The 60,948-nt window shown below is 40.0% G+C and overlaps 5 protein-coding genes across 5 annotated transcripts; 2 read left to right on the forward strand and 3 right to left on the reverse strand.

Moving 5' to 3' along the window:
- Positions 1 to 7,787: 7,787 nt before the first annotated feature.
- Positions 7,788 to 8,726, forward strand: LOC123602515 (olfactory receptor 51I2-like). The gene has a single exon (XM_045486998.1). It carries the CDS (start codon positions 7,788 to 7,790, stop codon positions 8,724 to 8,726), a length of 939 nt encoding a protein of 312 aa, XP_045342954.1.
- An 8,977-nt stretch (positions 8,727 to 17,703) lies between these two features.
- LOC123602516 (olfactory receptor 51I2-like) lies at positions 17,704 to 18,648 on the reverse strand. The gene has a single exon (XM_045486999.1). It carries the CDS (start codon positions 18,646 to 18,648, stop codon positions 17,704 to 17,706), a length of 945 nt encoding a protein of 314 aa, XP_045342955.1.
- A 13,777-nt stretch (positions 18,649 to 32,425) lies between these two features.
- On the reverse strand, positions 32,426 to 33,370 carry LOC123602517 (olfactory receptor 51I2-like). Its single transcript, XM_045487000.1, has one exon. The coding sequence runs from the start codon at positions 33,368 to 33,370 to the stop codon at positions 32,426 to 32,428; it is 945 nt and encodes a 314-aa protein (XP_045342956.1).
- Positions 33,371 to 42,511: 9,141 nt separating this feature from the next.
- LOC123602518 (olfactory receptor 51I2-like) lies at positions 42,512 to 43,461 on the reverse strand. Its single transcript, XM_045487001.1, is given in 2 exon segments — positions 42,512 to 43,240; positions 43,243 to 43,461. Coding segments are annotated over 2 exon segments (948 nt in total).
- A 12,338-nt stretch (positions 43,462 to 55,799) lies between these two features.
- Positions 55,800 to 56,768, forward strand: LOC123602519 (olfactory receptor 52D1-like). The gene has a single exon (XM_045487002.1). The coding sequence runs from the start codon at positions 55,812 to 55,814 to the stop codon at positions 56,766 to 56,768; it is 957 nt and encodes a 318-aa protein (XP_045342958.1). The 5' UTR covers positions 55,800 to 55,811.
- Positions 56,769 to 60,948: the final 4,180 nt, after the last annotated feature.

Here is a 60,948-nt window from a genome sequence, read left to right on the forward strand (position 1 = left end):
CCCAGCAGGAGCCAAATGCATTCTTGTGAGAGAATTTCAGCCTGACCACTCAATCAGGCAACTCCTAGATCCCTGGAGCTTAATGAATATGACAGAGTTCATTTTTTTTTTTTGAATATAGCTAACACACAATATTACATTGGCTTCAGGTGTACGACATAGGGATTCAACAAGTCTATATGTTCTGCTATGCTCACCACAAGTAGAGCTCCCATATTTCACCATACAATGCTATTACAACATAATTGACTATATTCCCTATGCTGTGCCTTTTATTTGCATGACATACATAAGTGGAAACCTGTATCTCTCACTCCCTTTCACCTATTTGTGGCTTTCCTTTAGTGCCTCACCTCTGGCAACTTTCAGATTTTTCTCTGTGTTTATGGGTCTGTTTCTGCTCTTGTTTCTTTTTTTTCATTGCACATATAAGGATCATATGGGATTTGTCTTTCTCTGCCTGATTTATTTCACTTAGCATAATACCCTTTGAGTCCATCCATGTTGTTGCAAATGGCAAGGTCTCCTTTTTTTTTTTTTTTTTTTTGTGGCTGAGTAACATTCCATTGTATGTGTATACCACATCTTCTTCAACCATTCGATTATAATGGATATTTGGATTGCTTCCATATCTTGGCTGTTGAAAATACCGCTGCAATAAACATATGGTTGCATATATCTTTAAGAATTAGTGTTTTCAGGTTTTCTGGGGTGGGTAAATACTCAGTAGTGGGATTACAGGATCATATGGGATTTCTATTTTAAATATTGGAGGAATCTTCATGCTGTTTTCCACAGTGGCTGTACCAATATGCTTTCCCACACACAGTGCACAAAGGTTCCTTTTTCTCCAAGTCCTTTCAACACTTGCTATTTCTTTACTATGTAGTTCCAGCCACTCTGACTGGTGGGAGGTGATACCTCCTTGTGCTTTTTATTTGCATTTACCACGTGATGAGTGATATTGAGCATCTTTTGATGTGTCTGAAAGCTTTAATCAAGTCTAGGCACAGCCTATACACATAACAATGGTGTTTGATGAATTCACTTATTCATTCACTTTTATTCAACAGATATTATTAGGCCTCCAGGATATATTAGGGGTAGGTGAGGGAAGCCAGACCTCTTCCATCTTCACAGTTCCCAAAGTGGGTTTTGTGACCATAGCCTTAGGAAATCGTGAATATATCCCTGATTGACAATACCAGCAACTTTCCAGGTAAAATAAAGGAGGAAGTATTGGGGAAGAATTGACTGAGGCCAAAATTATGTTCAAATTCATTGGGTGACATTTTCTTTTTTTTTTTAATTTTTTTTCAACGTTTATTTATTTTTGGGACAGAGAGAGACAGAGCATGAACCGGGGAGGGGCAGAGAGAGAGGGAGACACAGAATCAGAAACAGGCTCCAGGCTCCGAGCCATGAGCCCAGAGCCTGATGCGGGGCTCGAACTCACGGACCGCGAGATGGTGACCTGGCTGAAGTCGGACGCTTAACCGACTGCGCCACCCAGGCGCCCCCATTGGGTGACATTTTCTAAATAGCATGTAATATTCTGAAAATGGCTGCTTGTACTGCTCATATTATTTCTCATCTCATAAAATATTTGTCAACTTGTAAGTTTTAAAGAAACTTTGAAAATCAGTGGATGGCAATATATGTCAATGATATGGTCATAGCTTATAGGTGATAACTGCCATTTTACAGAAACATCTCTACCTATGTCATGAATAGAGTTGCTCGATGGGCACACGCCAACCCAAAAGCAGCTGCCAATTTCCTATATCACACAGAGCCGTGCCAGACTCTGTAAGACATGGTTTCTGTGATTATGAAGTTGACAATAATGTTACTCAATTCATTCATTCTAAAGGACAACCAAGACCCAGACTCTGGGCTATGTACTGGGGATAAAGCAATGAATATGACTGGTAGTCCAATTATATTTAATGTTGTAAACATTTCAGCAGTATCTGATAAACTCTCTAATGAAGAAATGAAAAGAACCTAGGGTTCTAATGAAAAAGGTCAATATATTAGGGAAAGAATCACAGAGCAGCTAAAGCTTATAAGGAATCTTGGAGCTGTGGGATTCAGCAGGAAGGGTTTAGGTGATAGAATTCCATGCAGAGGAAATGATGTGAACACAATGAGGAAGCACAAAGCATGAAAGAGAGTAGTTAGTGATTCAGAATCTGCAACAGCTGTAGTAAGACGTCTTTTTCAAGAATGTCATAAGTCTAGGATTAGGCAGAGAAGGTGGGAAAGAGGAACAACTAGGCATTGGCCACACTCAGCTGCAATCCTTGTGGAGGGAGGGTTGTGATAAAGAAAATAGGCATCTGCCATATTGTACAAATACAGCTCAGAAAATAGCCCTTTGAGGAAAGAAACTCCAATCTGCCAGGAGTTTGAGATTGTACACTTACATGGAGCAGAAATTTAAAATGAATTCTCCATATCTCAAAATGGCTAATACATGAGCACAGTGGGTTCTATATCCTAAATGAAAGCTCATGGGGAAATTTTGAATTAATTATCAGGGAACCAGTTAGCCACATTTCAAACTCCTTCTCAGAATTCAGTGGTTCTCCACTGGGGTAATTTATTCCCCCAGTAATTTATTACACTGAGGTAATTTATTACCTCAGTGTGAGGTATCATACCCTCAGGGGTGAAGCAGCTGCTGTGTGAAGATCAGGGATGCCACTAAATATCCCACAATGCCGAGGACATCACACTGAAACAAACGGTCATCCGGCTCAAGATGGTAATATGGGTGAGATGAAAAATCCTGCCCTAATTAAAGTGCTAAAAAACAGTTGTGAATTAGAGGATTTGAATAATGACTGTTGAAGAGATCTGGTGGAAATTAATGAGTCTTCAGCCCCACACCACACCCAAGGGAAAGGGATAGGGAAGTACATCCCATTTTAACTTGGGTCAATACAGAGATACCTCAAGGATTCTACTCAGGAGACATATGTTCCCGCAAAAGTTGGAGAAAGAAAAACATGGCCGACTGGTTCCTGACTCATGCCCCTACATCTACTCTTTTACATCCTTACAGTTTGCTTGACAGACGAATGATGTTCTGAGGAGACTATTTGTTGCAGTCGCGGCAGTTTGACCATTTCTGGGATGAGCTGTGTGCTAGAGAGCTGTCAGGACGTTGCCTTAGCTCCAGTCCACCAGAGCATAGGACTCTACAGGGGTGATGAGTATTTGGAGGAAGACACAAGCAGTCATACAGAGTAAAGAGTCATTAATTTAAACCAACTGAAGAAGAAGTAAACTATGGAAAGAGGTTCCACGATAATCTATGAAACACAATGAAAGGGTCAGGTCTAAACATTTCACACACCTACTAAACATGACAGCAGCTAAATGAAACACGCATGAATAATGAACCATCCACTTTCCCTTCTCTCTCCTTTCAGAAGAACAAGTCAAAAGCCATGGTCAGGGAGTGAGGGATGGGAGAAGGGAAATGGGGTGACTCCGAACCCTGGAAAGTTCGACTATTATGTGAGCCTGGCATTGTCAATACACACAGGGCTCCCAGAGGCTGTTTTATCATCTGCAGGGGACCAGAAATCTTAGGAAACTCAGTTTTCATGCAGGGTGGAGGAAAGAACTAGCCTGATTCAATGCAACTAAAGGGGTCTGAGAAGCAAAATTGGTTATATTCTGCTCATACATTATTTGTTGGGCTTGGTCAACATTACAAAATCCTGGGATCCCTTAGAAGACAATGAACTCCTCTCTAACACACCTGCCCATCCTTCACAGACAGTGTCTTGCCCTGGGTAGAGAATTGGACTGGCTGAATAATTGCTGAGTTCTTTTTCAGATACAGGAGCCCATGCTTTATTCTCACTGGTCTTTAAGGCTCTCCAGAGACTAAATTCTTTCCGATGCATGTTCAGACACAAGGCCAGCCTCACTTGCTCTCTCCAGAGGCTTAGAATTAGATAAAAAAGAGCAGGCATGAATTCACTCTAGCAGATACAGAGGAGTGTGTGTGTTGTTCCCCTGGTGACGTTCCTCTGTTTGGCTTCTGGTGAGTTCTGCAACCCAGTAGTGGGCAGCTAGCTGACTCTTCTGAGGTTTCTTCTAAGAAAGGGTGAAACTGGGTAAGGGGTGGGGAGATAAAGAAGAATAGAGTGCAGGAAGCTACCAGAAGGGAGCTTTTTATTAGAGTGAGCAGAGCAGGGGTCCCTGGGTGGCTCAGTCAGTTAAGTGCCTGACTCCAGCTCAAGTCATGATCTCACGGTTTGCGAGTTCAAGCCCCAAATCGGGCTCTGCACTGACAGCTCAGAGCCTGGGGCCTCATTCGGATTCTGTCTCCCTGTCTCTCTGCCCCCACTTGTGCTCTCTCACTCTCTCTCTCTCTCTCTCTCTCAGGAATAAATAATAAACATTAAAAAAAAACTTAGAGTGAGCAGATCAGATGCAAAGTCCCTGGACTTGGGGTTCCTGTTCCGGCTTTGCCACTAACTTGTTAACCCTGGGTCATGCACTGTTTCTCCAGAGAGCTCACGTTGCAGATTCAGTGAACTTGGGATCCATGTTCCTATGATTCATTAACATTTTAGCAGTTCAGGGTGGAGAATAGGATCAGGGCACAGGCAAATTTCAGAAATCCAGGAAGCAAGGTGATCACAAATTACAACACGGATCAAACCCACTGCTGAGCGTGCAGATGTTCAACGTTTGTACTTGTCATATGAATTCTGAGACAAAGTCTGTAAAAGTCACCTGGGAGATTAAAAGTGTAGACAAATCAGCTAGTTCTAAATTTTACAGAGGTTTGGCACAGCCAAGCATGTCTAATCTTTTTCTATTCCTGACCCTGATTCCAAATGCTGGTCATCAGCAGAGCCTCTCTGTTCACCCCAACTCCTTCTCAGCCTGTCTTTGCCTTCTTGAAGCTCTGTAGCAAACCTTCACAGGCATTCTCTCTTTGACTAGAAAGTAAAAAGTAAAAGGACTTAAGAGCCATAAAAGAAAATATGTGGGAAAACAGTGATAAAGGGGAGGAGATTCGATCTAAACAGAGAACTTGAGCTTCTCAAGCCCACACGGCCAGGACAAGCCCCATCCAGGGGAAATGCCAGGGCTCCTCACCCCCTCCAGGGCCTGTTCCCCTAAACCACCCTGATCCCTCTGTGGCTTTAGAGAAAGGAAAATTCAGAGCCAGAACAAGGGAACTGGAGTCCTGCATTGGAGACAAGAACTTCTGCGTGTTGTTGGCCACGTGAATCTGCCTTAGCCTTCCTCTTTGTTCGATAGTGTCTTTGAAATCTCCATGCAGAAATGTGTGCTCTGTTTTCCTTCTCAGCATCTTCTCCAACACCTCAATGGGTCTCAAAGACTGAACTAGACATTAGAGAGTCTTACAGTTCTTTACTCAGATGAGGCATTGTCATCTGCTTCCATGCTCTAAGAGGCAGGCTCACTTGGGGGAGCCTCCACCTCTGTCATAGATTCACTGGTGACATAGATGTAAGTTCCTGGCAGGGTATCTGGCACGTAATGTGCTCAGCAAGGATTGGTTTTCTCTCACTGATTTCTTTTTCCCATTCATCCAGACCCCCCAACAAGGTGAGTCACTCCTGGGAATGATAAAGGATGTGCTCTTGGGGCTGTCCGGCAGCCTTTTTCCCACAAATGCTACAACTCAGATCCCTACACGCACGATGGCTTTTGCCCTGTCCTGCACAGAATCCTGCTCACTAAAGTCTGTTTTCTTCCTTTTCTTCTCCCTTCTCTTTCTGTTCCTTTCACCTTTGCTCACTTCTCTTCTGTTTTTTTTTTTTTTTTCCTTCCATGAGTTTTTATGAAGAATGATAATTGCAGTCAGGTGGGGGAAAATAGAGATGAATGGGGTTGTTCAGTCCTGGATCCCAAGCATCACATGTCTGGAGAGAGGCAGGTATGCACAGACTGATTCTAGGACCAGAAGGGATGTAATCAGTAACACAGAGAATGGCCGCATACTTCCTGGGAACCATAAGACGATCCAAATTATAAATTTTCCCATAAACTCTGTAATGTTCCCCTCGTAATAATGCTGAATTAAGCGTCATCCAAGAATTTCTATGGCCTTTGTATACCTGGGTCTCCCGGGTCCTTTTTCTTCCATCCTGATCAGCAAGGATTCTGAGATTATGCTGTGACCATGTTTTGTTAGGTTTGAGAGAGGAAGGGGAAACAAAATATCTATGGATTCTTCTCCTATATGAGGGTGCCTTGGCCTGATACTGTTTTGCCAGATGAAAAGTCTTCCAGCCCTCTCTGTCTTCATCCATCATGAGGGGCTGGAGGTGAAAGAATTCCCAGAACATCAGAATGCTGGAGATTACAAAATGTAATCACCCTCACAGAGAAATGGCGGTGGGTTAGCCTCTGGGATTGGAGTCAGGAACACATGTCATGGTAGAATAGCTGAGTAATAGAGTACATGAGGGTGTGTCTATGTTGTGAGGGGTTAATAATGTGGGCACAGGAGTCTACACACATGTAAGTGACATGCTGTTGAGGGTCGAACTCTGCATGTACATTGTGTGTTGTGTGCATACAAAATCTGCATATACGTCAGTGTGGACTGAGTGTATGAGCACCACAGGGCAAATGCATGTTCAAGAGTGTGAATGTTAAGAATAAGAGTAGAGTATATCTGTGCAATAAAAGTAAGTGTGTGCGGGGCTCCTGGGTGGCTCAGTCAGTTAAGTCTGACTTCGGCTCAGGTCATGATCTCCTGGTTCATGAGTTCAAGTCCCGCGTTGGCCTCTGTGCTGACTCCTTCAGATTCTGTGTCTCCCTCTCTCTCTCTCTTCCCACCCCCAGATCGTGTGCTCGCTCTATCTCTCTCTCTCTCTCAAAAATAAGTAATCATTTAAAAAATTAAAAAAGAAAGTGTGTGAGAGACAGCAGTGCAAGTGCAAGGTGCTCTTTCTAAGAGCAGGAATGGGATCCTGGTGAGGCTGTTATGAAGGTACATGAATGTGTCTCTGAGATAAAGGATATTTTGAAAGTATATATGACTATGTAAGGGGGTGAAAACCTGGTGTTTGGTGCAATGCCCTTCCACAAGCTGAATGGTAGCATAACTATAGAACATTTAAGAGAGAAGTAATAATGTTTCCAAAACAAGGAACACCTTTGTGCATTTCCACAACGTTTTCTTGTTCTTTTTGTTTTGTTCTTTTGGAGCACTTCTGCCAATAAAAGGCTGGTGTCCAGAGGTGGTCAATTTTCTCCATAGCCCATGGACCCTTCCCCTCTCTCACATAGCACATCATCATTCAAACTAGCTCTCAGAAATGCTGTCATTAGTCGAAGACACCTCTGGTTAACCGTTTTCAGGGAAATGTTTAATACTTCCAAGAGTTATTGTAACTCTAATTCCTGGTTGTCTTTACAATGACAATCTATGGATTATACTTGACATATTTGCATTCAATGATGCTCTTAAAACTAATTGAAATATAGAAAATTTTCTTTGTTCCTAAGTAATATTTTTGAAGCATTCTCAATGTCTTAATTTTCTTCATAAAATAGAGGAAATATTAGCCCTTCCTGGGGCCTGCTGATCATAAAATGAAGAAAGAAAGCTTGCCTACATTTACCTCTAACCAGTGATTTCAGGAAGGCATCAGTTTCCAACTGTGTAGACTTCACCCGCTGTGTGGCTTACTCCCTGGCTTCTTGCCCTCTAGTAGAGGCAACTCCCAGAAGTCCCCAGGTTCCAATCCTGAAAAGTGCCCTGGCCTCCCCCCACCATGGGACTGTTCAATGTCACTCATCCTGCTTCCTTCCTCCTGACCGGCATCCCTGGTCTGGAGAGCTCTCACGCCTGGCTAGCAGGGCCCCTCTGTGTCATGTATGCTGTGGCCCTCGGAGGCAACACTGTGATCCTGCAGGCCGTGCGAGTGGAGCCCAGCCTCCATGAGCCCATGTACTACTTCCTGTCCATGCTGTCCTTCAGTGACATGGCCATGTCCATGGCCACACTGCCCACCGTGCTCAGAACCTTCTGCCTCAATGCCCGCAATATTGCCTTCGATGCCTGCCTGATCCAGATGTTTCTCATTCATTCCTTCTCCATGATGGAGTCGGGCATTCTGCTGGCCATGAGCTTTGACCGCTACGTGGCCATTTGTGATCCCTTGCACTATGCCGCCATGCTCACCAATGAAGTCATTGCCGGAATAGGCATAGCTGTGGCTGCTCGGAGCTTCATCACCCTCTTTCCCCTTCTCTTCCTCTTCAAGAGGCTGCCTATCTGCAGATCCAATGTTCTTTCCCACTCCTACTGCCTTCACCCAGACATGATGAAGCTGGCCTGTGCTGATATCACTATCAACAGCATCTATGGACTCTTTGTTCTTGTATCCACCTTTGGCATGGACATGTTTCTTATCTTCCTCTCCTATGTGCTCATTCTGCACTCGGTCATGGCCATCGCTTCCCGAGAGGAACGCCTGAAAGTTCTCAACACATGCGTGTCACATATCTTGGCTGTACTTGTGTTTTACGTACCGATGATTGGGGTCTCCACAGTGCACCGCTTTGGGAAGCACGCCCCACGCTATGTACACGTCCTCATGTCCAATGTTTACCTCTTTGTACCTCCTGTGCTCAACCCTCTCATTTACAGCGCCAAGACAAAGGAGATCCGTCGAACCATTGTCCGTATGTTTCGGCGCATGAAAACATGACTTTCACGCTTGCCTTTAATATCTGATGTTGACTGTAGCCATAAGTCTTCATCTGTGGTGTTATTGTCATCATCACCATCATCATCTTCAATCACAAATAATAAAATAGTTGTGTTTGGTGTGGGAAAAGTAAAAGATCAGAAAGTGGAGATAACACAAAAGAAATGGTAGTACAATCAGCAAACCTCAGTGGCATTCATAGAGAGGTGAATGTTGGTGATTAGATAACATTTTCCTGAGGAAGATTGATGTAAGCTAGGAATCATTTTTTATAACAGAACTATTACCAATATTATAATAACTAATAAATTGAGTGTCATCACTAAAAGTGTCAGGTTCTATAAGAAATTGATGTGATTTAATTCATTTAACCCTCATCACAATCTCATGAGGTGTAGAGAATTAAGTCAGTTTTTCAGAATAACATAGATGATAGGTGATTCAGATAAGAATCAGTTCTTGTCTATCTCTACTCTGTGTGTCTAACCCCAACAAGGACCACCCTCTGTCGAGTTGGCCTCACTATTAACATTACCACAGTTATCCTTCCCTTCACCATCACTGTCACCTTGAACATTCATGAGTGCTTCAAAACACTCAAAGCACAAAGTGAAATTTGATGTATTGTCAGAACTTGCTATACGATGTATGACCCCAGAAAGCTGAAAGAGGCTGACATCTAGAAGAAACTCCAGATTCTTCTCTGCTTCCTTCATCTGCTCACTAAACCATCCTCTCACAGGGAGGTTCAATATCTGAACCATAGACCTTTTTTCTTTTTGACATTGTACTAATAAAATGATTTTTCTTTGTCTTCCTTTCTTGGGATTTTAATTTTCTTCTACATAATGATGTGGTAACAGATGTCAAAAATCATGTCTTTCTAGAATTTCTAGCTAAAAATCCCTGGGAGAGGCAACAGAGAATTTATGACTTAGACACTAGAAAATAATTATTTTGCACCTTCTATTAGATCGGCTTTCCTGCATTCTCTTTCCTTGATACCAGGGAGGTAGGATACAATAAGAAATTCCTTGGCAGAATTAGAGTACTCTCAGATGAGGTTTGGGCTTACATCTAGACTAAGTTAAAGGAGATGCCCTATTGAGACCGACCTACACACAAGGGAAACTGGGCCAGATACCCCAGCACAGCTGAGCATGAAGTTATCTAGAGTTTTCTTTTTTTTTTTTAATATGAAATTCATTGTCAAATTTGTTTCCATACAACACCCAGTGCTCATCCCAACAGGTGCCCTTCTCAATACCCATCACCCACCCACCCCTCCCTCCCTAAGGGAATATGAAAGTGAAGTATCAGGTGCCAGAGGGAGGGAACTATTTCTGAATGGAAACGATATAAGCATTTGGGATTCCAGGTTCCATAAGTGAAATAAGAGAATCATAATGTCAGTGCCCTTGTAACATCACTCAGCATGAGTTCAAATGGGAAATAATGAGTCAGACTATGGTCTTCAGTCAGTTTAAGTAATATATATATACATTTTTCTTAAGTAGGCTCCACACCCCATGGAGGGCTTGAACTCATGACCCTGAGATCAAGACCTGAGCTGAGAACAAAAGTCAGATGCTTAGCTGAGCCACCCAGGCACCCCAATAATGACCTTTTTGATTCATACAAGAAGCACTGCATCAGTTAATAATAAGAGTAGTAATTTATTATGCCTTGAGAGTCAGATTAAATTATTATATAGGTGCAAAGGCAAGGGTTGGGGACCCTTCTATATATGAAAATGAGGAAAACGTTCTCTGATTCCAACCCCAGGGAGAAGAAGAAGACGACCTTTTCACTACAGGCCTAACATTGACAGCCAAGGGTAGAAAGAAGAAAGGACAAGGAGCACTGGAATAGGAGCCTCTTATACATGCCGCTGGCTCCTCTCCACTTTATTTCCTCCCTTCTTTCTTCATTTTCAGTTACCAATGTGGCTTGTTTACAGGGGATAAGGAAGAAACATTCCTACGTTTCTCCTCCTCTTATGAAGTACTTCAGAAGAACTTAGGGCCACTGCTGTGTCTTCCGTCCCCAGAAGGTGGAGATTAAGCCCTGCTTTTTGCTAAAATGGAAACTTTCTCTTGTCTTTCTTTATTTAACAAGCTTTTCTTTAAACTCAACCTTTTTCCCTATTGACATGGGAAAATACCTGGATTTGGCCAACTAAAAAGAGAAGAGAATATTTTACACTTCTTTTACTATATGTCCCTTAGTTCTGCCTTAGAAAATTAGGTCACAGGGCGCCCGGATGGCTCAGTAGGTTAAGCGTCTGACTTCGGCTCAGGTGTCATGACCTCGCAGTCCATGGATTCGAGCCCCGCCTCGGGCTCTGTGCTGGCAGCTTGAAGCCTGGAGCCTGCTTCGATTCTGTGTCTCCCTCTCTTTCTGCTCCTCCCCCATTCACACTCTGTCTCTTTCTTTCTCAAAAATGAATAAACATGAAAAAAGAAAACAATTGTGAGTTAAAAAAAAAAAAGAAAAAGAAAAAAGAAAATTAGGTTACCTAAGAAAACTACATACTGAACTTGGCTCAGCTAAGTTTGCAGGGGGACAATACTGAGGTTTGTGGGGGAAAATGTCTGAGTAATAAAAGTCATGCTTTTGCATTGCCTGTCAGGGGTGCATAGTTCATCCTCCAGGGCCTGCATTGGGTGGGTCAATAAAGAGATGGAACTAGAACAAGACTTACAGTAGGGTAGGATTCCTGACCCCCGTGCCTCATAGTAAGACTCACAGTAAAATCAATACAACTAGAATGTGATGCAGAATTGAGAAAACACACATCCACGTTGTGTGGCCTTCCATGCAATTAATTTCTGTGTGAGCCCAGGAAGTGGGAGAACCTTCAGAAATGAGAGCAGGGTAGCAGAGGGCTATGACCAGGCCCCTGGGCATGGCTGACCATCAGCCCCACTTTCTCAGTCCCACTGAGGTTCACCCCACCTCCAGGAAGCCATCTCCACACTTGATCAGTTCTGCTAGGATGGGACAGCTTTGCTGCTGCTGTTGTGATTCAGTAGGATGAGAAGCGCTCTTCCCCAGAATCAAGGGTACAGACGATCTTTCTTCCGGGTTACGGTTCTCCCCAGGAAGGGCATTGCCTCGTCAGGAGAATATCCGACCCTCTTTGGTCAGCTGCACATATTTTCCCACCGTGCTGATGCAGGGTGGACTCAGGACCCTGCACCACTCTGTTTCATGTTCAGGAAAGAGGGGATCCACGTGTTGGTGGCTGTGCACTGAGCACAGGAATGCCCTCCAGACAGCTCAGTGGGGTGTGTGCCCTGAAGAGGGCTCAAGTTTCATAGAAACAAAGAACAACTCATGAAGTCAGCAGTCACTTTGTGAATTACTATCTTCCCAACTTCAAACAAGTAATTGGGTCCCTGCTGAGCAATTACCCCATGCAGGGGAAGAGGAGGACCTCTTATCAAGCAGCACCTGAACACGAATGTCTATTGGGAAGGTCATGGAGAAGTCGTGACTGCTGGTTGACCCAAGAGCTGGACCCCAGCAGTGGGGGCTCCTCACCCCTGATGCTGTCCTTGGAATGTGCATAGAGTTTGTCTTCCCTCTCCCTAACGCAGCCCCAAGGAAATGACCTTCAGATAGTCATGTCTTGCTGAAACCTTCTATAAAATATACATGACTGAGCCCAGGTAAAACCTCCATAGAAACTTAATTTTTTTTTCTTAATGTTTATTTAGTTTTGAGAGAAAGAGAGACAGACACAGAGAGAGCACAAGTGGAGGAGGGGCAGAGAGAGAGGGAGACGCAGAATCCACAAAATCCAAAGCAGGTTCCAGGCTCTGAGCTGTCAGCACAGAGCCCAACACAGGGTTTGAACCCACGAACTGCGAAATCATGACCTGAGCTGAAGTCAGATGCTTAACTGACTGAGCCACCCAGGCGACCCCCTCTATATAAACTTTTAAGATTCTGGCAGCAGGTGTGAAGATGTACTGGCCTTGGGTCATCCAGGACAAACCTAGTATGTAAGTTTCCTTGTTAAATCTGCCACGTACAGATCTGGGGCAGCCTGCATCTTTCTCCGGGTTCTTCCTGTCCTCAGAATATGGGGGTCAGTTTCAAATAATACTTGGGAACCTCTAGAGGATCTTTCAAGCCAAAGTCAGAGGCCAACAGCTTGTTCAATGGATTTGTCAGATTAGGTGTAGGTGTATGTGGTTTGTATTCATATTTCTCATATGAAGTGTTTTTATTCTTTTTTCTTTTCTGCTATTACCCGTGGAAAACTTCTTTATCAAATATATGTAAGAAAACAAATAGAGGAGATACTTTATCTGTTAAATGATTATTTGATTTAGTCTGTTTTGTACATGTGTCACTCAGGAGTCAGCTGACACCACCTAAACATTGGCTATTTCGTTGAACTTTGCATAAGCCCCCAACATTCTTCACAAAGAAAGTACAGCCCCCAGCAAAACTTATGATACATTTCTGGAGTCATGCATCACTCATCCAAAGCATGGATGTGTGGCAAGCTTTATGAAAAATTTAGATTATAAACAGATCTCAATTAATAGAAATGCAACAGACAGAGCTGGTTATTGGACAATCTTAATCTTACAACATTTACAGCCAGTAATCGTGTTAATAAAAAAATTTTTTTCTCAATCTCCATTTTTCCTAGCACAGATATTAGTCACTATCCTTTATTCAATCCTGAGTCTAAAAAAAGCACTTTTTTTTTAGTGGAGTGGATATAATTCTGGTGACACACTATTTTCCTTACAATCTTTACTTCTGGTTTGCTTAAAAGAAACACAGCTCATTCCTTTATCCCTCCAAAAGTATTTATTGTGACTTACAACATGGGAGGCACCATATTCGTTTTAAGGGCTCCGTGATTATGAAATTTAGTCATTAGGGTCTGCGAGAGAAAACTGCCTGAAGGGAGATGGTAGGGTTATGAAAAAGGCTCGCAAGATGTGTTTACTAACTATTCCTTTTAAATCCCCCTTGCTTAGCTAGGCCACGTTGGGAATGGCTGCAGTGTGACAGAGAACGTGAGACTGTAGTTAATGTTTATGAGAACTGTGCATAGCAGCATGAAGCCTGGGAACCACAAGGCTATTTTTTAGGGCAAATATCCCATATTACAACCTGGGAGTAAGAAGCTTCCTGAATGGCTGTCTGTATTCTTACCACAGAAGACAGTCTGTAAGCAACAGTGGCTCCGAGTCAACTTTAAATACTAGTCTGGGTGGTCAAGCACATTGTCCCTGACTGAGACAAAATCCTCTGTGAATATTAAACAGCTTAGAAGAGACAGAGTGTTAAGTGGCTTTTCTGTATTGGGCATTTGACATGACATTGTATAAACTAAATCTACGGTGGATTTTAACACAAAATTCTGGAGTCAGCAATTTCATAAACAAATCTTACATGAAATGTAGAAGCAAGTAAAATAAATCTGAAACTCAAAGAAATTCCTGCGAAACATATATCCAAAACTTTATACGCCTAGGTTACAAACACTGGAATGGAAATAGCTCTCATTTCATTTATTCAGCAAGGATGGAGATTAATGATTACATTCTATTACCATCCAACATTTAGCATCCAAATATGTGCAATAACGTTTTTACAAATAATGTAGAAAAACAAGTTTACAGTTATTAGGGAGAAAGAAAGTTAAAAGACACATCTTAGGTATAAATTGGACAATTAATTGTACATGAGTTTTAAATCAATCCTGGTTTATTTTCTTTTTTTTTTTTTTAATTTTTTTTTCAACGTTTATTTATTTTTGGGACAGAGAGAGAGCATGAACGGGGGAGGGGCAGAGAGAGAGGGAGACACAGAATCCGAAACAGGCTCCAGGCTCTGAGCCATCAGCCCAGAGCCTGACGCGGGGCTCGAACTCACGGACTGCGAGATCGTGACCTGGCTGAAGTCGGACGCTTAACCGACTGCGCCACCCAGGCGCCCCAATCCTGGTTTATTTTCAATACACTTTCTGAACTGTGTTAGCCTTCAAACCACACGAAATATTATAAACAGGTTTATAAATGTATCATTTATTTAGATATCAGATTAAATACTAACCTTACCAGTTTGAACACATGCAATTTATGTCCAAAAGAAAAGTTTTCTTTTAACATACTGTTAATTAGTAACTTGATCAATATTTTTTAGGCAGCAGTAAAACATATACATATATACATGAATAAATGTAAAGGATTTTTTTCCGTATTAATGAATTAAGAACTTTTAATTTTCTGCCTCCTCAGTATATTTTTCTTTAATTCACAGTCAGTATGCATAGGTCATATTTACTGTGTGTGTGTGTGCGTGTGTGTGCGTGTGTGTGCGTGTGTGTGCGTGTGTGTGTGTGTGTGTGTGTGTACACCCCAGTGGTCCTTGTCCAACTAAGGATTGGCAGGTGAACAGTTCTAGAACAATGAAAGGGATTTCTCACCTTTTTTGTGCAGTGATCCCTTACTTATTCAGAGCTTAGCCCAGCACATTTATATTCAACTGGTGAGACACACACAAGAAAACATTCCCAGTGTCACATGCTCTTTGTTATCGGGAAGCAGTGCTTATCACTGCCCCCGCCCCAGTGCTCAGCACAGGTTATTCATTCCATGCGTGTTTGCTAAAGGAATAAATAAGGCATCACTGAACAAAATGATGACAGAAATACTTTGTGTTACACCTAGCACTCACTCTGCCCCTTATTCTGTGACTTTTCAATTCTGTGGTTGGAGAACCTATGAAATACTGAAGTCAGCCATATGGTTTCTGATATTCAGTTATAGATACCAAAGCATTAGGATATAAAAATAGTTTTAAAAGAAGAGGAAAGATTCCCATTGTAATTGTAAGCATGACTGTAAGGGCCGTGGGTTAATCTTTCTCCTTCCTTTCTTTTTCGCTCATATCTGTGTGGAGAGTTAGTTTATATCCGATTTTTGGACCCATACATAGAGAAGGATGGTTTTCCAGGTGACTGGGAGGGGGATTCTTTGGACTGGGAGGGGATGGCTGGTAGCTTTTCCAGCTTTGTGGCTCTCGGGCGCCGTCTATTGTGCAAACAGCGCAAAGGAACACCTATTTTTGAGGCCGCTTGTGTGTCTCAGAGCTAAGACTGTTTCCAGAAGATGTCTAGCTCCCTCCCTCTGTTCCAACCCTAGAGCTCTCCAAACCTTCCTTCCAAGGGGTACATGCAGTTGAGAATTTTATTCTGTACTGTGGCGCTATCTTGCACCTGCTTCCTCTACAGCCTGCATCTGTCATCAGTACAGTCTTCCTTACTCAGTGATCTTTATCTGTTTATCTCTGGTTTCCTTAAGGCTGAGGTTAAACCCTCCTGGAAAAGCTTATTTGTTGAACATTTCTGAGATTCTCAAATGCTTAGGAGCACCACAGCATTGCTTGATCCTCAGGTGCATGAGGACGTGGACCTTGATAGGCTTGTTCCCAGTTTCACCAGTCAATCTCAAGGTCACCTGCCCAGATTTCTGTTTAGGTTACCATCCTCTCCTGTTGGGGGTGAGTGTTTGTGATGGGGGGGGCATTTCTTGTTGGAATAAGTTTGGTTATTACCCTTCACGCCACTGCTCCCTACCAAATACTTTCTAACTTTGTGCTTTGGCTATAACTACCTTGTTCGAGGGTACTTGTTATTTCTCTGTCATCTAATACTGTTGAAGATGTTATCTCTATATTTTTATTCTGTTTCATTTTTTGTAATGGATGGTGAATTTTGCATTCAGGTGGTGTTCAGAGAAGATTCAGATATATATTGTTGCTATGTTTAGGGCAATGTCATGTCACTCAGTCCTTATGGCTTTATTTTTTAAAAGTTATTTGATGATGATTTGAGAAAACAAATATGGAAAAGGATGTTTCTTTAAAAAGTGTTAAGTTTCTGCCTCAGTGTCTGCCTCCTCCAGTCATCCAAAAGAGCTGACATATGCCATAGCCTGCCCTCTGTCCAGTGAAAGCTGCCGTGCTTGTGTTTACTTCTGTCAAGTGTTCACGTGCCCTATGTGGGTTGTGCTCTATGTGTTTTGCATGAATTTTCAGATGATTACTCTCTCCTCCTGGCTGTTACTCTACAGGGATTATGCTTTCTGAATGTCCTGATATTCTTCAGCTTCTCTACTTTACTCTACAGCTCTACTCTAGCATGTGCTGAAGTCTCTGGGCCTGGGTGCTCACTAAAGCCATGAAAGTCCATATTCCAGCCAATTGTGGGCCCAACTGCTGTTGCCTCTGAAGCAGACTCGCCCCACCATCAATCACTGGTATCTGTTAACCTTCCATTTAGAGTGCTAACTAGCTCTCTAGAAGAAAGTTAGTCATCCCCCAAGTCAAGTCCAAGGAATAGAAATATATGATTTTTTCCACAAATTTTTTCTCCTTGTTTTAACTTGTAAAGTTCAGGTGTAAACATTTGTATTGCATAGTCAGAATGTCAAGCATATAGGTTCCATTTTATAAGACTCATAAATAGTCTTATTTATTTCAAAAGTCAAAAGTTGGTCACAGCTATTGTGTGTCTTTAATTTTTAAAGTTTAAAGATACTCAAAGTATTATTCCTTTAAAATGTATTAGGTGATACCTTTGATCTCAAGTAACAGTCTTCAGTTATAGCATGGTTTACATAGGTGTTTGTCTGTTTTGAGATTTACTTGAAAGCATAGATGTAACTAGTTCATTGGGACAAATAAAAGAGCCTAATTGAAGACCCTCTTCCTTGTTAGATCTGAGAGAAGTCATCTGTGGCAACTTGTGACATAGTTAATTACAGCATAAGGCAGTCCGATGTATTGAGTTAATGGGTTATACCCAGGCTATCCCATACAACTAATAGCAGATACCGAGCAGAGGTACATTTACAGGAGGAGATTGAAACGCTCCAGGGCCAAAATCAGCAAGAACAACAAACTCCTAGGGTACTTAGGTTCCCAGAAGATCTCTCCCTGATCAAAGCTTAGGCTTAAAAAACATTTTATGTAGCCTCTTACGAATTTCTTTAGTCTTAATGGAATAGATAATTGGGTTGAGCATTGGAGGCACAAAGAGATATACCAGGGACATTAACTTGTGCACATACTCAGGGGCATGCTTCCCAAATCGATGAACCATGGACACACTAACCATGGGTACATAGAAGATGAGCACAGCACAGATGTGTGACACACATGTATTGAGTGTCTTAAGCCTCTCCTCCTGGGAGGCAATGGCCAGTACAGAGCGCAGTATGAGCACATAGGAGAGGAGGATGAGCACTGAGTCTACACCAAAGGCGGAGATAACAATGAACAAGCCATACATGCTATTGATGGTGGTATCTCCACAGGGCAGGCGGATCAGGTCTGGGTGCAAACAGTAGGAATGGGTTAACACATTGGCCTTACAGAAAGGCAGCCTTTTTAGAAGGAATGGCAATGGAAAGACCATGCAGAAGCTGCGGATGATGATGGATATGCCCATGTGAGCCACACGGATATCAGTGAGCACTGAAGAATAACGCAAGGGGTTACAGATGGCCACATAGCGATCCAAACTCATGGCCAGCAGGATCCCAGATTCTGTCCAGGAGAAAAGGTGGATGAAGAACATCTGGGTCAAGCAGGCATCGAAGGCAGTCTCCGGGGCATGAAAGCACAAGGCAGCCAGTACGGTGGGCAGTGTAGAAAAGGACACGCCCAGGTCATTGACAGACAACAGAGACAGGAAGTAGTACATAGGCTGGTGCAAGCTCTGCTCCTCCTTTATGATGAAGAGAATTAGGATGTTACCCAGGATGGAGACAGCATAAAGCAGCAAGAGGAGGGCCGCTAACCAGTGCTGTAGGCCCTCCATCTCTGGGAAGCCTGTTAGTGTGAAGCTGGTGGTGCTAGAGGTATTAGTCCCAAAACTTCCCATGAGGATCCCTGAGTGGCTTTTGGGGAAAGAGAACCAGAGCAAAGTGAGGTCAGAAAGTGGAAGATCAGGAGTGGTCACTGTCCTCAGGATGGAAGGGGCAATGATACTTAGAGTCCATGACAGTTAGATCATGAAAGGGTCAGGAAGGAACAGGTAAGAGGCTGTTAGTTATATTTCGGAACTTCTATAGTCTTACCATATCCACAGATGGGTCATGGGCTCCAAATCCGTCTCCACAGATACCCTTTGACTCTTTTTTGAGGGTCAGATATTATCCCTTATTCTTGTTGTCTCTGTGTGTTCTTTACAGAAAGAATAAAATCTTTCTCCATTAGTGGAAAGTGATTTTACCCTTTATTCCTACCAGTTCTTAGCTACCGCCTTCTTCAAGAAGTGAGGTACGGGATGTCTTCCTTAACCCTCCTGGCTTACTGATTCATTCATTCTTGTGAACGGGATGACATCTCCATCTATGCTCTGCACCGTTTCTCCTCTCTTACCTGCACTCAGCCATCACTCCAGCTCCTTCCTCATCCTCTCTTTGTTGCTTGAGCCCCTCACTCATTTGTCAAGGGTCCAGAATCTCTGATTCCTCCACAGCTGCCTGCTTTAGATTGTCCTCTCCTGCATGTTCACATTTTTTCTTCTCCATTTAGATGAAGCATTCTCAAACTGTACTGCATGTTAGATTCATGTGAGGAGGTTTAAAAAGCTCTCTTGTCTGGGTCACACTCTTATCAATTAAATCAGAATCTCTGTCAGTGGGTCTCAAAAATATATATTTTTTTTATTTCCCAGGTAAATGTGATAGGCAGCCAAGTGTGAAAATCAGGGGCTTAGAACACTCCCATAAGCTTCAGCTATGTCCTACCTTACACCAACTTCTTTGTTGAGGAACAATTTCATGATCTACTGTCATGAGAAATAAACAAACAATAATCTTCTATAACCATTCACTTTTTTTCTCATTCATAATTAAAATTTTCAAAATTATTTTCTTTTTTTTTATAAACTTTTTTTTTTAAGTTTATTTATTTTTGGGACAGAGAGAGACAGAGCATGAACGGGGGAGGGGCAGAGAGAGAGGGAGACACAGAATCGGAAACAGGCTCCAGGCTCTGAGCCATCAGCCCAGAGCCCGACGCGGGGCTCGAACTCGCGGACCGCGAGATCGTGACCTGGCTGAAGTCGGACGCTTAACCGACTGCGCCACCCAGGCGCCCCTCAAAATTATTTTCTATTTATAATGTGCTTCTTTGTCTCTTCTCTGTACATCAATGATCCCAAATTTATGTAGCTCAGATTTCTCTTCTAGTTATAGACACAAACGTTCAGTTCCCTGTTGGACCATCAATTGTAAGAGCTTATCTGCATCTCAAACATAACATCCAAAGTTGAACTTGTTAATCACCGTATTTGATCCTCTCCAATATTTATCATCTCATGAAAGCCCATCTCCATCTACCAATGCACTCAAGCCAAAAAAACCTAGGAGGCATCTCTCACCCTTTCCCGTACCAAGATCTAATTAACCTATTACCATCTTTCCAGACTATAACACTGGCTTCTCTCCTTCATCGCACTTCCAACTGTCATCCATCCATCTCCCTCAGCATCTGCAACCGGGATGTCTGTAGAACCTTCCTTAATGATTACCCAGCTTCGTGTCATGCCCCTCTCCCATCCATTCTCCACAACAGAACCAAATTATTTCTTTATAAGTAAAATGGTGTTACACTCCCACTGAAAATCTTCCAATGGGTTCCTTTACCTTTAGAAATAAGAATTCATGCATCCTTACTTTGAAGCATCATCAGCACTACCTGGGAAGGTGTTACCTTCCAGTTATTCAAATCACTCATTACTTCTCTGTTCATGGTTGTGTGCCACTGTTACACAATCCCATACATATTTTTCTTCATGACTCATCACACTTTAGAATCATAGAATTATTATATACCTGTTTGGATATTGGATTAGTATCTTTCTCCGCCCATAAATTGTAAGTTCCCATAATTGTCTGGTTTACTTCTCATCTTATTCTCAGTGCCAAGCTGAGTCACTGGCATAGAGCCCTGGACTAGGACTCAAAGATGACCAATTCTAGTTCTAATCAGTAAGTATCGATTAAGTAGATAAATACATTATGTGAGGAAGAAGCTACACATTCTCAAGTGTAAAGTGAATTTGATAAACTAAATAACTCACCTGACATCTAACAACTAAGTTTTTATCTCAGCTTTGCCATATGGCAGCTGTGCATTTAGTTTACATCTTCACACCTTATTTTTACATCTATAGTATAGAAAAAAATAACAGAGTAAAACATTTAAAATTCATATTCAGTACGCCGGTGCAAGTTACGCACTGAATAAATGGCAACCACAGAGCAGGAATAAAAAAGGTTATTCAGGGGATGGGGTCCCCTGGTCCTCTTTCCACACTGTCTGCCCACTTTCAAGATCCCAAAATCTTTGTCTCAGCCTTTATCCACCACCCAGTGAGAATACTGGAGTGTGAGTTAATTACATTGTAACATCCGCACTAAATAAAAAGCTTCGGAGGCCGCCTGGCTGGGTCTATACGTGCTTGGAGGTGTAGAGTAAATCTGTAAGAATGAGGCCAGGACACTGGGATTTCAGGCATCAAGGGCTGCAGATGGGAAGTGTGGGTTAGGGGAAGAGGAATGTAGGCAAAATCTCTAAATTTAGATCACAGACAGCCTCTCCGTCTTCTTCAACTATTTGTACCCTGATTGCCTTAGGATTTCGAAGCTCATAATGAGGTTCTTACAGACCTTTGAGTGGGAAGAGTTGAAGTCCCGACTTACCTCCCTAGGGCAGCTGTGCTGGAAGGGAGGAGAGTGGTGGGTGAAGTATTTACCAGGGTGCATACTGGGCACACAACCTCCCCGCCTTGATCTTTATAAAGCTGTCTCTTAAGAGCCCCCTGGGCCCAGTTAGCCCTGGGGCTCAAGGGGGCTGGGGCAGCAGGCACTGCACAAAATCTTAAGTGGTTGGCTCCCCTGTGCTCTGGAATCTCTCTTCTTTAGAGGCTTCAAAGAAATTAAGAATTCTAACTGTGTTGCTCTTTATTTTATAGAAGAGGAAGTGAAGCCCAGAAGGAACCATTCAGGAAGCCAACAAAGAGTTGGATTCAACCCCAGACCCTCTGACTCTCACCAATTCCCAAATTAGAGCTTTTTGCACTAAGTATCCTACAACATAAATAGATTTCAAAAAACAAAATAGCATGACCACTAAAAGCCTAATAATTTACAGTCAGCAAATAGAGGGGTGCCCGGCTGCCTCAGTGGGTAGAGCTTGTGACTCTGAATCTCAGGGTTGTGAGTTCAAGCCCCACATTGGACATAGAGCCTTCTTATAGTCAGAAAATAGAGTGACCATCCTGGTTTGCCTGGAACTATACTGGTTTTAGCACAGAAAATCCTGCACGGAGGGAAGCCCCTCAGTCCTGTGAACTGGGGCAGTTTGTCACCCAACATCCAGATCTAGATTCAAAACCAACTTCTTAAACATCCTTAAAAACATTTAATTGGCTCCAGTTCCTAATTCCTCATTTGTAAAATTATAGTACAGATTCTTATAAATCCAATTGACTATGAAACTTAATATCACATGCTAAGTGCTTCTGACACAAGAACTACTGAATAGAAAAATTTGAAAGAATTTGATAACCAGTGGGCTCTGGGGGCCCTGGGGGCTGTGAGGACAGGCAGATTCCCAAGACACTAAGGAGAGTCTTTTGGTCATCTCATATCGCACCCAAACTTCTGTAATGAAGAAATTGAGGCTCTAAGGAGGAAGAGACTTGCTGACAGAGAAATTGGCATAGAGACAGGACGTGAACAGAATTGTCCTGATCCAGACTCCAATTCTATCCCCACTGCCCATGCTGTCTCTTATTACCAGGGTTAGGAGAGGGAGAAAAGAATAACTGGTATGTTTTGACCTTTTACCAAGTGTCTGGGACCATGATAAGTTGCTTGATATAGATTAGCTTATTTAATCCTCAAAGAAAACATGATGAATGCATTTTATTATGACTAAAATCAGTACTGGATTTCTCAGTAGGCACACTACACCTACAGAGTTACAGCAATGGGGAAGTAAAGCACTAAATATATATATATATATATATATATATATATATATATATCATACACTATATTTTAAATAAAACATTATATTAATATTATATATTAAAATGCATAAATATATTTTAAATAATAAATAAATATAGAGGCGTTTGTATATATAAAACCATTCATGGCTCCAATGGAGATCCAGAAAATGAGATTAAATGTCTACTTCTTTTTTTAAATTTTATTATTTTGAGAGAGAGAGAGAGGGAGAAAGCAGGGGAGGGGCAGAGAGAAAGCAAGAGAGAGAATCCCATGCAGGCTCTGCGCTGCCAGCACATAGCCCAACGTGGGCTGGATCCCATGAAGTGTGAGATCATGACCTGAGTCAAAGCCAAGAGTCAGACACTTAACTGACTGAGCTATCCAGGTGCCCCAGGCTAGTCTATTTCTAATTTTCCCTTACTCCAAGGTATAAAATTTTGGAGTCCAGGAGCCCCCTAAATGTCTATTTCTTATTTTTAATATGAAATTTATTGTCAAATTGGTTTCCATACAACACCCAGTGCTCATCTCAACAGGTGCCCTCCTCAGTGCCCCTCACCCACCCTCCCCTCCCGCCCACCCCCATCAACCCTCAGTTTGTTCTCAGTTTTTAATGGTCTCTTATGGTTTGGCTCCCTCCCTCTCTAACCTTTTTTTTTCCTCCCTCTCCCCCAGGGTCTTCTGTTAAGTTTCTCAGGATCCACCTAAGAGTGAAAACATATGGTATCTGTCTTTCTCTGTATAATTTATTTCACTTAGCATAACACTCTCCAGTTCCATCCACATTGCTACAAAAGGCCATATTTCATTCTTTCTCATTGCTAAGTCGTATTCCATTGTGTATATAAACCACAATTTCTTTATCCATTCATCAGTTGATGGAAATTTATTCTCCTTCCATAATTTGGCTATTGTTGAGAGTGCTGCTATAAACATTGGGGTGCAAGTGCCCCTATGCATCAGCACTCCTGTATCCCTTGGATAAATTCCTAGCAGTGCTATTGTTGGGTCATAGGGCAGGTCTATTTTTAATTTTTTCAGGGAACTCCACACTGTTTTCCAGAGTGGCTGCACCAGTGTGCATTCCCATCAAGAGTGCAAGAGGGTTCCTGTTTCTCCACATCCTCTCCAGCATCCATAGTCTCCTGATTTGTTCATTTAGCCACTCTGACTGGCGTGAGGTGTTATCTCAGTGTGGTTTTTATTTGTATTTCCCTGCTGAGGAGCGACGTTGAGCATCATTTCATGTGCCTGTTGGCCATCTGGATGTCTTCTTTAAAGAAGTGTCTATTCATGCTTTCTGCCCATTTCTTCCCTGGATTATTTGTTTTTTGGGTGTGGAGTTTGGTGAGTTCTTTGTAGATTTTGGATACTGGCCCTTTGTCTGATATGTCATTTGCAAATATCTTTTCCCATTCTGTCGGTTGCCTTTTAGTTTTGTTGATTGTTTCCTTTGCTGTGCAGAAGCTTTTTATCTTCATGAAGTCCCAATAGCTCATTTTTGCTTTTAATTCCCTTGCCTTTGGGGATGTGTCAAGTAAGAAATTGCTGCGGCTGAGGTCAGAGAGGTCTTTTCCTGCTTTCTCCTCTAGGGTTTTGATGGTTTCCTGCCTCACATTCAGGTCCTTTATCCATTTTGAGTTTATTTTTGTGAATGGTGTGAGAAAGTGGTCTAGTTACATCCTTGTGCATATTGCTGTCCAGTTCTCCCAGCACCATTTGTTAAAGAGACTGTCTTTTTTCCATTGGATATTCTTTCTTGCTTTGTCAAAGATTAGTTGGCCATACATTCATGGGTCTAGTTCTGGGGTTTCTATTCTATTCCATTGGTCTATGTGTCTGTTTTTGTGCCAATACCATGCTGTCTTGATGATTACAGCTTTGTAGTAGAGGCTAAAGTATGGGATTGTGATACCTCCCGTTTTGGTCTTCTTCTTCAATTTACTTTGGCTATTTGGGGTCTTTTGTGGTTCCATACAAATCTTCGGATTGCTTGCTCTACCTTCAAGAAGAATGCTGGTGCGATTTTGATTGGGATTGCATTGAATGTGTAGATTGCTTTGGGTGGTATTGACATTTTAACAATATTTATTCTTCCAATCCATGAGCATGGAATGTTTTTCCATTTCTTTGTATCTTCTTCTATTTCCTTCATAAGCTTTCTATAGTTTTCAGCATACAGATCTTTTACATCTTTGGTTAGGTTGATTCCTAGGTATTTTATGATTCTTGGTGCAATTGTGAGTGGGATCAGTTTCTTTATGTGTCTTTCTGTTGCTTCATTATTAGTGTATAAGAATGCAACTGATTTCTGTACATTAATTTTGTATCCTGTGACTGCTGAATTCATGTATCAGTTCTAGGAGACTTTTGGTGGAGTCTGTCGGGTTTTCCATGTATAGTATCATGTCATCTGCAAAAAGTGAAAGCTTGACTTCATCTTTGCCAATTTTGATGGCTTTGATTTCCTTTTGTTGTCTGATTGCTGATGCTAGAACTTCCAACACTATGTTAAACAACAGTAGTGAGAGTGCACATCCCTGTTGTGTTCCTGATCTCAGGGGGAAAGCTTTCAGTGTTTCCCAATTGAGGATGATGTTAGCTGTGGGCTTTTCATAAATGGCTTCTACGGTGTTTAAGTATGTTCCTTATTTCCCAACTTTCTTGAGGGTTTTTATTAAGAAAGGATGCTGAATTTTGTCAAATGCTTTTTCTGCATCAATTGACAGGATCAGATGGTTCTTATCTTTTATTAACGTGATGTATCACATTGATTGATTTGCGAATGTTGAACCAGCCCTGCAGTCCAGGAATGAATCCCACTTGATCATGGTGAATAATTCTTTCTATATGCTGTTGAATTCGATTTGCTAGTACCTTGTTGAGAATTTTTGCATCCATAATTCATCAGGGATATTGGTCTGTAGTTCTCTTTTTTTGCTGGGTCTCTGTCTTGTTTGGGAATCAAAGTAATGCTGGCTTCATAGAATGAGTCTGGAAGTTTTCCTTCCCTTTCTATTTTTTGGAACAGCTTGAGAAGGATAGGTATTATCTCTGCTTTAAATGTCTGGTAGAATTCCCCAGGGAAGCCATCTGGTCCAGGACTCTTACTTGTTGGGAGAGTTTTGATAACTGATTTAATGTTTTCACTGGTTATGGGTCTGTTCAAGTTTTCTGTTTCTTCCTGTTTGAGTTTTGGAAGTGTGTGGGTGCTTAGGAATTTGTCCCATTTCTTCCAGGTTGTCCAGTTTGTTGGCATATATTGTTTCATGGTATTCCCTGATAATTGCTTGTATTTGTGAGGGATTGGTTGTAATAATTCCATTTTCATTCATGATTTTATCTATTTGGGTCATCTCCCTTTTTTTTCAGAAGCCTGGCTAGAGGTTTATCAATTTTGTGTACTTTTTCAAAAAACCAACTCTTGGTTTCACTGATCTGCTCTATAGTTTTTTTTTTTTTAGATTCTATATTGTTTATTTCTTCTCTGACCTTTATTATTTCTCTTCTTCTGCTGGGTTTAGGGTGTCTTTGCTATTCTGCTTCTAGTTTCTTTAAGTGTGCTGTTAGATTTTAGTCTATTTTTCTTTTTTTTCCCTCTTGTTTTAACATTGGGGAGCTCTACCTCATTCCTGTTCCATTTCCCAATTTTTTTTTAACTTTAGAGAAAGTAATCTCCATTGTATAAGAATTCTAAATTAGCTTTAAGATCATGTTGTTGTATTCCCCCAAATATTTATAATTAAGTACATTGAATAGGGAAGAAATGACACCTTCAGTATTTGTTTAATCTTTCTACCTAGACACATGCTTTTGTCCTTATCCATTCAAGTTTATTTCTAAACCTATTGATCATACTTGAACTTTTTTTCCATAAAACACCTCATTAAAATATTACTGAGGAATTATTTTTTTCTCTCCTTCTCTCTCTTTTCTTTTTGAGAGAGAGAGTGTGAGTGGGAGAGAAGGGCAGAGGGAGAGAGAGAATCTCAAGCAGACTCCATGCTCAATGTAGAACCCAACTTGGGGCTGGATCCCAGCCTGGTTCCATGGATCATGGATCATGACCTGAGCTGAAATCAAGAGTCAGTTGCTCAATGGATTGAGCTATCCAGGCACACCCTGAGGAATTATTTTTTTAAGTTTGAGAGTTGAATTAAATATTTGTTGTTTTTGGAAATTTCTGGTTTTGTTATATTATGTTATATTTGGAAAATTTTCTCAATTTTTAGTAATTTTTCTTTTTCTTTATTTTTTATTTACTTTTTAAATTTTAATTTATTTTTAAATTTACACCCAAGTTAGTTAGCATATAATGCAACAATGATTTCAAGAGTAGATTCCTTAATGCCCCTTACCCATTTAGCCCATCTCCCCTCTCACAACCCCTCCTGTAACCCTCTGTTTGTTTTCCATATTTAAGAGTCTCTTATGTTTTGTCACCTTCCTTGTTTTTATATTATTTTTACTTCCCCTCCCTTATGTTCATCTGTTTTGTATCTTAAAGTCCTCGTATGAGTGAAGTCATTTGATATTTGTCTTTCTCTGACTGACTAATTTTGCTTGGCATAATACCCTTTAGTTCCATCCACGAATTTTTAAATCTTTGTGTTTTCTTGAAACACAAATTACATCACTTGGAAATAATTATAATATGGTTGTATTCATTCATTTATCCAATTCATAAGTATTTACTGAAATCTGTATAATCTGCGCAAGGTTAAGGTTATAATTTGGTTACTATAAATGTTAGAATTTTCCTTATTGAGTATTTTACTATATGCCAAGCAGTGTGTGAACCATTTTGCAAATTATCTGTAAACTTTATAAAAAATATAATCTGGTTATTTTGCATCAATTTACACTTGAGTAAATTGAGGCTCAGAGAGGTTGGGATTTTTTTTCCTTTTTAAAAAAAATGCTTATTTTTGGGAAAGACAGAGAGGGGTAGGGCATGGGAGGAGCAGAGAGAGGGAGACACAGAATCTGAAGCAGGCTCCAGGCTCTGAACTGTCATCATGGAGCCCAACATGGGGCTTAAACCCACAAACTGCGAGATCATGACCTTAGCCAAAGTTTAACCCACTGAGCCACCAGGTGTCCCAGGTTGGGATTTTTCTAAAGCCATGATCTTCTGTGCACAAAGTCCATACCCTTTCTAATATTAAACAATTAATTCTTTCAAAACGCTTATGATTCAAGTAGGAAGGTATATACAGAGTAGTACAGAGTGCTATATAGCTGCTGCAGTGTAATTCCACACAAATAGATTTGAAGCATAAAAAGAATAAAATATCTGTTTTAACGCTATTGGAGGTGAGGGGACCAGACAGAGGGCAGGTAGTAAAGGAATTCCTTAAAATGCTGCACAGAGTAGATACCTTAAAACCTGAACCAATGTTTAGCCCATGATATCTGTCTAATAAATATTTTTGATGAATAATTAGGATGATATACATTTTCCATGCAGATAAAGATGGACACAATACCCCAAGTAAAGTCTCTCAGAGCAAGGATATAGATATAAAGCAGCTTGTTGGTTCAGGAATCACATGTAGTTCCATATGGCTAAGGCAAAATACAAGATAGAGTGGTACTATGATTAAGAGACGTGTTACAGCTTTTGGACTTTATCCATAGACAGTAAGAGACATTGAAATCTCTTGAAAGAGACATTGAAAGTATTTTATAATCAGATGGAGCCTTTGGGAAGATCATTCTGGTTGTGGTGTAGTAAAAGGAGAGAAAAGATCAGTAAATGATGAGATCATTTTGGAAGATATTGCCAAGTTGAAGTAAGGGATGATAATGAAGGCCCCAAATAAGGTAGCAACAGTGGTGAGGTAGAGGCAAAGTTGGGAAAAATCAAAATCTGGAATTTTCAGGATTTAGTATAGAGTTAAAGATACAGGTTAAATTAAAATAATCATTTCTATCTCAAGTCTCACATTGAAAAAAGATTCCTCAAAAAAATGGTGATAGCCAAATATCTGTGTGTGTGTGTGTGTGTGTGTGTGTGTGTATGATACAGTATAAAAAATATATATAGAAAATTTTTAAATATTTAACCAGAAAGTATATGATATAACACATTAATAAAATATGCATAAAGTTTTCATTAGTACTTTCTGGAAAGTACTATCGCTTATATAGTTTTTTCATAATTTCACTCATTAGCATGATGAATTATATTGATGAATTTCTGAAAAATGAGTTATGCTTTGAAATCTAGAATATATGTTGATTATTCTTTGTCTATATTATTAATCGTATACACAACTTTGAGTATTTACACATATGTTCCCATTAGTGTGTTTTGTTTACAGGATTGCTTGCCGATATAAATTTTTTCTGTATTGTTTATCAAGATTATATTTGCTCTTTTGAATAGCTTCCCAGTTTTATTTATGACTTAAGATGTATAGGGGTGCCTGGGTGGCTCAGTCGGTTAAGTGGCTGACTTCGGCTCAGGTCATGATCTCGCGGTCTGTGGGTTCCAGCCCCGCGTCGGGCTTTGTGCTGATAGCTCGGAGCCTGGAGCCTGCTTCTGTTTCTGTGTCTCCCTCTCTCTCTGCCCCTCCCCCATTTGTGCTCTGTCTCTCTCCACCTTTCAAAAATGAATAAATGTTAAAAAAATTAAAAAAAAAGATGTATAAAAAGAGGGCGCCTGGGTAGCTTACTCAGTTCAGCATATGACTTCGGCCCTAGTCATGATCTCACAGTTCATGAGTTTGAGTCCCACATCAGGTGAGATCGAGCCCCCTTTGGGTGAGACCTGCTTCTCTCTCTCTCTCTCCCCCCTCTCTCTGCCACTTACTCACTTGTGCCCTCTAAATAAATAAATAAATATTAAAGAAAAGATCTGTTAAAAGAATAATCTGTTTCTTGAAATGTGGGGAGAAAAGCAAAGAAAAAGATCTTGTTCTATATACAACTGTAATATGTTGTAATATGTACAAATACATATTATAATATGTTGGAGATGATGTGAGTATAATTGTTAAGTTGTAATTTCTTGCTTAAGTATGAGTTAATTCTTCATGCATTTACATTTTTTTAAGTTTATTTATTTATTTTGAGAGAGAGGGCATGCACACATGAGTTAGGGAAGGGCAGAGAGAGAGAGGGAGAGAGAGAATCCCAAGCAGGCTCCATGTTCAGTATGGAGCCTGACAGGGGACTCGATGTCACAACAGTGAGATCATGACTTGAGCCCAAATCAAGAGTCGGTCACTCAACTGATTGAGCCACCCAGCCGCACCCATGTATTTACATTTTGTTATTTTCCCTCGAATACCAATTTATTCCAGACTTCAGATTACTTATAGAACATGCTACTGTAATTTTAAAAATATCTCCAATCTAGTATTATATATGATTCCTGAGTGTATTTTCCATTTGATTAAGTTTTTAGAGGTTGGTCTACTTTGAGAGCTTAAAAGATTGGTTATTGGATTATTTTCAAACTTTCCCATTCACATCATTCCATCATTTAAACAATTTTTAATGATTTTAAGTAGTATTTTATTCCTTTATAATGTGTTAAATTGACTGCTTAATTTTTTAACATTCTCTTTTTGCCATAAAAAATACCACCAACTTTCTTTGTAAGTTTATTTCTTTATTTATGAAAGACAGACCTAACCTGAGCAGGAGGAGTAGAGAAAGGGAGAGGGAGAGTAAGAGAAAGTATCCCAAGCAGGCTCTGCACTGTCAGCACACAGCACGATGCTGGACTCGATCTCACAAACTATGATATCATGATCTGAGCTGAAATGAAGAGTAGGACACTTAATTGGCTGAACCACCCAGGTGCCCACCACCAACTTTTTATAAGACTATGAATTTAGGCAGAATATATCATTGCATACATTTTGTATGTTTTGCTATGTAGTGTTTCCACTTTGATTCTTTCTTTATAATTTGCTAATACATGCATTTATATTGTTCATTAAAATATATATACATACATATATGTGAACATATACAATTTATGTTATACACCTTGCTGAATTTTATTATTATTGAAACCTAGATCACAATACAATTTATATTCTAATTGCATTTATTTAATCTTTTAAAAGCTAGGTAGATAGTGTGTATTATATGAAATAAATACTGACATGCATAGCTATAGCTAATATACATATTTCATTTGAACTAATATTCTTTTTCATAATCTTAATTTTTTTAATTTAAACACTTAACATGAGATCTCCTCTCTTAACAAAATTTTAAGTGCCATTGTATTATTGTTGACTATCTGTAAAATTCTGCACAGAAGATTTCTACAGCTTATTCATCTTGCTTAACTACAACTTTATGCCCATCAATTAGTAACTTGTCATTTCCCCTTCCCCCGAGCCCCTGGCAACCACCATTCCAATCATTGATTCTATGAATTTGACTATTTTCTGTACCTCATTTAAGTGGAATCATGCAGTATTTGTTTTTCTGTGACTGGCTTATTTCACTCAGCATAATGTCCTCAAGGTCATCCACATTGTCACATATTGAAGAATTTTCTTCTTTCTTAAGGCTGAATAGTATTCCATTGTATGGATATGCCCATTTTCTTTATCCATTCATTGGTTGATGGACATTTAAGTTGTTTCCACATCTTGGCTATTATAAATAGTGCTGTAACACAGGTGTGCTATCTCTTTGAGATCCTGATTTCAATTCTTTTGGATAAATACCAAAAAGTGAGATTGATGGATCATATGGTTATGACACAAAAAAGCACAGTCAACAAAACCAAAAATAAACAACTGGGACTACATCAAACTAAAAAGCTTCTGCATAACAAAGGAAACAATCAATTGTAAAGGCACCCTTGAAAATATTTGCAAACCATGTATCTGATAAAGAGTTAATCTACAAAATGTATAATAGCATAAAAACTAATAATCTAATTTTAAGATGTTATAAAGAGTAGAATAAGCATTTCTCCAAAGAAGACCTACAAACAGTCAACAGAACATACAATGGCATAATGGCATAACATCACTCATCATTAGGGAAATCCAGATTGAAATTATAATGAGATATCATCTCCTATCTTCCAAGATGGCTATTACTAAAAAAACAAAAGACAACAAGTATTGACAAGGATATAAGGAAATATGGACCCATGCATACTATTGGGAATGTAAAATAGATCCACTATAGAAAACAGTATGGAGATTCCTCAACAAAATTAAAAGTAGAGCTACTTTTGGCAAAATCTTGGGAAATGGCTTTCTTTACCCATTATGAAAGTGTTTCCATGGTACTAAGCAATTTCCTTTGTGATGATTCGCTTTCAACAAAAACATATTGTGATAAAATGAGGGACTGATTATGAGGATGCATATTTTTGGATTAAAAAAGAGGAAAATTGAGCAAGTTTTTTTTTTTTTTTTTTTTTTTTTTTACTAAATTCTGACCCAGTTTATCTTGGCAAAACCTGTTGGTTTAAGTCTTAACTATTGTCAGGTAGTCATCAAACATCTGGTGGCAGAAATCCTGATATTGGTTAATGACTAAAAAGAAATGTAAAAAGCCTTATCAAAGTAGTTTTTAAAAACTCAAATTTGTGGTCTAACAATAAATATCCTCTCAGTCTTGAAATTTCAACATGTCTCCTACTTAAAACTTTGTTCCCAGTAGTATTTTGCAAAGCCTCTGACGAATCTCTTTGGTTTTGATGGAATAAATGATGGGGTTGAGCATAGGAGGCACAAAGAGATAGATCAGGGACATGAGTGTATGTACATACTGTGGGGCATGCCTCCCATAGCGAGCAACCATGGACACACCAACCATGGGCACATAGAACATGAGCACAGCACACAAGTGAGATACACATGTATTCAGTGTCTTAAGTCTTTCCTCCCAGGATGCAATGGCAAGTACAGAGCGCAGTATGAGCACGTAAGAGAGAAGAATGAGTGCAGAATCCAGACCAAAGTTACAGATGACAATGAATTGACCATAAATATTATTGATGGTGATGTCACCACAGGGCAAGCGGATCAGATCTGGATGCAGGCAGTAAGCGTGGGAGAGTACATTGGCCTTGCAGAAGGGCAACCTCTTCAGAAGGAAAGGCAGTGGGAAAACCATACAGAAACTGCGGATGATAACAGCCATGCCCATACACACCACACAGGCACCAGTAAGAACTGTGGTATAACGCAGTGGGTTACAGATGGCCACATAGCGGTCAAAGCTCATAACCAACAGAATCCCCGACTCTATGAAGGAGAAGAGGTGTATAAAGAACATTTGAGCCATGCAAGAATCAAAGCTGATCTTCTGTAAGTGGAAGCAAAATGTGGCCAACACCGTGGGCAGTGTGGAAAAGGACACACCTAGGTCATTAACTGATAGCAGTGACAAGAAATAGTACATAGGCTGATGCAAATTCTGTTCCTTCTTGATAATGAAAAGGATAAGGGTATTTCCCACAATGGAGACAGTGTAGAGGGTACCAAGGAGCAGAAACACATAGTGTTGGGAGGTCCCCAGCCCTGAGAACCCTGTCAGGGTAAAGGGAGGCAACTCTGAGCTGTTGTGGGGGTTACCTCCCATATTGGCATTACTGCTTAGACTCTAGGACCACTGTCCTGTAAAGAAGATAAACATACAGTTTAAATCATGACCTAGACCTAATATCTTAAGACTCTTATATATCATCCAGCCCTTTATTTGTAACATTAATCATTCTTGCTCCCCAAATCATTCATCCTTCTCTCTTATTGTCAACAATATTTCTGGAATTATCTGAGTGTTCTCTTTTACACAGCTAGCTAAACAGGTCACATTGCCTTCCTTTATACCTGTGCCTAACACCACAATGCTTCTTCTCACATTCAAAGCTATGAACTCTTTTCATCAATCCCTGGGCATCTTTTTCCTCAAGACCTAAAATCAAACTGTCTTTATCACTACTTCCTTGACTATCCCACCTTCTTCCTGAACATTTCGCTTAGTCATTGAACCATAAACTTTTCCTCTTTCCACTCTCTCATGCTACTGAACCTTTATTACCTTATTATGATTCTCCAGCTTCCTCACTCCTGTATAGCCTGTCAGTTATCCTATCCATCCATCCATCCATCCTGATAAAATATAAATGGGTAGAAAGAGGTGGTCAGTACTAAATCAGTAGTTCTGGTTTCAATCCTCAAAATTTCCTTCCTTGTACCTCAGGATACCCACATTGATCTCTTTGTTGCTATCCAAACATGAACTGCAGGTCCTCAGCTCCCTGAGGCAGCCCCGAATGTGATAACATAGCCATTAGATCCATCTTCTAGGGCCCAGGACCAGTGATGCCCTCTGCCATGGATATTTGTTGGCCATGGCCAGCAGAGGTAACTTGTCTTCCTGCTACCACCTTCATAGCTATAGGTTTGTGTCTCCTTTCATGCCCACTTCTCTGCCAGTCCTGCATTATAGCTTTGTGAATCCTGTCTTCCCTCCTGACTCAGTTCCAAGAACTCAGCCGTGACTCTCGCTCACTGTTGAGCCCCTTCTGTGCTTAGTGCAAGGTCTTGCACAGGAGATGTACTCACTAAGTCACTGATCCCTCCTGGGTTTTTGTTCTCTTCGTTGTAAACTGGAGATTTTAAGAAACCGAGCTAACAGGGTTGTGGAGATCCAAAAGTGGACAGTTGTGAAAACTTTAAGGACTTTGCAACTTGGGTTCTATAGCCTTCTGTCCACCCTCACCTCCAGCTGCTCATCTGCCTTTGCCAAACTTCCATCTGACTCAGGACTGCTCTATCCTCTCTTCTCAGGATGCATTTCCCCCTGCATTCCATATTCTTAGTAACACTTTGTCTTCTCTACCTGAAAACTCTTCCTAAACATTTTTATTTGTCTCTGCATGAAATGTGCAGACACCCTTGATTTTAGTTTCTTAACACTAAGTAAGGTCCTGCCAAGTGGTATCCAAAGCAGTCGGTGTCTTCTTATATATGCACCTCCTACCAGCTATTCTGAGAAAAGTGAGGGGTGATTGTTCACACCAAAGCATCTATGTCCAAGTTTAGCCTGTTGGGGTATCCCTGCTGAGACAGTCATGTCTGAAACAGAAAGCATGGCAAGATTTTAGAGAACAAGAGCTACAGATAGAAAATACAGAACTGGGAAGGTGGTAAAGGTGAAAGTGCACAGGAAATCAAACAACCCGACTCAAATTATGGAGAGCCTTTCCTCCTTCTGACTATCATACTATAGCACTCAGGATTTCTAAGTTAGGGGAAGAGTGCCTTAAGGCTTGAGATTTTGTGCATCTGACACTCCAGTTTACCTACCTGAGAGAGCTGTGCACATGGAAGGTGAAGAGGAAGGAAGAGCAGTAGTGGGGGCCCTGAATGCCTTACTCCAACCCCCAAATGGTTACTTGTGCCAACTCTCTGGCCTGACAATATAAGGTTGCATTCAGGAAGTCCCTTGAGCTTATATCTGCTCAGGTACTCATGGACTGCTGGGAACATGGAACATCTACACATATATTTTACAGCTAAAGAAATTGGGTTTAGCAAGAACCCCTCAGATACCTAATGTTTGCCTGCAACTCACCGGGCTGAAAATGTAGTATCTTTTCAAAACTCCCACTCATATGTAAGTCAGACCAAAGGATTCAGTGTCTCACCTAATGCACTCCTAGACCTTGCAGTCACACTGATTGCCATGCAAAAAGGTCAGGAAATTACCCAAGCCCTGATCAATACTCATGGGTTTATCAGTATCCTGTGTCTACTGGCCCTTTGTCATAAGTCTCTTCAAATTTTCCCATATGGAAAGAAAAAAAATACTGTCTTTTCATTTACAGCAAGGTAACAATTTTTACCCTAAAGTTCTATGGTATAAGGTGTATGTTAACAAAAGTAACTATAAATGGAGTCCTTCATTCAATAGTAGACATGATTTTAGTCTTCAGAAATGTGTAGATGAATAAGCATAACATTTCATAGTCTAGTTGGGGAGAATCCTAAGGAAACACTTCTTCTATATTTCAGTGAATTCAATGATAAAAGATACAAGGCAGAGTTTAGGAAAGAATAAAGGAGGGGAATTTACAATATTCTAGGGCATCCAGAGAAGATTTTCAGGTGTATCTCTTGTTTTTCAAATTATGAGCAAATATTATTTAAGTGAATATGGCAGGCAGAATGCCCCCCACAAATATGTCCAAGTTTGGTACCTATGAGTAGGTACATTTCATGGCAAAAAAGGACTTTGAAGATATAATTAAGATTATGGACCTTAAGGATTTGGTGGGGGGGGGGGGGGTGACTTAAGTATACCAAACTGATTCACATGAATCCTTAGAAACAAAACTTTCTCAGGCTGGAATCAGAAAAATGTGGCAGAAAAAGTCAGAGAGATTCAAAGCATGAGAGGCACTTGGTCCACAATTACTGGAGGGAGTTGAATGAATAGCATGAGAGTAGTGTAGACAGCCTTTAGGAGCAAATGCCATCCCCTGGCTGGTAGCCAGCAAGGAAATTGAAACTTTAGTCCTACATTTACGAGGAACAGAATTCAACCAACAACTTACATGAGCTTCAAAGCAGCTTCTTCTCCAGAGCCTTCAGTAAGGAACTCAGCCTTGCCATCACTGTGATTACCTTGAGAGATCCTAAACATTAGGGGTTTCTGGACTTCTGACCTACAGAATCTATGAGATAAGATATGTTTTTTTATTTTTTTAAGCTGCTAAGTTTGTGATAATTTCTGCCAGCAGCCAGAGAAAACTAACACAGTGAGTCTCAGGCAGAAGGGAGAAGATGAGGAAAGAACAAAAGAAGGGTCATTTCTGGCAGATGAGAAAACACAAACACAGGTATGAAGTCTTGAAAGCAACACTGGAGAGGAGAATGGGAGACAGAAAGGAAGGGTTTAGGAGGCAAAAAAATAAGTTGGAAATGAGTGAGAAATTAATTCATCGAAGCCAGACAATATATCATCTCAATTGAGAGTCCAAGAAATTTGGAGAAGAGTGGTGTCTATGCCATTGCTCTACACAGGAGAAAGAAATGTTAAAAAACAAGACACTGTGCCCAACGTCGAGTCACTTGTGTAAGCCCCACACCACCAAATAGAGACTTAATTATAGATTGTCTATTCCAGGAATGGAATCTTAAACCAGTCCATCAGGAACTCCCTGACTGGCACTTGGGAAGCAATCTGCCTGATGGACTTCAGTCATCCCCTCAAGGAAAGTAACCTTTCAATAACCAAACCACTTTATTGAGTAGTATAACTTCCTTGTTCCCTTTCCTTTCTGCCTATACAAGTCTTTATTTTGTACAGCTCCTCAAAGCCCCTTTCTATTTGCCAGATTGGATGCTGCCTGATTTAAATTGATTTTTGCTCAAATGAAGTCTTAAAATTGTTGTTCGGTTTATCTTTTAACAGAAGGTAAGTACAAACTTAGTGATAGGACGTTGAGCGTTCCTGTCTAATCCCACCAACATTGTTCTGAAATGAAAGTAAGATCATCAGCTGGGAGTAAGAGGTTGGGGGCAACAGATGTGAGCAATTTGTGAAGAGAGAAAGTATGAGATAGGAAACATGGAAGCGTGTATGACGAATAGTGGGTCTTATTACAGTTTGGGCTAATTCATGAAGCCATTGAGTATATCATTGCTTCTAATCTGTCCAACCTCTTCATCACACTACTCTTCTAGTAAATGCTTTTTAATCTTCTTGGTAAGTTCTTGAAGCTCTCTGTTCTCTTGCTTCAGTCTATATCAGTTGCTTCTCAGGTCTCTCATGCAAATAGCAGCAAGGAATCTGTCCTCCTATTCTCCTGGGGTTGGAATTCCATTTCCTGGATCATGTATCTTCCTCTTTTGTCAGCATCCATATTTGTTTGCTGGAGGTCTTTCTTCTTCACACTTTATTTTAAGGACAACATTTTTTATTAAATTGCATACCGCTTTTCCATTTCTATGCAACCCTGTTTTTCTCTCCTTTCCCTGTTTGTAGAAAAACTTTCCTGTGCCATCCATGGTGCTAAGTACCCTAAATGTTTGGTAGCAATCCCACTGCATGTATGTGTGAGGGTGGAGGGTTTCCCTCAACATCAAAGCAATTCTCTGATATCAGCTTGGTGTCCTATAATTCAACTCGATTCTGACAACTGTCTACCCAGCCTCAAATCCCACAGGTTTAAATCTCAGTCCCACAAGTCTGCCCTTTGCTTCAGATGCCGTTAGCAAGCCAAGGTTGTTACTCGTGCTTCTGATTGACTGGCAACAGATTGGAGTTCCCATGACCTGCTCCTTGGACTTCAGATACCAGTCATAAGTCCAGATTGTTACTTGTACTTCTGAGAAATTGGCTACAAATCAGAAGTCCTCATGACCTGCTCCTTGGGTTCTTAATTTGTTGGAGCATCTCGCAGAACTCAGGAAACCCCATTTACTCACTAGATTACTGGCTTATTACAACAGATACTAAGTGATGTTAAAACAATCACTATCTAGATGAAGAGATACATAGAGCAAGGTCTTAAACAAGGGATCTTCTATTCTCATGAAGTTTGGAACCTGGCACGGTAACATATAGAAATGTTCTTTCACCTAATCTGGAAGATCTCCAAGCCTCCTCTTTTGGGGGTTTTGTGAAGGCTTCATTACATAGGCATGATTGATTAAATTATTGACCATTGGTGATCAATTCAGCTTCCATCCTCCTCCCCTCCTCAGAAATTGCAGGGTGAGACAGAAATTTCCACCCCTCTATTTTTGGTTGTTTCCCCTGGCAACCAGCTCTTATCCTTACATGCCTTCCCCAAGTCACCTCATTAACACAAGCACAGTTGTTGGTGGAAAGAAGCTTGTTATTAATAAGACATCCATTTCACTTTTATGGCTCTGAAATGTTTTCAGGAACTGAGGACAAGAGACCAAATGCTATAAAAAAAGATGTTCCCATTGCTCTTATCCTTTAAGAAATTCCAAGCGTTTGGGGAGCTGTGAGCCAAGAGCTGTGGATAAAGACAATATCTACGAGAAATCTATATTTGGCCATCTGAATGAGCAAATATGTATTTCTTCTAAATCACAATATTGCACACCCTCACAAAATTCATATCTTATTTTGGGACATATAACTATAAAATAATATGCAAGTCATGATCCTCTTCACCTTCCTGGGTAGAAACATAGTCACCTATTTTTCAAGGGGATAATTATGGACATTTCTTCATCTAGGAAACAGAAAATAGCAAGCAGATAAGACTATATATGACTGGGGTTTTTTCATTGCTCTGAAATCATTGAGTCAGATCTGATCTTTATTTTTCTATATCCACCCTAGATGTGTTACAAGTAGGGGGATAAGAGGGAGTTCCTTGCTATATGTTAGTGAGGGTCCACACTGGAAGCCCTTTATGAGATGGAGGTATAGCAACATATATCCTCAGATAGCAGTGTGAGGTGTGCTGAGTAGAACCTAAGGGAGGTAGGCACAGAAACAGACTCTTGGCCCCCAAATTAAGCTTCAAAATTGTGTAGAAGGGACCCAGATTCCATACAGTGATACTTCCTATGCCCTCTACTCCAATGTGTGCATCCAGAAGGTTCTCATGGAACCAACACCAACATGGAGAATGCCTTAACCTTCTGTTCAATGAAATAAATATATTGGCATTTGCTTCCAACAACTCAAGCAGACACACAGACTTGGATGGTCCTTGGAGGTACTTCCAGCTCATAACAAGTGGGTGAACTTGGTTTTGCTTGAAGAGACCGCGTACAATTCATGTCACAAGAAGAGACTAAAGAAGCCAAGAGCTCAGATAAGATGTATCTGATGACCTGGATACCCAGAGCCCTGTGAGCATGTTGGAGTAATCACAGTTCTCTTCAGTAAGCCAGGTCACAGTCTGACACTTACCTCTATATTGGCAAGTTACAGATCCAGGCAGAGTCATAAATGTTCTATCTAATGGACTGAACAGAAGAAGACTTAAACAGCAAATATCTGCTGAATTTCTTTTAGACTAGGCCGAGTTTTAAGGCCAAGAGAAAAGTACTGAGTGTCTTTATTTATAGAATGTGATGTGGAAAATAGGCCAGAGGCTCCCAGAAAGGTTTTCACAGGTATGGAAATGAGCCAAATAGTCGCTTCAAAATCCGTCAGATTTAAAGGAACAAGCAAAAGTACTGTCACCGAAAGCATATATTGTCCACTTATTAAGGCAATAACCTTATTATAAGTCATATTTGTGACAGAGCCAAGATCATTAAACAGCAATATTGTTTCAAAAAATATTTCTTTATGTACCTGCTAAAGGCCAGGCATAGTGCTGCCACTGTACTGAAATTGCTATGGGTATACTTTATATAGCATATAAGGTCTGAGCAATATAAATATGCAAGGTACATTTGTGGCAGGTTTGAAGATTGCAAGTACAATTTATTTTTTATTTCCTCTGGCCAGATCCATAATGCATATGGTATTTAGACTATGAACAACGTAAGTCGTCATATAGAATTGTTCTTTAATAAAACTATGATCTATGTTAGAGTAAAATATTTTAGGAATATGGTAATTCATTAAAGTATAAAGAGATGGTTGGTAGGTAAATATACGGAAAGATAATCACTTATTAATTCATTTCTTTACTTATTTGAACATGTCTGGTATATTTCAGGCCCTCTGTTAGAGACTGAAGAGTATAAACATACATAAGACACAGTCCTTGTGCGTGAGTTGTTTACAGTCTGGTGAAGGAGACAAACTACCCAAACTAATGAATATGATTAAAGTAAATTCCAAGGACAGTGGGGATGGAAAGCAGGTATAGAACAGTGCTACTTAGGGTTCAAGAAAGACTTAGACAAAATATTTATTCAGACTCTGGTTTATACCCATGATGTTTTGAAGCTAAACCCTGAATTTTGCATTTATTCTTGCTAAATAAAAATAATATAAGCAAATAAAATATGTGTATTATCATATAATTTTTAAAACAGTTTATTTTATTCACTCTTCACAACAAACATATAAAGTAGATAAATCAGAGATTAGTGTCTCATTTTACAGATGAGGAAATTAAGACTGAGAAGTTCAGCCCACTTACTCAAGAAGTCACCTCTTTGGATGGGTTAAGTAACCTTATTGTGCTGATGTTTTCACAACATATACATGCAGTAAATCATCATATTGTACATCTTGAACTTATACAACGTCAATTTCAGTTATATCTCAATAAAGCTGGAAAAAATAAAGATAAAAAAGGATGTCACCTGTGATTTACATTTCTCTCCATAATAATGGGGAACAGAGAGAGAGGACATGCTTCTTGATATGAGATTCTGATTTTAAAAAATGTATTATTAGTCCATATGTTTATTCATTAATTTATTCACTTATGCTTTTTTTCTATTATTCATCCATTATTATGTATTAATCTATTTTTTTCACTTACTCTTTCATTATTGCTCTAGCATCATCAGACATTATCTGAATGGAGGGACTATAATTAGTCTGATGGGGATGGACAGAGTGGTTGAAAAAGTTGCTGTTTTAGGGAGCTCAGATTCCATAAGGGGAAAGCAGATAGATATGAAAGAGTGAGGGAAAGGTCATAGGAGAGAAGCAAAGGGCTGTTGAATTCAATGGAGGTTGGCAGAGCCAAGTGCCTGCATATTTCAGCACCTCCCATGTGAAAAGAATATACCAGGAATCCTTAAGTCTAATTCTGACTATTTAAATATTGTAGCTGTTGGATTAGTCAGGGCTCTCCAGAGAAACAGTACCAATAAGATATGTATATAAAGAGACTTTATTACATTTACTATAAGGAATTGGCTCTCACGATTAAGGAGATGCAGAAGTCTAGACCTAGGAGAATTGTTGGTATAGTTCCAGTCCAGATATGAAAACCTGAGAACCAGGAAAACCAATGGTATAAGTCCAAGCCTAAGACCAAAGGCAAGAAAAGACTAACCTTCCTGCTTTGAGACAATCAGACAGAGATGTATTTCTTTTATTCTTAGACTTTTACTTTATTCAGTCATTCAGTGGATTGGATGAGGCCTACCTACACTGGGGAAGGCAATATGCGTTACTCAGTTTATCAATTCAAATCTCAGCCAGAAAACCCTCACAGATACACACATAAGTAATGTTTAACCAAATATCTAGACTCCTTGTGGCCCAGTCAAGTTCACATGTAATATTAACCATCACAACTTGATGGCATCACAACTTTTTTCAAACGGCATGATGGGAAGAGCTCTGTCTCCTGGAAACATCGGAAACTAATCACCCAAGCTAAGCTTGCATACTGGTAAAGATGTGATACCTAGCCCATAATTAGTCCCTCTTTGCCCTTGTCTTTTTCAGAATTGTGCAGGCCCATAACCAGAAGTCCTAACCATGTCACCAAGTATCTTAAAAATAGTTCCCTGCTTCTCCAGAAAATAATCTCACCCTGTAGTGATAGTTGACATTCTTTGGGTTATTCTTGAAAAGAGACCATTTTTGTGTTTCTAAAGGACATTGAATTTTTGATTTATGGATAAGACCCAAGATAGTTCTGGCAGGTGTTGGCCCAATATACCAGACTAAATGATTGTGCATTGATCTTATACCTCAAAGTGTAACACTAACATTCTTTGGATTGATCCTCTCTTCCAATGGTGTCTGGATGGTTATACCTCCAAGACAAAATCCTTCACAGTTTTTAGCTCTACCAAAGACTCAGGACTTAACCCTAAAGAGCATCTTGAGGAGCCTGCGACGTATCTCCTTTGTCTTAATGGAGTAGATGATAGGATTGAGCATGGGAGGCACAAAGAGGTAGAGAATAGACATGAGGATATAGACAGCATGGGGCAGGCCAGCACCAAAACGATGCACAATGGACACACTTACCATGGGCACACAGAAGATGAGCACAGCTAGGATGTGGGACACATGTGTGTTCAGTGTCTTGATGCACTTTTCTCCGGAGGCGATGGCAAGCACTGATCGCACGATTAGTAAATAGGAGATGAGAATGAGTGAAGAGTCCAGGCCAAAGGTGAATAGCACAATTGACAGCCCATAGTGGCTATTGAGGGAGACATCAGTACATGCCAGCTTAATCATATCCACATGAAGGCAGTAGGCATGGGAGAGGATGTTCCGGGAGTGGCAGAAGGGGAGTCTGTGCAGCAGCAGTGGGAAGACAAGGATAAGGGCAAAACTTCGGAGGACAGCACACAGTCCCATTGCCACAATGCGGGCATTAGCAAGCACTGTAGCATAGCGCAGTGGGTGGCAGATGGCAACATAGCGATCGAAGCTCATAGCCAGAAGGATGCCAGACTCTGTCCAAGAGAAGAGGTGGATGAAAAACATTTGGGCCAAGCAGGCATTAAAGGCAATCACCTGGGCACAGAAGCAGAGGGCAGCCAGCACGGTCAGCAATGTGGAAAAGGGAGTGTCCTCAAGTCATTGACTGAAAGTAGAGATAAAAAGTAATACATGGGCTGGTGCAAGCTCTGTTCCTCCTTAACAATGAGGAGGACCAGGGTGTTTCCCACAATGGAGATGGTGTAGAGCAGCAGAAGAGGGAAGGATAGCCAGGATTCCATGGTTTCCATTCCTGGGAAGCCCATCAGGATAAAGGTGGGAGCATCAGAGGCATTGATTTTGAAGTTACCCATGAGAAGCTGGCGACATGTGTTATCAGCCAGCGCAACTGTGTCTAAGACTACTATTGTTCCTAGGGAGGAAAAACAACACAAAACTGTATAAACTGTGATTGCACATAGATTTTATTCCTAAAATACACTGAGATTGGGGCGCCTGGGTGGCTCAGTCAGTTAAGCGTCCAGCTCTTGATTTCAGCTCAGGTCATGATCTCATAGCTCATCAGATCGAGCCCCATATCAGGCTCTATGCTGACAGAATGAAGCCTGATTTGGATTTTCTCTCTCCCTCTCTCTATCCCTCACCCATGTGCATGCATGCATTCTCTCTCTCAAAATAAATAAATAAAAGGATGGATTGGGAGGATGAGGAGGAGGTCATGAAATGCTAGCCATCAACAGAAAGACTTCTTTCTTAGACATCTCTCAGAAAGACTAGATTAAGACTCTTCTTCAGGGTGGTTGACTAGCTCATTAAGTGTCATTGGCAACCCTCTGGACAACTTCAATGTGGTCATCATCACAGCTGTCCTTCAAATGCCTCAACTTTCATAGCCATGATCTTAGCTAACCCCCAAGAGATGTTCACCCTTACATCCAGTCTGACAGATGAGGAACCAAGTGTTCAAGAAAGGAAAGAGAATTAGTCCAGATTTTCTTGGAAGGCAGTTACATGGCTGGAACTAAAATTCACTAATCCAATTTCTACCCTGAGGAACTTACGTGGTCTACAGTCCCACATTTAATACTGGAAGAGTCCATTCAGGACCCCTGGAAAATCAAAATATCTCAAGAGGCATTGGAGAATACTAGTTAAGAATATGGTGCCAGGACATCCTGGGTTTGAGTCCAGTGACATTAGGTAAATTTCTTAAACTCTCTTCCCCTGTGTCTTTACTTTTAAAACAGGAATAAAAGAAAGTTGCCCTATGGATATGGGTACATGCATATGTAAGACAGAAAGAGAGAAACAGAGGGAGAGAGAGAGAGAACTTGGACTTGAAACAGGTCCTGCCCACAGTAAGCATTATATAAGTACTGCTATTATTATTATTATTTTAAAGTTATTATTTTAATAGCATGTTTATATGGAAAATAAATCGCACATTGTGCTTTCCAAAAACACAAAAGTCATTGAATGTGTTTATATTAAGCTTAAATTTGTATTTTTAAATCACTTGTTATCACATAATAGATCATGGTACAGACAAGCAGAAGTAAATTGCAAAAGGTTGATAATTAAGCAAAAAAAATTATAACACTGAAAACATTCTATCCATTACCTTATTTTTTCCTATGACTTGTTAAGGAATAGCATTCTTTCATTTCCATAACAGACCATTGTGTTTCATCTCAGAGACAGTCAAAATTCAATAGGGAGTAGAAAATGAGAAACACTGCCTGACATCAGCCCAATTGAGGTTGTGAGGAGAGGTGATAAAGGAGTATTAATTTTACATCTTCCCTTTTGGTCTCCTGCATTGTGGAATTAAAAAAAAAAACATTTAGGGAGGGAGTTACATTTAAGAATATTTCGTAATATTCTAAAGTATGTCCAGAGAACCTTGCATACCCTGTAATAAGTGGCTTTACCTGCTGTTTTTGGAATTTATTTTTTCTAATTAAAAAAAATTAATGTTTATTTCTGAGAGAGAGACTGAGTGTGAGTGGGGGAGGGGCAGTGAGAGAGGGAGACACAGAATCCAAAGCGGGCTCCAAGCTCTGAGCTGTCAGCACAGAACCCAATGCGGGGCTCAAACCCATGAACTATGAGATCATGACCTGAGCCAAAATAACCAACTGAGCCACCCAGGCACCCCTGGTTTTGGAATTTAGGTATTAGATGCCTTCTACTTCTCATGGATGGTTCCTAACCCTTGAGTGGAATTATTCACCATTGAGTAATTTATTATGTATGTAAACTTTGGGAGGAAATTTGCTTTAGCCCTGCCATAGTGCACATATTATATCAATGAACATTCAAATTAGAAATCAGAGAGAAATTCCCTGCTAGATGGATAAGGGTCTGAGACAAAGCTTCAGAGAACTACTGCTGAGGACGGGGATGCTGAGCAGCAGCACTGGACTTGAAGAGGGAGGAGGATGGAGCAGATAAGCCGTGGGAAACCTGTACAGTGCAATGAGCTCCCATTAGTACCACACAAAGAAACTGACTGAGGATTTTAGAGGAGATAGTCTTAAGGAGATGCATGGGTCACTCTCTTCTTGAGCACCCACCCTTGGATTTCATCCCATCATGCCACATGTTCCACTATAAGGAAGTCTAAATTGTCCCAAGTAAAAGGCTACTCCTGGAGAGGGTCAGTTTTAGTACCTCCTTCCTGTCCTAATTAGAGATGATAGAGTTCAGCTGAATGTTCTATTCTGTTCTTTATCTTCTCAGTGTTCAGGCAAAGCAAAAAGTGGGGCAGAAGATGAAGACAGAAATGATAACTTGACAAAGAGAGAAGAACTGAAGAACAGGAAAGAGACAGAAAGGAGGGGATAATAAATACAGAGGAAATAATATGGAAATGGGAGAGTCAAGTGAAGGAAAGAGGGTGCCAAACATAGGGAGACAGTGACTAGAACATTAAAGATGGAGAGGAAGAAAGAAGACAAATAAGGCCAAGAACACCTCTTAAGAACACTGAGAACATTACAACGTGATGCCTCAGCAGCCAATGAGGGTGGGCTGGGTTTTCCCCAAGCTAGGCCAAGGATGTAGAAGGCCCTAGACACACCACTTTTCACGGGAGCTGCCTACCAGGCTCTGGGAAGTGGAGGGGCTATGGGAAGCCATTCATATCCCCCAGTCAAACCCAGCTGGGAATAGATTCCTCACAGGGGATCCCAGCAGACTCTGCTTGCTGTCTATTCCATGGATGATCCAGACCTGTTTGTGAAGACCAAGACTCTCAGACTCTTCTCCTAGCTGAGCAGGGCTTACCTGCCCCCATACCATGTCTTCATGGCTCCTGAGATCCTCTTAAGGATGAGTTTTAAGGCACCTCTGGCATATGAGGAGTGTGAATACCAGGGGGCCCAGTGATTGCAAACAGTAAGCTAAGAATATAACTCATTCTTCCTTATCTTCAGCTCCAGAATTTCTTTTCCCCACACCATGTCCCTACCCTAAGGCTCTCTTCTTAGGGGACTTTCGGAAACCAGAATGTAAGGTTGGCTTGGGTCATTGGTGACAGAAAAACAATAATCATCAAGGATACTGGGTGTTTATAATGTTCCCTAAACTCCTTCAAGAGCTCTATGAGCATTGTCTCTTTCTATCCTAGCAACCACATTTAGATGGAAATGTTCACTTCTCATTTTACAGATGAGAAACATGATGCCAAGGGGGTTAAATTAAGTCCAAAATTATATCACTGAGTGGCAGAGCTACATCCATAAACTGTTCATTTATTCACTTAACATTTTCAGAATTTCCTCTGTATTTTTTATCCTCTCCTTTCTGTCTCTTTCCTGTCCTTCAGTTCTTCTCTCTTTGTCAAGTTATCATTTCTGTCTTCATCTTCTGCCCTACTTTTTGCTTTGCCTAAAAAAATTTATCCAGCAATGACCCTGAAACATGTATCATATGCCTGCTAATCACTATCATCTTTACCTTTTTCCCCATTTATCCTATCTTTCATATTTGATTGTCTTTCTTGCCTTTGTCTTTCTTTGTCTTTATGCAAACTCCCTCAAAAATAACTAGAGAAAACAAGAGAGGAAAAAAGGATAAAAGAAACAAAAATTATTCTCTCTCATCCTATGACTGTAAATGTCTGCCTTTCCCATAAGACCACTAGCTAATATCTGGGAGACAAGCCTGACTCCTTCTTCAGTAACCCCCAACCAAACCCAGGGCTTGTATTTGCTATATGCATGACATCACATCTATGGTATTACATATACAGCGAGTCCCAGGCAGTTGAAACTTTAAGTTTCAAAGATTACTTGATTCTCTGATTTCTTTTTTAAAATTTTGCTATTAATGTATAATTCACGTCTTATAAAATTCAGTTTTTAAGTATATAAATCAGTGATCTTTAGTGTATCTGCAAAGTTGTGCAGTCATCACCAACATCAAATCACAGAATGTTTTCATCACTCTGAAAAGAAACTTCCTGGCCATTAGCAGTCACTCCCCATTCTCATCTACCCTAGCCCCTGACAACAACTAATCCATTTTCTGTTGCTTTCGACTTGACCATTTCTGAACATTTTATCTAAATATAATGAAATGTGCTGCTTTTCATGTCTGGCTTCTTTCATTTAGCATGTTTTCAAGGTTCATTATATATCAGTACTTAATGTCTGATAAAATTTCCATTGTATAAAATATACCACATTTTATTTGTGTAATAGTCACATGATGGGTATTTGGATTGTTCTCATTTTGAGGCTGCAAATAATACTTCTTTGAATATTAATGTATAAGCTTTATTATAGAAATATATCTTTGGTTCTTTGGAGCATGTAGCCAAGAATAAAATTGCTGAGTCACTTGGTAACTCTATGTTCACCTGTTTGAAGAAAAGCCAAAAGGTTTTCCAAAGTGGCTTCACCAATTTACATTTCATCAGCAATGTTTGAGGATTCCAGTTTCTCCACATCTTTGCCAACTCTGTTATTTTCTGTTTTGTTTCGTTTTCCTAATAGGAATGCAATGGTATCTCATAGCAGTCTTGATTTGCATTTCCCAAATGACCGATGAAGCTCAACTTCATACCATGTGCTTATTGGTGTGCTTACCATGTGCTATTTGTATGTCTGTTTTTGCAGAAATGTCTACTCAAATCATTTGCTTATTTTTAAACTAGTTTATTTGACTTTTTGTTGTTGAGTTGTAAGAGATCTTTATATATTTTGGATATGAAACTATTGTTAGATATATGATTTGCAAATTTTTTTTTCCACTTTCTCCGCAGTGTCCTTAAAAGCACAAAAGGTTTGTTTTTTGTTAAGTCCAATTTATCTATTTTTTCTTTGGTTTCTTGTCCTTCTCATGTTATACCAAAACAACCATTGTCTAATACATCTGAGTTTTCTTCTAAAGGTATTATAGTTTTATCATTTCTCAGCTTTTTGGCTAAGATCAAGTGTAAAGGTGTTAAGAGTTTTACACCTTACATGTAGACCTTTTGTCTATTTGAATCAATTTTTTTACATGTTTATTTATTTTGAAAAAGAGAGTATGAGTGGAGGAGGGGCAGAGAGAGAGAAAGAGAGAGAATCCCAAGTAGGCTCCATGCTCAGCACAGAGCCTGACACCAGGCTCAATCTCACAACTGTGAGATCATGACCGAAGCCAAAATCAAGAGTCAAGTACTCAACTGACTGAGCAGCCCAGGTGCCCCAGAGTTAATTTTTTAAAATTTTGAGCTAATTTTTGTATATAAGTTGAGAGAAGGGTCCAACTTCAGTCTTTCTCATGTAGATATTCAATTATCCCACCAACATTTGTTGAAGAAAAATTATTATTTACCCATTAAACAGTCTTAGTATCATTGTTGAAAATTCATTGACCATAGATGTATGAGTTTACCTCTGAACTGTCAGTTTTCTTCCATTAGCCTGTATGTTTACCCCTTACATTGGTATCATACTGTCTCAAATAATCTAGATTTGCAAAAGAGAACAGACAGCATGGAAATCTGAGATACTGTTTCCGGTCAGTAAAAGGATTTTGGAGAATATTCAGGCATGGACAATAAGAATCAAAGGGATCTTCTGATTTCACTGAGGAAGGACAGGCAAAGGCCCACTATATTCTCCTCCAGCTTTCTTATTAAGGGCACTGACATTATCAGCCATGGCCTAACCATTTCTATGCATAGTTAACTATTTTCTCTCAACTGTGTTGTCCAATTAGTTGTCAAATCTTATAACATTTATTCAAATTCTTTTGCCATTTCATTGATACCATATCTGCCTAAGAGTAGACCTTCAACACCTGAATTCCCAAAACAGACTTCTACTGGCCCCTGCACCAAATCTGCCGGCACCCAGCCATTCCTTCCCTCTATTGACAGTGACTTTTAAAACCCAAATTTCCTGCTTAAACTCTTCAAAATAGACAGACCACCCTTATTTTAAAAACTAAACAATGACAGAATTGGTCTTAACTCATCTCTACTTCTTCTGACCTATTTGCTTTTTAGCTGGAATAGTTAATCCCTTCTATTCCTCAAGTCTTACAAGGAGAAGTGCACTTTCTATGGCTTGGGGTGAGCGGATGCACCGTGACCTACTAATGAACATGTTCATGGACCACCACCTCTTCTCACTGTCTCTTCTTTCTTGTTCCTCATGAACTCCATAATGGATTATATTTTAGTAATGTCACACCACAAAACTGTGCTTGCAAGGTCACCACTGACCTCAACATTGCTAAATACAATGGACTCTCAGTATAGAGATTGATACAGTTGACTTCACTTCTTTCTTGATTTTTTTTCTCCTTTCTTGGACCAGTAAGTTCTCTCTTCCCTGATCTTCCACCTATCTTTATGTCTCTCTCTTCAATTTCTTTTATAAACAGCTCTCCTTCTATTCCCTCCTAAATACTAACATTATCCATGGTTCTTTCCCAAGCTAGCTCAGTTTTGACTCCACATGATCTCTCTGAATGATCTTGGAAGAAAAACCAGATTTCCATCATTTTTGAAACCTGCTGATCAACTAATCTGTATCTTCTGCTTTCATTTATTTCTTGTTTTCCAACTGACTACTTGGCACCTTTAATTGTCTGTTTCATAGGAACTTTAAGATGAAAATGCCCAAAATATGAATATAATTTTTTTTTCTTCTTAGATTGATTTTTTCAGCGAGTGGCAGAAATTCAGTAGCTGAGTCAGAAATCTAGCTATCATTCCACACATTCTTTCTCTCATGCGTTCTTTATGTCTATTTACGTAGGCACCAAATTCTAAATATCCTACCACTTAGGATAAGTGGTAAAGCAAGCTCTAAGAGAGAAGTGGGTGTTTGAAATGGCAGGTAAAAGGGATGAAAGAGATAATTAACTGTTAGAATAGTTGCTCAGTAAAGCTGAAGTGTAAGGCCGTGTGTTAATTGGTTTATATTCGTGATTTTTTTCTAGTGTTAAGCAGTCCTAGGGCTAACATCAGGGAAACTAGATACAAAGATTGATCCAGGATAGATACCAAGGAGCTAGTTTGATGGAAGAACAAAGCCTAAATTGCCAGAAAAAAAAACATCTCTGATAGAAAGATCAGTTTTTATATTGATTTTAACTTTGTCAGAATTATGATTACAAACTTACCTGTAAACATTCAGTCATCTGAAAACCAAATGGCAATTGCAATTTCTTTCTTTCTCATGTTCTTCTCTGGTGCATTACCCCTCCCGAGCAGCAAATAGAACAGTTTCAATAACTGACTCAGAGCAACCCACTTTATTAATTAAATCACCACATATTGCCAAGGATTTACTTTCCCTGCCTTCTATATATTTATTTTAAGAATAATATGGGGCTTTAGATTATAATATTTTGGAAGTATCTGGAAGTTCTAAGATTAAATATATTGTTAGGCTCTGATGAAAGGAGTCATTAGATGCAGACTAGAAGCTGGAAGAAGGGTAAGGGGTGTACTTTTCCTGTTAGCTTTCTGCTCCTGTAATTGTCACCCAAGCAACTGCTTTATCCTTCGCAACAGCAGTTGATTCTAACATAAGCAGCTGGTTCCAGTTTGTGGGCGGTTTTCCCCCCACTCTTACCTCCAAACAGCTTTGTGATATAACTTATATATACCAGCGCCATCTCTTGGTGGCCCATTCTTAGAAGTCTGGGCCCCAGCCCTCTGGGCAGTGCCCTTTAAACTTCTATAACCAGAATCTTCTTTCTCACAGAAGAAATTGATTACAGCAGTTACCAAATCCCTATCAAGTCAGTGTGCCCTGCAATTCAGACTTCTTCCATCCATAACTATTTATATAAAAACGAGAGTTCTCAGAGCTTAATTTTATAAAAATTAAATGGAGATAACTAAGGGTGAAACTTGTCTCATACCATCATTATTGATTTTTGAATATATGAATTCATTGAAGGAAAAACAAGAAAAACCCCACCAATCTTTTTTTTTCTTAATTTTATTTTTAATTTTTTTTAAATTTACATCCAAATTAGTTAGCATATAGTGAAACAATGATTTCAGGAGTAGATTCCTTAATGCCCCTTACCCATTTAGCCCATTCCCCTTCCCACAACCCCTCCAGTAACCCTCAGTTTATTCTCCATATTTATGAGTCTCTCCTGTTTTGTCCCCATCCCTTTTTTTATATTATTTTTGTTTCCCTTCCTTTATGTTGATCTGTTTTGTCTCTTAAAGTCCTCATATGAGTGAAGTCATATGATTTTTGTCTTTCTCTGACTGACTAATTTCATTTAGCATAATACCCTCCAGTTCCATCCACGTAGTTGCAAATGGCAAGATTTCATTCTTTTTGATTGCCGAGTAATAATCATTGTATATACATATATATATATATATATATATATATATATATATATATACCACATCGTCTTTATCCATCCATCCATCGATGGACATTCGGGCTCTTTCCATACTTTGGCTATTGTTGATAGTGCTGCTATAAACATGGGGTGCATGTGCCCCCTTCGAAATAGCACACCTGTATCCCGTAAATAAATGCCTGGTACTGCAATTGCTGGGTCATAGGGTAGTTCTATTTTTAGTTTTTTGAGGAACTTCCATACTGTTTTACAGAGTGGCTGCACCAGCTTGCATTCTCACCAACAATGCAAAAGAGATCCTCTTTCTCCGCATCCTCACCAACATCCGTCGTTGGCTGAGTTGTTAATGTGAGCCATTCTGCAGGTGTAAGGTGATATCTTGTTGTGGTTTCGATTTTCCTTTCCCTGAAGATGAGTGATGTTGAACATTTTTTCATGTGTTGGTTGCCATCTGGATGTCTTCCTTGGAGAAGTGTCTATTCATGTCTATTCATGTCATGCATTTCTTCACTGGATTATTTGGTTTTTGGGTGTTGAGTTTGAAAAGTTCTTTATAGATTTTGGATACTAACCCTTTATCTGATATGTCATTTGCAAATACCTTCTCCCATTCTGTCGGTTACCTTTTAGTTTTGCTGATTGTTTCCTTCGCTGTGCCTAAGCTTTTTATTTTGATGAGGTCCAAGTAGTTCATTTTTGCTTTTGTTTCCCTTGCCTCCGGAGACGTGTTGAGTAAGAAGTTGCTGCAGCCAAGTTCAAAGAGGTTTTTGCCTGCTTTCTCCTCGAGGATTTTGATGGCTTCCTATCTTACATTTAGGCCTTTCATCCATTTTTATTTTATTTTTGTGTATGGTATCAGAAAGTGTCCAGAAAACCCCACCAATCTTATTAAAAACTTGATTTTTGAAAAGAATTGGTGTATGTTTAATAATTTATGAAATTAAAGTTTCTTTATATGGCTTTATTAATGTATAATTAAAATAATTGTAAGTATCAAACGTTTTGATACTCAAAGCCAAATGATTAAAGAAAATAAAATTAATCATTACAATTTGCATACATATTTTTATTGCAAACAATGATGAAAGAGTGAACATCACAGGATTTTTAAGCTTAAAAATTAATATGTAGGAAAATGGATCAACTTCAAGGAGACAAAGCAATAATGTTAAATTTGTGACAGTTATGGAAACCTTGTTCATGTATTTTTAAGTGGATAATAAAGGTCCACTTTATTGGACCCCTTTATTGGTCCACTTTAAAGTGGGGAAGAAAATTTCAAGGCTATTTAGATTCCATAGGACTTATAAGACAAAAGTGATATTTTTATCTTAAAAACGTCAATATTTACACTATACTGAACATCATATCCTTTTCTAGTGCTTAAGTATTAAATGACAATTCTTAGATGTCAACTTGATATTTTTGAGGGAGCATATACTATTTCAAAATTCTTTTGGCAAGTTCCCAGGCAAAGGTTTTTGAAGACCACTGGTTTGTATTAACATGAGAGGAAATAGGCATGAACAAAGGAAAAGAATGCAGTACTCTGAAGTCTTTGGGGGGAAGGAATCTTTGGTGTGAAGGTTTGATGGATGGCTGATGTCAAAGGATCTGGGGGGATTTGGCTAAAGAAGTGATTGCTCCATTACAGGCAAGCTTTGTGGGTATGCAACCTGCACAGTAGCATAAGGCCCACACTTAGAAGGGTCCTGTTTTTGATTTAATATTCTGCTTCCATGTTGTTAAAATTATTAATAATTAATTTTTAAACATATTAAGGCTAATGAGACAACAGAGCATGAGCATCTCCACCGCCATTTCTTACCACTGTATTTACATATAGCATTCGTGATGACCTGTCTACATAGAATACCGTGGACCACGATACATGGAAATTCAGTGAAATACACAAAATTAAGGGAAAGCAGAGAAAAGGAAAGAACGGAGGATATAAGAGAAGAGAAGGGAAAAGAAACATAAAACCTACTAGGTTTTATTTCCACTTTCCTTGAAAATATCCTATGGAAAATATTCTGTCCTCATGCGTTACTCTTTGTTTTCCAACCACTCCTTATTATCTCCCTAGGAATAAACACCACGGATCAAATCTCTAGAGCAAGCAGCTTTGGGATTTCATAACTGAGCATCACAGAGAGTCCGTAAATAGCCTCACTTACCAAATCCCTTAATCAGAGGAGGCTGGAACTCAAAACTATGCTGAAGATACTCAATGGGCTCACAAAATTGAGGACAGATCAGACTTTTGAACTCAGTTTCCACACTCAGCCCCCTTTACCCTCCAAATCACGTCCATACACCCTGCACAAGAACACAGCTTTCACATCCCTAAACAACCCTCTGCCTTCAGGCATACGACACCTGCATAAGCTATTGCTCTACCACATACTCTCCCACATAGCCCCACACTCACATGTGACACCCATCACAAAGCTCCAGGCTCAGCATGCTCAGCTTGTGAACACATGGCACTCGACACAGGTATGTTTTTGAAATCACATTCTGGAAAAAGATTATGCTCAAAGAAAGAACTCAGAGTTTAATGATAAAAGCCTAGGTCTCCAAGGCATCATGGTGATCCACAGCCAAGGCTGAGTGGGGCAAATTTGGGAGAGTTCTCCCATTCCACCCAAAGTGGTGCTCCAGTTCAATGTCTTTTTCACGTTGTTTCCCTGGGCAGAGGGTGGGGGGCGGAAACGTTGCTTGGACCTCATCTTTCTGGTACTCACATAGAATACCAGAGTATCTCACAAAATAGCAGCTTCCTTACAGTAATCTTTGGAAATCTCCCTTTGCTAGCAAGAATAGGCTGGGAAGGGGGGGGGGCAGGAGAAGGTGGTAGTGACTCCAGCTTTCCACTTGACCGCCCACAGTTTTCTCCGGTACTGGCTGGACTTCCATCAGTGGAAGTCCCCAGGCAAATAAGAAGGGCTTTCATTGTATCTGTCTTTTCGAAATCCAGAAATGAGTAAAATGATTACAGCATTAAATATTAATATTAGAGCGTCTGGCAAGAAAAATAAAGGAATTCAAATATTGGCCAAATAAATGGACAGCCAAGTGATGTGAAAATATCCAACTTTGAATCATGAGATGTGAGACGTAATTTCAGTCCTGATAGTAATTTGCTTTCTGATCTGGATTACATCAGTTTATTTCTCTGAACGTGGACTTTTCCTTGGTAAACAGGTATGATAGGTATGATACTTTTTATCACTCCAGTATGTGGCTACAGGAAAAAGAGTTTGCACAAAGAGGGAGGACATTATTTTTGGTGTCCAACGTTTTAATCCCATATACTTAACACCTTCTCACCCACAAAAATGTGAGATAGGTAAGGCAGGTGGTCTCATTTCCAACAGATAAATGAAAAAAATGAATCTTAAATTATTGTGGGACTATCCAATGCTGAACATGAACATGCAGAAGACCTGGGACTAAGATTCCAGACTCATTCCTGGGACTAGGATTCCAGTCTCCATTCATAACTGGAGACTGCTTAGAAGAGGGAAAAGATTTTTTTTTTCTCAAGGTTGTGCATCATTATTTGACAAATTAGGACTAAAGTTTAGGAATCCAGGTGCCTTACAAAGCATTCTTAGGGATGATTGGGGCTTGGAACGTGGATATCAAAACATGATTTTGAGTAAAGAAAATAGCAGATGGAAGAAATGGATTGTATGAGACATATTATTTTACGATTTGGAAAAAATTAAAAACAATATATGTTTTTCTCAACATAAACAAAATTGTGTCACAGAAAGGTTACCATTTTAGGTGATGAACCAAATATATGAAGGCATTCCATCACCCCTTGGATACAGCCCTTTGTTTGCCAAGCAGAATGTCAGTTTCCAACATCAGTGATGACGGTCTCCCAGGCACACTCATCCTTACTGGAATCCCAGGACTGCAGTGGGCCCACGTCTGGATCGCCATCCCCTTCTGCACCATGTATCTGGTAGCGCTGACTGGGAATGCTGCCCTCATCCTTGTCATTGTGACACACAGTGCTCTTCATGCACCCATGTACCTCTTCCTGTGCCTTCTCTCACTCACCGACCTGGCTCTCAGCTCCACTACTGTGCCCAAGACATTAGCCATTTTGTGGCTTCATGCTGGAGAGATCTCCTTTGGTGGATGCCTGGCCCAGATGTTTTGTGTCCATTCTATCTATGCTCTGGAGTCCTCAGTTCTTCTTGCCATGGCCTTTGATCGCTATGTGGCTATCTGCAACCCACTGAGATACACAACCATTCTCAACCATACTGTCATAGGCAAAATTGGCCTTGCCAGCATATTCCGTAGCATAGTTTTTGTCTCCCCATTCATCTTCTTGTTGAGGCGACTGCCTTACTGTGGTCACCATGTCATGGCCCACACATACTGTGAGCACATGGGCATCGCTCGCCTGGCCTGTGCCAACATCACTGTCAATATTGTCTATGGGCTGACTGTGGCCCTGTTGGCCGTGGGTCTGGATTCCATCCTCATTGCCATTTCCTACGGCTTTATCCTCCATGCTGTCTTCCGCCTTCCATCTCAAGATGCCAGGCACAAGGCTCTGAGTACCTGTGGCTCCCACCTGGGGGTCATCCTGGTCTTCTACATTCCTGCCTTCTTCTCCTTCCTCACCCACCGCTTTGGCCAGCACCGAGTCCCCAAGAATGTGCACATTTTTCTGGCCAACCTGTACGTGCTGGTGCCTCCTGTGCTCAACCCGATCATCTATGGGGCTAGGACCAAGGAGATTCGGAGCCGACTTCTGACACTGCTTCACTTGGGAAAGGTCTCAGTATAACTTCTGAGCAGCGTTGGAAATGTTAAAGAAAAGCAAATGAGCAAGGATAGTTGTCTAGAACTTTAACATGGATGGAAGCCTGTGATGTGAGAGGCAGAGTGACATGGCAAGAAGCACTGAAAGAGAAATGGTCAGATAAATTGGATACATTGAATATGACGTTGAATGTGCTCCTTGAGCAATTCTGAATTGTCCAGAATGAGGTTAAATTTTTCCTGTCATCTCAGTAGGGACTATAATTTACCAAGAAGAAAGGCATTCCTGTCTGGAATTCACACTGCATCTCATGGCAGAAATATTCTACTGGGAAGTGACGTGAAAAACAAACAAAAACCTGAACACTTGGAGTGCTTTGGATATGAACTCCAAAACGCTGGGCAGTGGCCAAGAGCATGAGAACTAGCATGGGGGTGCTTGTGTTTGAATCCCGGCTCCTTTGCCTTCTATCTCTACTTTGCTCAACAGTAAAAGGGGATAATGATAACATTTAACACTTGAGGTTGTGGTGAGGATTGACATATTATTGAGTGTATGTAGAAATCTGAGAATAGTGTCTGAAATATAAAATACCCAATAAATAAATATGAGATGTAAATGTTATGTAACTTCTCTAGACATTATTTCCATTTTACAACTTATATAAGACTTATTTTGTATTATCTGAGCTGACATAATTATTATAACTGCTAATAAAGGTTAGACAGTGCTTGGGATATGATTAGTGCTCAGTAAAACCACATTTTCTCCCATTATTCCCCCCCTCTTCTGATTGTAAGGTTTACTTCTATTTAGCCATAATTTCATCCCTTGTTATAGAAACCTGACCAGTCCCAGTACCCTTATGCACAGTCCATTGTTGACTTCAGTTGCTGTGTCTTTTTAAGTTCATCATAGTTGGAATTTGTTGAGTTTTTTGCATGTAAAAATCAATGGTTTTCATTAAAAATATATATATTATAAATTATTTTCCTGTCACTGCCACCTAAGCATCTGTTGTATTCATTGGCAGTAGCAATTGATTCTAATTGAAACAGTGAGTTCCAAGTGGCATTTTTAATTGCCCCTATTTCTTTTAAAAAATAATTACTATCTCTTTAACCGATATTATCACTATCATCGTTTCCTTTAGTTCTTTGGGCATTTTTAAAATAGTTGATTTAAAGTCATGGTTTATTAAGTTCAGTGTTTTGGCCTTCTCAGGGACAGTTTCTATTGGTATATTTTTTTCCTGTGTATGGGCCATATTTTTTTTATTCTTTTTGTTTGTTTCTTTTGATGCCCCATAATCTGCTGAAAAGTGGACATTTTAAAGTATATTTATATATTTTGAGGGAGAGAAAGAGAGAAGGAGAGAGAGAATTGAGTGAAAGAGTGGCACAAAGAAAGGGAGAGAGAGAATCCCAAGCAGGCTCTGCACTGTCAGCAGGAATCCTATGTCAGGCTTGATCTCACAAACCATGGGATCATGATGTGAGCCCAAAACCAAGAGCCAGATAATTAACTAACTGAGTTACGTAGGCACCCCTGGAAAACTGGACTTTAAAACAATTTTTTAACGTTTATTTATTATTGAGAGACAGACAGAGCGTGAGCAGGGGAGGGGTAGAGAGAGGGGGGAGACACAGAATCTGAAGTAAGCTCCAGGCTCTGAACTGTCAGCACAGAGCCCGATGTGGGGCTCGAACTCATCAACTGTGTGATCATGACCTGAGCTGAAGTTGGTCGCTTAAACAACTCAAATCTTTTCTGGTCATGTCTACAGCCCTGGGAATGTGCAGAGCCCTAACTTGTACATGGCCTTGTATATCTAAGGGATATGTCAAAAATATTCAAAGTTCTTATAAATATCTCATTTTTCAGCTTTTCCTTTCTGGCTTTTTACTTAATTTATTACTCTCCCCAATTGTTATCCACTATCACAGGCAGCTGCAAAGTTAACTGATTGCCTGTAATTGGTTTTAACAAATGCCCACAGGGAAAAAGGATATTTCTATTAGGAGAGCTATAGATCAGATCAAATAGAGACAGCCTTGCAAGAGTGGTCTTTACAGGAAGTATCAAATAGGTCAAATAATTACAAGTTTCTAAAGGACATTTTGAAAGAAGTCCAGCCCCAGTCTGCTATCTACTGATGCCACCAGGCTACTGGTTTTCACTCTGCACACGGGTTGACAATCTTTAAGACTTCTATAGAGCTGGAGAGTGAGGAAATGGGATTAGAACAAATCAAAATGACACAAAGCCACAAATCTTACAAAAATTCAACCATTTTTCCTAAATACAATCTCCCTGCATAGATGCAAGCCTTGGTTTAATGTCTAGAATTCCAAACACGTTTGATTTAGACCATCATTTTTCTCATTTTCTCATTGTTTCAATGGAGGAGGAAAATTTCCGAGGTTGTTACTTGGCCATTTTCACAGATGTCACTGCAGTACTCTGTATTATTTCTTTGCTCGAAGACATGAGAGCCAAGAAATCCATTAGGGAAAAAGGGAGGAAGTGTGTTATATATGAGAAAATGGTTTTTAGATCAGACTTGTTATGAATACCAGGCCAGTCACTTTTCAGTTAGATGATGTTATCTAAACCATGATTGAAACTTTAGTTTCCTCATCCTTAGCAAGAGGTATCTTACAAACCTCCTTGTTGTGCAGTTGTGAGTATCATATGGATTATTTACTTAGGTTGCAAGATGGCAGGAGAGCAACAGATGTTATTTCCCTCACCAGCATCTACCCTCCTTTTGGGACAATCATAGGACAGACACAGTAGAAACCAGAGAACTTGTCTCCTGTCAGTTGTGGATGTTCTCAGGCAGGAATGCTGGGCTGAGAAGAGAACTTCTGACTTCACAGAGGAAGGACTTCCTGTCACTTTTCTCCTAAGAGCACTGTCATTCTCAGCCCTGGGTTAAAATCCTCCACCTCTCTTTGACTATTATTACTCTCCTCCCCGTGTCCATTTAGTTTTCACATTTAATAGCCTTTCTACAAACATTCCTGCCCACCATATCTGCCTGAGTAGAGACTTTCACCATCTGAATTACCAAAGCAATCTCTTAATTTTTCCCTGTACCAGCTCCACCAGAATGCATCAATGATTCTCTTGGCCTACATAGTACTCACTCTAAAATCCAAACACTCCTGGTGAGGTTCCTTAAAATACACACATTATCTTTTGTTTAAAACTTGGGAAATGATGCCGGCATGTATCATCCTTTGGGAATTGGTCTTAACTCATCTCTCTACCTCTATCCATTGATTTTGGCTAAAATAATTAAACTTTTTCCCTTTCATGGGCAGTAAAAAGAGAAGTGTGTATATTAAAGCCTGGTGCAAGTCAGGGTACCAGGAGCTGCTCAAGGACATGCTTATTTTCCATCAGATTCCTTCATATCTTCTCTCCTACTTCTCATTCACTCCCATGGGTAATACTTTAGTAATATCGTGCCATAAAATTGTGCTTCCACTGCCGCCACTGACCTCACCATCACTATCTGTGCTGGATTCTCACTTGAGAGGTTGATACAGTTGACTGTTCCTTATTTCTTGATTCTTTCTCCTTTCCTGGATTAGGTAGAGCCACATTTCCCTGGTCCTAGGCTGATTTCCATGTTCACCTCTCTTCAGTTTCCTTTACAAATGATTCTTCAATTTTTTTTCCTAAATACTAACATTCTGCACAGCTTTTTTCCTAAGCCTGCTCTAGTTTTAACTCTGTATTTTTGCTGAGTGATCTTAGAAATATCAGATTTCAAATCTATATCTTTAGTTTTGATTTATAATATTTCCAACTAACAGTTTGGCATCTATAGTTAGTTGGTTGGTGCATAGAATTGGAAAGTCAACATGTGCCAAATATGAATGCAAACCTGTTCTTGACAGTTTCCTTTTCTCAATAAATGACATGATTTTTTTGTTCTGAACTGCATTACCTAGGCTTTTCTGAAGAGTCAGAACCGATAAGGTAGATTAGATAGATAGATAGATATAGATATTCTGTATGGATATAGATATAGATATAGATATAAGGATGGATTTATATTAAGGAATTGACTCATGTTCATGTAATTATGGAGGTTGATAAGCCCCATGATTTGTCATGTGCAAATGGAAACCCAGAGAACCTGGTGATGTAATGCTGTCTAAATCCGAAGGCCTGCAAACAAGAGCTGCAA

Source organism: Leopardus geoffroyi, chromosome D1, assembly GCF_018350155.1.
Source record: "Leopardus geoffroyi isolate Oge1 chromosome D1, O.geoffroyi_Oge1_pat1.0, whole genome shotgun sequence".
NCBI classification, from domain to species: Eukaryota; Metazoa; Chordata; class Mammalia; order Carnivora; family Felidae; genus Leopardus; species Leopardus geoffroyi.

Excerpts from the sequence above, each read along its gene's own strand:
- LOC123602515 (XM_045486998.1), top strand. The coding sequence starts at position 7,788 with ATGGGACTGTTCAATGTCACTCATCCTGCTTCCTTCCTCCTGACCGGC.
- LOC123602516 (XM_045486999.1), bottom strand. The coding sequence starts at position 18,648 with ATGGGAAGTTTTGGGACTAATACCTCTAGCACCACCAGCTTCACACTA.
- LOC123602517 (XM_045487000.1), bottom strand. The coding sequence starts at position 33,370 with ATGGGAGGTAACCCCCACAACAGCTCAGAGTTGCCTCCCTTTACCCTG.
- LOC123602519 (XM_045487002.1), top strand. The coding sequence starts at position 55,812 with ATGTCAGTTTCCAACATCAGTGATGACGGTCTCCCAGGCACACTCATC.